Source organism: Oncorhynchus masou, chromosome 8 (genome assembly GCF_036934945.1).
Source record: "Oncorhynchus masou masou isolate Uvic2021 chromosome 8, UVic_Omas_1.1, whole genome shotgun sequence".
NCBI classification, from domain to species: Eukaryota; Metazoa; Chordata; class Actinopteri; order Salmoniformes; family Salmonidae; genus Oncorhynchus; species Oncorhynchus masou.
The window spans coordinates 26,577,447-26,649,535 of NC_088219.1; the positions used below are offsets into that span (position 1 = coordinate 26,577,447).

General features: G+C 42.5%; 1 protein-coding gene across 1 annotated transcript; it reads right to left on the bottom strand.

The window, feature by feature from the left end:
* Nucleotides 1-6,544: 6,544 nt before the first annotated feature.
* On the bottom strand, nt 6,545-56,750 carry LOC135544453 (zinc finger protein 618-like). The gene is made up of 13 exons (XM_064972067.1): nt 56,349-56,750; nt 47,567-47,825; nt 43,462-43,539; nt 42,961-43,005; nt 23,573-23,662; nt 23,092-23,175; nt 22,111-22,200; nt 21,857-21,952; nt 20,900-20,977; nt 20,148-20,192; nt 19,320-19,397; nt 17,894-18,058; nt 6,545-16,957 (listed from the first exon to the last, which is right to left on the bottom strand). The coding sequence occupies exons 2-13, from the start codon at nt 47,790-47,792 to the stop codon at nt 15,354-15,356; spliced, it is 2,679 nt and encodes an 892-aa protein (XP_064828139.1). The 5' UTR covers nt 47,793-47,825; nt 56,349-56,750; the 3' UTR covers nt 6,545-15,353.
* Nucleotides 56,751-72,089: the final 15,339 nt, after the last annotated feature.

Below are 72,089 nucleotides of genomic sequence, written 5' to 3' on the forward strand. Positions count from 1 at the left end.
GGGGCTAGGTGGAATGTTTCCTGGGGGGCGACGCCTGACAGCGGTGGGGTGGATGCGCCCTGGCACTTCTGTACATCCATGTCACTACGGATGAAGTCACCGCGTGTGACGAAGAACTACAGCACTGCTGCCACTGTCAGGGGCAGGAGTTCTCTATACTTCTATTCCTGTGTCCTCCTCTGTCTCCCTGCGCTCACTGAACAGACAGCTGGAGACAGGTGGGATGCCCACCGGTTGTCTGAGGTGGAGGTGCCAGCACCCTTGTCGTTGTCAGGCACATGGTATGAGATGCATATCCAGAAAGCAAGATTAACCTGTGGTTCTCTCTCTGCTTGAGTAACAATCAAGAAGTCCAATTTGGACTTGGGGCGTGGCCTGAATTGAGTCGAAAGTGGCTCTCCTCTCATTTTCATCGACTGGAGACGCAGGATCTAGGAAACTCTGTTTTAAAAACTGTCAATTGGACACCTGTTAGCGTTGGGAATGAGAGAACATGAGACTGCCAAGGTGGAGACAGTGTGAAGGGCTAGTAGTGGCTTGTATTGTAGGAGAAGCATGACACAATGCCCAGTGAGAGTCATCAGATCAGACCTGTGTGTAGGCTGCTTACTTCATTACATTTGGCATGTTACCTACAGTCATACCGGACACCCACGCAGGGTGGGGGGCACACAGGCCCATACACCGGTCATCAATGTATTTTTTCTGGTACAATTTATTTGTATTTTAAAACCATACCATCACACCTTCCCAGACACACCTGCTCACAACCCCATTTTCAGCGCCCGCATCACTCTCCACCACATGGCCTCAAACTGCACCATTTTGTTTCTCTCCTTCGCCCACACACTTTCAACATTTAGATAATAAAAGCTTTTGACCTTTCCATTGTGTTAACAATGGAGGATTGGTTGATTTCCAGTTAAATATACGTTTTTTTTTTCAAGATGATTGACAAGAAAAGTGTTGTCCAACCTATCTGGTATCTCACTGCACCCTCATATGCCATGTCTTAAAATATACAGACAACCTATCTGGTATCTCACTGCACCCTCATATGCCATGTCTTAAAATATACAGTCAACCCATCTGGTATCTCATATGCCATGTCTTAAAATATACAGTCAACCCATCTGGTATCAGTCAACCCATCTGGTATCTCACTGCACCCTCATATTCCATGTCTTAAAATATACAGTCAACCCATCTGGTATCTCACTGCACCCTCATATTCCATGTCTTAAAATATACAGACAACCCATCTGGTATCTCACTGCACCCTCATATGCCATGTCTTAAAATATACAGTCAACCCATCTGGTATCTCACTGCACCCTCATATGCCATGTCTTAAAATATACAGTCAACCCATCTGGTATCTCACTGCACCCTCATATGCCATGTCTTAAAATATACAGACAACCCATCTGTCTTAAAATATACAGTATCTCACTGCACCCTCATATGCCATGTCTTAAAATATACAGACAACCCATCTGGTATCTCACTGCACCCTCATATGCCATGTCTTAAAATATACAGACAACCTATCTGGTATCTCACTGCACCCTCATATGCCATGTCTTAAAATATACAGACAACCTATCTGGTATCTCACTGCACCCTCATATGCCATGTCTTAAAATATAAAATATACAGACAACCCATCTGGTATCTCACTGCACCCTCATATGCCATGTCTTAAAATATACAGACAACCTATCTGGTATCTCACTGCACCCTCATATGCCATGTCTTAAAATATACAGACAACCCATCTGGTATCTCACTGCACCCTCATATGCCATGTCTTAAAATATACAGACAGACAGAGTAAGAATACATTTATATTGTAATAGTTCTGACAGGCAACCTTCTAACTCCGCCCATAAAACGTTGACTTTCTAGCGTTCCCAGAAGGCATGAATTATTGAGTCCTTGTCAGTTTTACATTTAAGACATGAGTCTGACATTGTGCAGTCGAATGTGCATTTTTCTTTATAATTAAACCTATACATTAGCTTATACTGGATTAAGTGTACATTTTCGTAAACTGTAATTTCATTAGTCATGTTCCAACATTCCCTCCATCTTCTGCCAATATCAGTTATTTATCAGTTATTTTATTCCCCCCCCGAAGAGATAGTCAGTTGGATAGGCTTTCTGCAAGGTTTTGTATATCCTACCCATCTTATAAATATCCTTTTCTGAATCAAATAGGATTCCCCAAAGACTGCTCTGATGTCCAAAAGATTTCAAATCAAAATATCCTGATATGAAACTTTTAAGTTGCATGTATTTGAAAATATCTACATTGGTCAGTCCAACATTGCTTTAAATGTTTTTATTTAATACATCATTTCGACAGTTACCCTCCATAAAGTCATTCATAAACTTTTTGAATTTCCATATGTAGGAAGCTAAGTGCTTTTTAAAAATGTTTTTTTCTTGGGCTTCAGGAATGTGACTGAAAAAGTGCTTCAGGCCATGAATTATTGATATATTTCTTACTGATTGAAAGAAAAGGGGATATCGGTGAACAAATGCCGTGGTCAAGGCTTGGACGGCGCCAGTGCAATGCGTGGAGTTTACTCAGGTGTTCAAAAGAGTGTGTCAGACCGAGACCCTAATGCTTCTTAGGTCGTTCCTTATGAGATTTAGTTTAAATAAACTTCTGCAGAAGCTAGTTAAAGCTTGATTGCGGTAGCAAATGTCACGTGTCCCCATGCTTCTATTTAGTCCTTTTTCTTTATTCCCTTGTGTGTACTTTATTTTGAATACATTAACCTAGAACTGCTTTAGATATTTATTCTATCTTGTGCTGTGTTTTAGTTGATTTCTTATTTGAGTGACTTCATTTTCTTTGAATTGTTTAACCTCCTTTTGTGAGTTTGTCTCATTGTGGGAATGAGTGTGTTTATATGGGACCTGAGACACCACGCCACACACACCTGAGGAGCATGGGAGCTAATGAGCAGTCCCTGCACAAAAGGCAGCTCTCAGGTGTATGTAAACTTCCAACTTCAACTAGACACAGTTGAAGTCGGAAGTTTACATACACCTTAGCCAAATACATTTCAACTTTGTTTTTCACAATTCCTGACATTTAATCCTAGTAAAAATTATCTGTTTTAGGTCAGTTAGGATAACCACTTTATTTTATGAATGTGAAATGTCAGAATATTAGTAGAGAAAATTATTTAGTTCAGCTTTTATTTCTTTCATCATATTCCCAGTGGGTCAGAAGTTTACATAAACTCAATTAGTATTTTGAAGCATTGCCTTTAAATTGTTTAACTTGGGTCAAATGTTTCGGATAGCCTTCCATAAGCTTCCCACAATAAGCTGGGGAATTTTGTCCCATTCCTCCTGACAGTGCTGGTGTAACTGAGTCAGGTTTGTAGGCCTCCTTGCTCACGCACGCATTTTCAGTTCTGCCCACAAATGTTTTATAGGATTGAGGTCAGGGCTTTGTGATGGCCACTCCAATACCTTGACTTTGTTGTCCTTAAGCCATTACCTTGACGTTGTTGTCCTGCATGCCAGCAAAGCCACAACACTAAACAATACATTAATTGCACTATACCAGTGACCACATACTGTTAGGGCCTAACATAAATCTGTCCCAAAGGCAGTCCCAACATCTTACCACTGCTCCACCTGGCTATCAGCGGAGCCTTGTCTGGCAGCGAAACAATTAATTCAGCCACATTTATTGCCTTTAAAAAAAAGCATAGTTGATATGGCTGAGTTGCTTAAACAAATGTATAAACTATGGCATAAAGGGACGACAAGTGGATACGAGGCAATCCATCATTTCGATAAAGACAATGAGCGAGCTAGAACGGACGTAATGCTAGTCAGTATAACTATTTGTTTAGCACTTTTGAAATGTACAGCGACAGAATTCAGAACATGGGCCGTTCTTAGTGTTCTCCCTGTACACCAAGTCAGAACCGTAAGATAAATAAAAGGTGGCATATAAGCAGACTCTTACAATATTCGATGACTACATTTCTCTAAAACAGATTATGGGCTGCATGTACACCACCAAATCAGAACAGTAGGCAAAATTAAGAGGAATAAATAGACCAAATTATTAGGGTGAGTCACATGGGCTACTAACATCTTACTACACTACATATATTTAGTGTTACTTTCTTAGCTACAGTATACATATCTCCCTGGTATATTATATAATTTATGCAGCAGCATACAATACATTTTTGGACTCACCTTGTTGTGCTGTGCTCACTTGAACGGGAAGGTGGTGTGGCGGTCCTTCGTGGGCAAAAAGACTTGGAAAGGAGCCCCTTAATCCCAGATCACAAAGCCACTGATTCCTTCCAAACCACTCATTGTTGAATTTCCAACTTGTGTAATATTTAAGTCCAATGGCCGATGAGCACCAATACGTTTTATAATTTCTCTTCATATGACAAGGAATTGCCAGTAGATTGTCAACTTGATTTATAACGATGCTAAGATTTTGAAAAATATGATGCTGACATGATCAGTCCAATCAAAGCTACTGTACATATAATGTGATTTGATGTCATTTTATCTGTGGCCAATGACCTTGATCCTTCTTGGATGGGCACTTCTAATGCAACTCTATGGCGGCACCCAAGGGGCAAGAATGAGGTCTCCCCTTAGACTTGGTGGTGACGTAGTATCCCCATTAATGACAGACACTGAGCCAATCACGGCGCAATGCTCCGTATTTTCTGCTGGCTTGCCCCATCACAGAAAACACTGAGCTAGGCTGAAACACCTGCATTTTGGAGATACGTTAATCAACAACAACAACAAAGAAACCATGTTTGTATGCGGCTTTATTAACTCAATTATATATTATTTTTTACATTGTTTGCAAACTGATATGGACACGTATTAATGCCTAAATAACAGGCAAGTCCCCCCGCGGGTTGGCCACTTCACTGCATAATGAAACAATCCCTAGTAAGGCGGTGTTTAAAAGGGTGAACTGACTTATTTGGCATTAAGACTGGTTTTACGCATAACTTTCTGTCCAAACTGGGAGAGAGCGAAAGGACGGCTCAAGTCATGCAGGTTCAGGTAGGCTAAAACCACATTTCATTGGTCGCATACACATATTTAGCAGATGGCATTGTGGATGTAGCAAAATGCTTATACAGGACAGTTATATTTAAAAAATAGAATTAGGGCCCAAATTCCCTTGCAAGTGGTCGAGAGAAACTGCGTTATGCCAGTGATGGTACCTTGCAATAATCAGTCTCATCTCATTGATCAAAACTCATGGGTTTTCACTTTGGGGTGAGATGTGCTCTCTGGGAATTCACTACTTGCTGCACCTGGATGAAAGAACTATTCTCACATTTACCTTAAGGGCAACACGCTAACCGCTGCACGTGTGCCAGAAAACAAATCCAAAATAATTGTGATTGGATGGCCCCCTGGTCTTGGAAGCACTTGCCTGTTAAATAAATTTGCCTCCCGCTTCCAACCCTGAAGTACATCAGCCCCTAAAGCACAGCACAACATAGCAAAGCCAGAGGTTACCTGGAGTTGGGATATCAATGTTTTCCCAGTTCACCCCCTGAAGAATGTCTCCAGCTACATTGAGCTAAAGGCTGTACTGCCACCTGCTGGCCCAGAGTGTAAACAGGGGAACCCCTCACAATCCCAGAGTCCTCTAAAACTAACTTGTCTGCCAATGAAATTAAGCACTAGTCGGGTTAAAGCCATTATAAAGCTACAATTTATATAGAGGTGCTAAAGTCAATTTGAAAATGTGTGTGCACAACATTTCTATGCTACCCTTAGAAAGAGCTGAGATGCAACAACTTATCTTACTAGTGCATAACGGAAGTTATTGTCTAAGGGTGGTGTTTTTTCCTCTCTCCCCTCTGCTTTCTAAATGACCAAACATTTGAGCTGCCCTAACACTTGTGATGTAAGCAATAACAAACTTGGCATCCAACTCTGTGGTTAAATGGTATGGAAAAAACTCACCTTCAGCAGTGGGGTGGGGAAATGGAGGCCCGGATGGGCACATGTGCTGTGAATTAGCTTTCGCGGGCAGGCTAGTTGTGGGAGTAACCTTAGAAACCATCAAGGGTGTTTCTGCATGGCTGCAGTCTGCAGTGCCTCGGGGGCTCAGTGACCCGGGTACGAGTGGAGGAAGAAAAAGACAGCAGGCCGAAACCCACGCTCCCCCTCGCTCTCGCACCACACCAGTGGCCCCCAGGGATCCCTCACACGCACCTCCAACCAACCACCCTCTGTATGGCTTCTCTCCATCCTTCCATGTGAGTCTTCTCTCTCACTCTGCCTTTATGTAAGGCCTCTCACCCCTTTCCATGAACCCTCATTTTTCCCCTCAGCAGCTTTCTTTCTCTCCATGTTGAAGTCCTCTGTATTACCACTGAAAAGCAGCCACCTGTCTCAATATGTTCATATTTGAGGGTCTCTCTCTCTAACTTGGTCTACATGTTAAGAGTCCTTTCTGTCTCACAAACACACTCCTCTCAATACATCCACACCGCACATTAGAACGTGGTCAGAGGATAATGCTCATTTCAGCCAGTTTATTCACACAGCACATACTACAGTGGGTAACGTATTTCAGAGCATTCTACAGTGCAGTCACTTCTGACATTCTGAAGCAAAACACTTTGTATCCTGTCATCAGCAGTATATCAAAATAGTCACTACAAAAGTATAAATTAGGCCTACCGATAAGACAAATATGGTGGAATTAAAATAAGTTAAAATAAAAAAAAATTGTAGTCTAGGAGAGTATAAAAAGTACAAACAATATGACATGTTTCCATAAAATAAGACAAACAACATTGATGCTCAATTAGAATTGAGAATAGTGTACATTTCTGAAGGAGAAGGAAAGAGTATTTGTTAGCCATCTTGTACTTACAGTGAACATTAGCATCTTGTTATACCCACCGGATAAAAACAAGACCTGCGTTTCTGTGAAGCCATTAGTTAGCGGCAAAATATATATATTTTTGCAATCTGAATTCAGTTCTTTATAACAAACAGTATTTGAGTTGTGTGTATCGAAACCCTTGAAATGCTAGTTTATAAAAAGAGGTATGGTGTTATCAAACTGTACGCCTCATTTCTGCAACACTTGCTCCCTCTACTGACGTCAAACAGTTATTGTTTTCGCCACCCCTTGAAAGGAGGCTGAAGTTGCACCTAGACACTGATCTGAGGTCAACTGCCTACGAGCAACTTCTGACCCCCTGAAACTGTTCCGTTTTAGAATAAACACTCTGGCATACACGGTAGAATAGATCAGTCCTCTCATATTGATTGCATGCATATCTTTGTTATAAATTCTCATCCTACCAACAAAGTGTATGAGGCAAGTGTATAGTATTGGAGATCACCAAATCAACGACTGCATGTCCAGGAGAATTTACTGCTGGAAATTCTTATGTAAGATCTACAGGTTAAATCCCTAGACTATGGTTATCTAAAAAAAAATACCACTTAAAAATGAAATCAATTTCAGTGGCGTTATCTATATCCTACACTTACTATTTCATTATATTCATCATGTCGGACAAATCATAGCCTTAACTCTATGTCCTTGAGTTCTGGAGGTAAAAAAGAACTCAGATGCTATGGACAGAGGAAAGTTAAGTCAACCATCTATACTGAATAGACATGTTAACAACATGTGTGTACCTAGGTGTGTGTGACACTCACTTCCAATATAGTACTGGTCTAGCGAGCCAGTTGGATTCCAACTTATTTGTGCAAGTCTTCACAAAGGCAACAATAGATTTCACAAACAACTCCTAAATGAGAAAGTGGAGTGTGTCACTGAATGGAGGACAGACAAAACTCAAGTGCGGGGATGGATCAACCATGCCAAATTGTTTAACCCTACAAGAAAAATCAGTGCATGAATTAAAAGCATGAAACCATAATTGCCACACCAGCAAGTTTCTTTGGACTATTTGCTTCTGGATAAATTAATACATGGGTCTATATTCGATGTAAAAAGTACAAACGACAAAATGAAGACTAAGACAGACTAATATATCAGAAACTGACATATTATAAATAAAGACATGGAGTTTGGTATAGTGAGACTGTCTTTAAAAACAACAAGGGTTAAAAGAGAAGAGAACCTGTTTGTAGACCTCATTAAATCTCACAAACCATGTTTCCATCCAGTTTTTATGTGAGTAAAGTCATAGTGTATAAATCAAAAATCCTGACAACTGATGGAAATAGGAAGTTTCGGTACCATTTTATAAATGCTGACAGATTATTTGTTTGTTTGACATGGTGGGACCTTTCTGTGTCTGTAAAATGTATTATGCGAGAAATGGCAGTGGAAACGCCCTTATGCTCAAATATTTATAGAACAACCATCATATCGAAGTACATTTGGAGTCACATGATGATATGGTGTGTGGTCCTCCCACTATGACTCAGGAAACCACACAGTTTATTAAAACTACAGAATAAATGATTTATGAACTTCACAGGGTGGTGAAAGTGCCGATTCTGGTAACATGATGATCGATGCTTGACTGCCGTTTGACAAACATATTCTAATCCATAATAATCTCATCATGTAGACTAGCCTACCCACACGGTATTTGATAGTTGTTGGCTAGATCGCACGTGCCAAGACCAGAGTAGTCACATTTGCTATTTCATGCAACAGTTTGTGTGACAAAACTGTAGAGTAGCTAGCTAAAGTTGGCCCTTTCCTACATTAGCCATGATGGACATCGAGATTTGGATTTGTGGATTTAATTCTCGGTAATGGCCAATGATTATAATGGCAATTCTGATCCAACCATTAATTCAATCATTGTTGTGCCCTTGGCCCGAGAGGATGGAAGTTCAATATGTAGCTAGATGTAGAAGGCTAATGTTAACTAGCTAACGTTGTCCATGAATGGAAGTTAGGCTAGCGAGCAAGCATTTTAGCCAGGTAGCCAAGGACAACAAAAAAGTAGTGTGTACTGTATGACAGAGTGATAGACCGTTTCGTCAACAATAACGAGAGGAGGGTGGCATTGGTGTTTCTCAACAAATAGGGAGAGTCAACATATTTTTCTACTTGTATGAACGTGCACACACACACATAAATCAGAACCATGGACCACCAAATTCTATTTAGCTTACAGTGATTGGACTAAATTGTGAGTGATTGGGCATCCCGAGTGGCGCAGCAGTCTAAGGACCTGCATCCCTACAGACCCGGGTTCGATCCCAGTCTGTGTCACAACCGGCCGTGACCGGGTGTCCCATAGGGCGGTGCATAATTGGCCCAGCGTCGTCCGGGAAAGGCGGTGAGAGCTTTACTTTGCTCATCGTGTTCTAGCGACTCCTTATGGTGGGCAGGGCGCCTACAGGTTGACTTCGGTCATCAGTTGAACGGTGTTTCCTCCTACACATTGGTGCAGCTGGCTTCCGGGTTAAGCGGGTGGGTGTTAAGAAGCACGGTTTGGTGGGTCTGGCTTCCCCAGTGATTTTACCCACGCACTGCTACTGGAGTTTTATTCTGTACATAAAAACTTATGTGAAAAAGTATATTTTCTGTGCATAAAACATCACACACTGATTTTTTATCTGTAACAAATCTGTTTTGTGGACACACCACTTGTGGGAAAATGCTCATATTCTTTTAATGCTAATTTTTGTATAATTGCATGAAAATCTGTCACCAATTGGATGAAAACACAGCTACTGACGGTTAAGTAGAGTTAAAATCTATAAAGACGTATAATTTTCATTTGGAAAACAACAAATTGGTTGCCATCCCATTCCACTTTCTGGGAAGAGCAGTTTGATACTCCCATTCACGGAACAAAATTACACAAGATTTAAAGTGTTGGTCCCATGTTTCATGAGCTGAAATAAAAGATCACAGAAAATGTTACATACGCACCAAAAGCTTATTTCTTGCAAATGTTGTGCACAAATGTGTTACATCCCTTTTAGTGAGCATTTCTCCTTTGCCAAGATAATCTATCCACCTGACAGGTGTGGCATATCAAGAAGTTGATTAAACAGCATGATGATTACACAGGTGCACATTGTGCTGGGGAAAATAAAAGGTGACTAAAATGTGCAATTTGGTCAAACACAATGCCACAGATGTCTCAAGTTGAGGGAGCATGCAATTGGCTGACTGCAGAATGTCCCACCAGAGCTGTTGCAACGAAAATGTCATGTTAATTTCTCTATCATAAGCCACCTACGTCATTTTAGAGAATTTGTCAGTACGTCCAACTGGCCTCACAACCGCAAACCACGTGTATAGCGTTGTGTGGGCAAGCAATATGCTGATGTCAACATTATGAACAGAGTGCCCCATGTTTGCGGTGGGGTTATGTAGGGTCAGGCATAAGCTACGGACAACAAACTGCATTTTATCGAAAGCTATTTGAATGCACAGAAATAACGTGATGAGATCCTGAGGCCCATTTTCATGCCATTCATGAGCCGCCATCACCTTATGTTTCAGCATGGTAATGCACAGTCCCATGTCGCAAGGATCTGTACACAATTCCTGTACACTGAAAATGTCCCAGTTCTTCCATGGCCTGCATACTCACCATACATGTCACCCACTGAGTACAGTGTGTTCCAGTTCCCACCAATATCCAGCAACTTCACACAGCCATTGAAGAGGAGTGGGACAACATTCCACAGGCCACAATCAACAGCCTGATCAACTCTATGAGAAGGAGATGTGTCGCGCTCTGGTCACACCAGATACAGAATGGTTTTCTGATCCATGCCCCTACTTTATTTATTTTTTAAGGTATCAGTGATCAGATGTATATCTGTATTCCCAGTCATGTTAAATCCATAAATTAGGGCCTAATGAATTTATTTCAATTGATTGATTGCCTTATATGAACTGTAATTTAAAATTGTTGCATGTTGCGTTAATATTTTTGTTCAGTATAAAACAATCTTCACAATCCGAATGTTTCAGTTGAAGATCTTGTACACATTTCTGGCTAGTAACAAGATGTTTCAAATATGGGGCATTGAACAATCCCATTTGTGTAAATCTTTTGGTGTGGAAGTGGAGGATTTGTTACATATTTTCTGGCATTGGGCCATAGTTTCCAACTTTTGGGCAAAAGTACAAGTGTTTACTCCCTGTTTTATACTGTTGTGTTATATCTCCACAAAGAGTTAAATTGTGACTTAAGGGAGAGACTTGAGGGAGAGATGCAACACGATAAAGAATCTCTTGATTCTGCTGGGGAAGGTTTTCATTTTTTAAACTCAAAACCGATATGTTAGTATTAGATCCTTTCAAAATAACTGTCAAACAATATTATACACTGGGAGGATTTATTGCAAAAGAAAGTGGGTGGTCAAGATTTTACTGAGAAGTTGTACCAAATAACACATCAAGAGGGATGGGCCTGATTTCATAGACAAATGAAATGTGCTCCTGATAGCCAGTTATATGACAATGTGTCCACCACACCGAGGTAGTGGGGTGTTCTGGGGGAGGTGTGGCGGTTAGTCTGGGGGACCATGAATCTTTAGCTCCCACTTCCCTAATGTGGGATGGCTATTTGTAACGGCTGTCAATGGTATTACATGGCCCACGATTGAAAACATAAAATAAAAGACAAGGAAAGAAAGGAAAGAAACCAAAAAATTAAATAATTTAAACAAATGACATCCATTAATAATACATTATGATTTCTTTTGTTTTCTTCTTCAATGTCCACACTAGGCTGTTCTCTCTTGGAATTTGACGGCCCTTAACACTTCTATTAAACGTTCCTGCTGTCTTGATATCCTAGCAAGAAACCATATTAATATAGCAAAGTTCCAAGAAACACATCTGCTCAAAAAGGACACACATAGAAAAATTTGTAAAAAAAAAAAAAAAAAAAGACTGCTTTTCAGCCCCAAACAAAACTAAAAGGTGTAATTATAATATTGGGTAAAGGCGAAGACCAAGAAGGCAGAATCACTTTCCTTAAATGTATCCATAATGGAAAGAAAAATGCCTTAATGTGAAGCCTCCAAATTCATATGATCCTAGGTTTTTTGATTCTATGAACATAATTGTTAGAATTAACTGATTTCCATGTTGTTATCGGGACAGAAGAATGTATTATGCCTGTTTGAGTGGAAAGTGTACTCCTCTGCTGTAGGATTATTTTCTCACCAGGCATCAATGAGGTTGTAATCAGAGAGTATATGCTGGAGAGACCTGGTCTCATTGTACTTGTCTCGCATGTCTATAATTAAATAAGATATCAAAATTGGAAATGTTAACTGCGTTAGTGAGTTCTCAACAAACACTATTTTCAGACCAGGTAGCTATTACTCTTTCCAATGGCAAGACATAACTTAATTTACTGATAAAACAGAGAGCAGAATTTGCCATCCATCGAGTTAGACTCAACCATTACTTTCATGGTATTCGTCCCAGTCGTTTACTGGCCAACAAGCTATGGACTAATGATCAATTAGCTGACATAGCGACTATTGAATCTGAAACACGGGAATTACCATCAGAACCCAAATGAATCAAATATTTTCCCACTTCTATAAAGAACTGTATACCTCGGATTATAAATCCACACCAACCCAGACTAAGTCCTTTCTGAAATAATTAAGAACACCTCTTTTATCAGAGGAAGCCACCTCACTATGAGCCTAAATGTCTTTCAGTAAACTCAAAAGGACATTGGGGCTAGCATGATATTCCTCCTGAGGTCTAGTACAATTTTGGGAATCAATTAGGTCCACTATTGCTCGAAATGATTAACACAGCTGTTCACCAAGGTTCATTTGGGAGAGATGTGAATACAGCACTAATTTCACTTAAAATTTTTTTTAAAAGGTAAGGATGCCTGCCAGTGTTCTTCCCATCTTTGATAAACACAAATATTAAACGTTTTTTCCAAGATACTGTCGTCCCATCTCGAGACTTACCCAAATTGGCCCACATGGGTTTGTTTAAAAACATTTATCCTTGGATAACCTCCCTCGACTATTCCATATCTTAGATGCTCCTTGGGCTGTATTCTCTCTCCATGCAGGAAAAGCTTTTGATAGACCAGACATCTCTCTAAACTAAACAAAATCACGAGGGAAAGACGTAGGACTATCCCTACCAAACTTTAAATAGTATTTCCAGGCACTAGCATTTCAACCCATCCTAAATCCTTTTAGACATGATTATTTTTCCCCTTGGCTGAATAGAGAGAAATATTGTCTCCTATTGCCATGGAAGAGGTGGTCTTCACAGATATACCCCTTAAACAATGTCAAGTATGCTTTGGTCCCATTATAGCTCACACAATTTCTATTTTGCGCCAGTTGTTAAACTAGGAATCAAAATGGCATGCTCCAATATATCACAAGAATGCCTTGCGATCTGTAGGGCAGCCTTTTGCATCCTCCCCAATGGTCCAAATTTGGAATCCGTACCTTCACCGATATCATGGACAGAAATGGATTGAGAATATTCCAAGATTTGAGATATACACATTACCAGGCAACTCTTTCTTATTTTGTACATTTTTTGTACAACTTAGGTCAGCTATGCTGGCGTAAGAAGTCCCTTGGGAAACCCAACTACCGAACCATCCCATGATGGGACTTATAAATAAATGATCTGGGCTCTGGAAAGGACTGAGCTCTATAATATATAAACAACTTGGAAAGCTCATTCTGAGCTAGCCATTAAAAAAAAGTATTGTTTGACAAATTTAATTGTATCTGACTAACGAACAGAACATGGAAAAATATGACCTACACAAACCATTAATTTATACATTTTAAGTTTGTTCACAGACTGTATTTATCACCAAGGATGCATTTTATGATAAAATTGGCCCCAACTCCCAACTGTTCACTGTGTCCCCTAAATCAGGTAGACACATTATTCAAATTATGTGGGAGTGCCCTGCAGTTAAATGTGCATCAATGTAAATATTCAATGCTTTGCATCTGTTATGTTACTTAACAACGATAGCTCCTTGAACCTCTCAATAAGAGATGATTAACTGCTGGCAGGCAGCATTGCCGCAAAAAAAAGCTGTTGTGTCTTAGATGGCAATCACCTCACTCTCTCCCAATTCTCCAGTGGATACAGTTACTTTTAGAAGCTCTAACATCAGAATTATCCACAGCGAGAATGAATGGTGCTAATCAAGGAACAATTGAGGCCTGGACAAATATACTTGACTCTAAAGAATAATCTTAGCTAAAGCCTAATACATACAAATAAAATGTATAAAGCCCAACACATATACAAAATAATAAATTATAATAAATTGGATAGATTGTCTATGTGTGCCATTCAGAGGGTGAATGGGCAAGACAACATTTTGAAGTGCCTTTGAACGGGGTATGGTAGTAGGTGCCAGGCAAACCGGTTTGAGTGTGTCTAGAACTGCAACGCTGTTGTAATTCACGCTCAACATTTTCCTGTGTGTGTCTCAAGAATGGTCCACCATCCAGCCAACTTCACAACTGTGGAAAGCATTAGAGTCAACATGGGCCAGCATCCCTGTGGAATGCTTTCGACACCTCTGTCACCTGGAGGGGCAGTGCTGACTGACGAGCAAACCTAGTTTCTAGGGGGGGGTGGGGAAACATGGTTTCCAGGTGTGGGGAGTTGGATGGAAACATGTTGGCTGGGTGGGGTTGGAGGCCCACTTCATTTAAGTTCTCTTTTCCTCTTTATATTGAATTTATTATTACTAAAATATATATAGCAATCAGGCCGCCGTGTTCCTAATCACACCCACCCCAACCGTCAAGTCATTCAGTATAGTCACTCAGTAACAGAGTGCATTCCAATGGCACCATTGTCCAGATCGGATCTGATGCCAGGCCATACACAACCACCGAAGGCCAATCTTCCTCCTTTAGGAGGAAAGGGCTACTTCAAAGGGCTACTAAAGCCAGACAACTACAAGCCATTGAAGAAATTGTAAAAAGACGGCAGTTTGATAACATAGTAAAGGCATGAAATTGACTTTGACACATAAGGGTCAGAAGTGATTCAGCGAGATCTTTAAGGGCCAAAGAATAACAGCGGTTAACTAATAACAGTGGTTACTAGCTAGCACCAGACGCAACACCCCTTACTTACTAACCTTGTCATTTATCCTATCAATTTTAAAAGCAATTCAACCCCTGATAATACATTTTTTCTTTGTTGCATTTGGCACTAACCACAGTTTGATCAGCATCTTGAGAAGATCGCACTATGGGTTTCCGCTATCCCGCTGTAGAAAGTCTGTGTAGTCATTGGTGGGTCGGTCTAGGACAGTCGAGCTATGGTCGTGGTTCAGTCAGCCTTATTGGTCGGACCGTAACGTTCAGGCCATGTTGGAGCGCAGGAAGATGAGTTTGTTCATCTCCTCGGCGGTGACCTGTTGCCTCCTCTTCATGGCCAAGCTCTGTTCACAGACGCTCACACACTCGCTGCGGACACCCACAGCGGGCACGGCCAGCAGCCACAGTGCCAGGCGTGCCAGTCTGGGGTAGCGGTCGCCCACAGTGGTGCTCCAGTAGTGGAAGAGGTCTGGGTTGGTACCCTGGAGGAGCGGTTCAGCCAGATACTGGAACACCTCCTGTCTCACCTGGGTCTGGCATTCATCTGACGACGCCTCACCCGACGACACAGCTACTACCCCTCTGGCATTCACCCCGCAACTGGGGACGTCCACGCGGAGCCGTTTGAGTGTTGAGGGTCCATCCACATCCTCACCTCCGGACCCCCCACCTTCGCGGGCGTCTGTGGCCATCTCGCAGGCATGGGCGATGATCTCCTCTTGCTGGTAGGCTGGGACAGGACGCAGCTTCAGCTGGGGGTCCAGCACCATGGCTACCTGGTGGGCTTTCTCCACCTTGAAGTTCTCCTTAAGAGCTTCCAGAAAGTAATGGCAGAGCTTGCTGGAGGTCCCCACTTCCCCAGCCTTGGAGGTGAACAGTTTCTCCAAGCGCAGATAGACAGGTAGCACCTGTTGCAGGGTTGGCCTCCTCTGGCTGCTGAGTTCCAGGGCAGCCAGGCGCAGAGGGGCCAACAGGCAGGTCAGTGTCCCTAGAAGGTGCTTGTTGAGGCCCTGCAGTGTGGAAGCCGTGGCCTTGCTCCTCCCATACGCCTCGAAGATCTGCTCAAAGTGGGAGTGCACCTGAAGGAGGGCCTCAGCCATGCGGTCCCAGCAGGGAGGAGTGGGGCTGAGCCCAGGGGGAGTGGAGGCGTTAGACATGCCCTCATCCGTGGCGGCGCTGGTGGACAAGAGGCTGGTGGAGGTGGCGATGTCGTGGCAGGCAGCCAACAGCTCAGCCAGCTCGTGGAGCCCCCTTGCCTGCAAGCTGTGTTTCCCCAGCACCGCTTGAACCACAGCACTCAACGAGCACCCGGCACACCGCAGGCACACCCTCCTCCGCCCGCCTCCACCCAGCGGCAAGCCCCCCACCCCCACCCGCGGCTCAGTCACATACACCGTGCGGATGTCTGACATGACGAACTCCGACAGCACGTTCTGTGTCCACTGGTGCACCTGCTCTGGCGCCTCCCTCAGGTCTGCCTCCTTGACTCCTAAAACATAGCGCTTGAGCCTGGATCCCTCCACCTGGTAGGCTGTCAGCACTAGGCAGGCATCAGGTCCCACTGTCTGGGAGTGGCAGGTGACGGCAATGCCCAGGTAGGAGTTGGAGCCTAGGGCGCAAGTCACCTTCACCTTGACCTGGTTGTACATGCGGGGAAGCTGGCGTAGGGCCAGAGAGCTCATGTTGCCCAGGGCGTCGCGGGTGGAGTAGGCACCGTGGCGGGCACCCGTGTCCACCAGGGTCTGGGCTAGCTTCAGGAAGTCCTTGCTGTTGAGCATGTTGAGCATGCCCAGGTCTGTACACATCACCCTCAGGAGACGCTCGGCTACCTGTTGCCTTTCCTTCTCCGGTAACCCACCACTGTTCTCTGCGGAGAGAGAGGAATGGGAGAGATGCAGTGAGAGTGAGGAGGAGAGAGGGAGATGGGATAAAGAGAATAATAGAGGAAAACTATGGGAAAGGGAGGTAGAGATAGGAGAAAGAGTTTAAGCAAGAGAGATAAAGTATGTATTCATAGGCAGTGTGGCCAAAGTGTGTTTATTAGGGTGTCCAATCAAACACACATATTTTGACAAGGGGGTAAAATAATCACGTCTCTATCATAATCCATTCAAAGGTTATTGGAGATTTGGCCAAAATGAAGGTGACTAAATCAATGGAGACCAGAGAAAAAAAGTCGTCATTATCAGGATTATGGCATTGCGTTAGCTAGGCTGGATGCTGTGCGAGAATGCTAACTGACAGGCTAACTGACAGGCTAACCATAGGACACATCATCTTTCTTCTGGAATCCGGAGGACATAAAACAATATAGAGGTAAGATGGATATTGATTTTGAGACGGCATGCATTTTTATATTTTAATATACGCTTTTCATATTAAATTCCTGTTCTGTTCAGAAGATTTTTTACAAAAACAAGCCTCTCTCTGACATGTCAACAGAGCACTGAGCATACTGCAAGCTTTTTACTTGCAAAGCCTTTTACATTTAATTTAGATTGTGCCATGCTAATTTAGATTTTTGCAACCTGCAGAAAACAACTTTGCAGACTAGAACCACAACATGTAAAATCCTCCAAAGTTTCTGCAAAATAAATGGCACCGCTCTGTCAAAAGAGCTTGGTGCTTATCATCGGATTTTATTAGGTTACGGAATACGAATCATGTTCTGGTAAAATGTATTTTATAAACACAAGTGAAATTCCATCACCATAGCACATTTTCAAGAGTGGGTGGAAACCCTGTTTATTCATAGGCAGCATTGACTATAACAGCGATATTGAATGATTCGTAGCCTACTCACGGTTGATGGAGTGTTTTCTCTGTGCAGCCTGGGATTGAGCCTGTATCTGGACTTGAACTATTTGAGCTTGGGCCTGATGCTGGGGGGACCTCCATAACTGGTCCTGTGAGGCTGGGCCTGGTGATGTCTTTGGAGACTCCCCTTTGGTATGCTTTTCATTATCCGCTGAGGGGAAACAGACAGAAGGTCGGTTAACTGTTAAGCTAGGGTTACAGTATCTAACCGCTACAAGCTACAGAGGGATAGCTGAAGCCTAATAGCTAAAGTGTTAGTAATTGGTTAATTGTTATAGGGCCATATACACTGAACCAAAATATAAATGCAACATGGAAAGTGTTGGTCCCATTCAGGAGCTGAAATAAAAAATCCCAGAAATGTTTCATATGCATAAAAAACATGTGCACAAGTTTGTTTACATCCCTGTTAGTGAGCATTTCTCCTTTGCCAAGATAATTCATCCACCTGACAGGTGTGGCAAATCAAGAAGCTGATTAAACAGCATGATCATTACACAGGTGCACCTTGTGCTGAGGACAATATTGGCCACTTTAAAATTAGCAGTTTTGCCACAACACAATGCCACAAATATCTCAAATTTTGAGGGAGTGGGCAATTGGCATGCTGACTGCAGGAATGTCAAACAGAGCTGTTGACAGAAAAGTGAATGTTACTTTTTCTACCATAAGCTGCCTCCAATGTCGTTTTAGAGAATTTGGCAGTAAGTCCGACCGGCCTCACAACCGCAGACCACGTGTAACCAAGCCAGCCCAGGACCTCCACATCCGGATTCTTCAACTGCGGGATTGTCTGAGGGGGTGCTGAGGAGTATTTCGGTCTGTAATAAAGCCCTTTTTACGGTAAAAACCCTTTCGGATTGGCTGGGCCTGGCTTCCCAGTGGGTGGGCCTGTGCCGTCCAAGTCCCACCCATGGATTAAGGCCAAATGAATGTATTTCAGTTGACTGATGACCTTTAATGAACTGCAGCGTATACTTCCAGAGGGTTAGCGAAAAGCTGAGGGTTAGCTAGTGGCTAACAGTTAGATGGGGTTAGTAAACAACCAATAATTAACCAAAAGAATAGGTACACATAAAACTACAGGGGTGACAATGGTCATAACACAAATAAAATGCATAATAAATGTAATATGTAAAACATTTGATGCGTGATGTATATCTTAACCTAAGGGTGTGATATACAGCAGCTGTTTGTGTCAAACTATTCCAAAATGAAGGTGTAGTTTGAAAGAATATCAAAGTACTTTAAGAATCCAAAGTATCAAGCCATTAACAAGCTATAGAATTCAACTTCAACTTGGACTGAGACCAACTTGATCAAGCTGAAAGCTTTCCTCCCAGCCATTTGACGACTACACTCCATGAGTAGAGCCAGTCGGGTATATCTCCCTCTAGGTGCAGGTAACTCACCAGCGTGGGACTGCATGTGCTCCAGCAGGTTGTTGTAGAACTGGAACGGGATGCCACAGGCGCCACATGTGTAGGGTTCTAGAAACACAAGAACCAGAATGAGGCTTCCCGTAGCATAAGAAAGAGCACATCCATTGTAGACCTGTCCAGTCTATTCCCGGTGCGTCGCTAGATCTAGGTCACTGCCGGCAAGTTTAATTTTACCGCATATAAAAATACAGGGACATGTTCAACCTACTTAATTTAATATTTTATTATCTATGTATGCCATTTAAGGGTGATTGTGTCTTCCTACCTAGTGACATTGTCTCTGTCGCTTTGTCTTTGGGGTTCTAGCAGCATTTGGTCCTGATTGTTGTGAAGCACTTTGTGGCTAATTTATTTGGTAAAAGATGTAGAGAAAACTTCATTTGATTGCATAGGTTTTTCATGACATTTTCCCACCTGGCTTGTCAACTGTAACAGGTTATTGTTGAAGGGCACAGAATCATTCAGCCCAGCTGGGGTAAAGTATGGGTCAGCAAAGAAAGTCCCTCATCTCATGTCATGACACCACTTAAAACAGTCATACAACACCTCGTCTCTTCCATTCGCCATGGATTAACCTGCCTAAATTCAACCCTTCACATCAAGTACTACAGGGTCACAAACACTGCCTAAATGGAGGTGCAAGTGTGACAAGCCCAAATTAACAGGGTAAAATGACGAGTAGGAAAATATCACTGGCAGCAGCTGTTTCTCATTATGGTCAAAATAAACAAAATGGAGGGGGTGAAATTTATTTGTGTTTGCGGGCAGGCAGGCAGGTAGAGAGAGGAGTGGACTCACTCTGTGACGCAGGGAACGAACCGGTCACCAGGGGGCTTGGAGTACCTGAGTGAGAGGAAGTGAGTGACATCCGACTCAGACACACTGTATTGGTTTTCAGATAAAATTCCCTACCCTTTCAGAGTGTGCAATTTCTCTCCTCCCCTTGTGGATTTAAAAGCATTCGATTGATGTAGGCATTGGCTAGACTGGATGTTTCCACTACATTTCCTAGAACAATCCATTATTTTTGAATCCACAAGGGGGAGCAAACGAGTGTATACTTCAGGAAGCAGGGTAGAGAATCAGACTACAGCCTTGATTTGAATGTGGTTATATTTTTGGACTCTAAGCCAATGTTTCCCAACCCTGATCCTCAAGTACCCCCAACAGTACATAGTTTCGTTGTAGCCCTTGACAAACACTCTCAACACAAACTCATTCAACTCATTGAGGGTTTGATGATTAGTTGACAAGTTGAATCAGGTGTGCATGTCCAGAGTTCTAATAAAACTGTGTACTGTTGGGGGTACTCGAGGACATGGGTTGGGAAACACTGCACTAAGCCACCAACACTCACATTTCTGCCTGATTCACTCTCCATCTACCTCCATGTTCTACCCAGGTCTCAGTAAGAACACAACCTCCCTATGTATTGACATTCACAGCTAATGATTGTCAGAGTTGCCCAACTGAAAATATACTGCACTGTGCAGAGAGACATTCATAAAATGCATAAGTATACAGCTAACGAGAAGCGCCTCAGTGCTCACCGCTTGAGTTCTGGGAACTGTTGGTGTCCACCAAGCTGGACTGGGTTTTGCTCTCTATTTTCCGACTGAAGGGACTCTCTGTGGAATATATCAAATCAAAATTGTATTAGTCACATGCTTGGTAAACAACTGGTGTAGACTAACAGTGAAATGCTTACGGGCCCTTCCCAACAATGCAGAGAGAAAGAAAATAAAGAGAAATAATAGAAAAGTAACACACTAAATATGTTTTAACTGACAACACCCAAAGAAAACCCATTGCGCTCTCCAAAAAGCTTTCTGACTTGGTGAGTAAAAACAGTCCAGATACACAACAACAACAAAAACTTTATTTTTGAGTGTAGACCTCTGACATGGGTGAAAAACAGGTGGCTACATAACGTATCATACAATAATGGTGGATAATGATGCAATATCTGCTTTCTGAAGTCCATACCATTCTGATCCAGTGAAATGACCATCATGGGTGCTGCATATCGAGTGTCACCTCGGGATGATTCATTGCTTTTTCGTCACCGGATTCAAATTTTAAAAAAAAGGGAATATTCACCCATAGCATTTGAATTTGAGTCCTACTACTCCTATCCACCATCTCCTTTGACCCATTATTCTGTGCTAGAGAAGTGTGTAAAGCTTTAAATAGCTCTGCTTAGACAGACTAGTCAGTGGAGACAGAGGAACTGATCAGGTGAGAGATATGACAGACAAGACGAGCGAGGGAGTGCTTCGGATCACAGCAGAGAAAGTTGAGACAAAACTACCTGCGGGAGGAGGTTGTAGCCTTGCTTTACAGTGATATCACAATGTTACATAACGACAGTTAGGGTTTGAACCTGCCCACTTCATTATAAACTCTCCGGTCCATTTTAAGGTCTAAAAGTTTACATCTTCAAGTGGTTTGGGACACCTTTGGTTGTCACTCTATATACATTCACATCCTAGCTCAGTTGTCCATACCGGTTTCTAATTTAGTGGCACTGTACTTGCTGACGTCCATGTTTCCACCCACACTTCCACGCGACCGAGGCGACTTCATATTATCGAAGGACCAATCTGTGGGTAGAGAGTTGTGTCAGTACCATCAAAGAAATACGTGCCAACTTATCTACCTACTTTAACTGAACTGATGACCTAACACAGGTGACGAGAGTTTGGGAGGTTAGACTACAACAGACGACGAGTCCCTTCCGTAGACCTGTGCGATGACTTACTCGTTGGTTGGTGAAGAGCCACATGTTCCTGGTATGGGTTGAAGTACTTGTACTGCTTCCCACAGAACTCACACACGTAGCTCCCAGTTTCTGTGGGAGAAATTGACAAAAGTTACTCAAAATGTCACATTACTTGCATTGAAATAAAAATAACTTCCTGTAGTGACAGAAGAACAACATGTGTAGCATCTCTGGTGGTTCCCTGAAATGGTTTCCTTCATTTTCAGTGCTGGGGAAATTGAGCCTGAATTATTCCCCAAATCTAATCATATTGTATTACGCTCATAATGGGATATAATCTATCCTCAGAGCCAAATACATTGCATCCATGAGGTAAAGCACTACATGCTAAAACTAATTAATTTGCCTTAACACACTGCAAAAGGATGGATTTCAGATACATAATCAACCACTTTGCAGTATACACTGACTGTACAAAACACATGATAGACTGACTAGGTGAAAGATATGATCCCTTATTGATGTCACCTGTTAAATCCACTTCAAAATCAGTGTAGATGAAGGGGAGGAGACAGGCTAAAGAAGAATTTGTAGGCCTCGAGACAATTGAGACATGGAAGGTGTATGTGTGCCATTCAGAGGGTGAATGGGCAAGACAAAACATTTAGGTGCCTTTAAACGGGGTATGGTTATTATGTGCCAGTTTTTCTCACGCAATAGTTTTCCATGTGTATCAAGAATGGTCCACCACCCAAAGGACATCCAGCCAACTTGACATAACTGTGGGAAGCATTAGAGTCAACATCAACCAGCATCCCTGTGGAACACTTTCGACACCTTGTAGTCCATGCCCCCAACTAATTGAGGCTGTTCTGAGGGTAAAAGGGGGTGCAAATCAATATTAGGATGGTGTTCCTAATGTTTTGTACACTCAGTGTATATCTCGCACAGTATGGTGTACCCACTAGCAAAACCCAAATCTGCCAAGCAACAGCAGACCAGCATGCAGCGCAGCCTTACTTGGTCCCATTTTCTGGAATGGCTCCACTGGCGGCTCCTCCTTGAGGTCTTCCGCAGGTCCTAGAACCACCTGCTCATATGGGTCTGGGGGTAGAGGGGAAGACCGAAAGCGATATGGAGGAAGGGGTCAAGGGTACTTTCTTTAGGGCAGCAGTAGCCGTGGAAGTGAAGGTTCAATAAAATTGCTTAAGAGCTACAATCACATTATTATTACAAATATCAGCCCTGTGACTGGCTAGTTTCCTGTTTTAAGCATTTGAGATCTTCCTTTTACTAGGGACTTTACATGCTCAACTTCCAAGGAATTCATTAACAAAACCACAAACTTTTATGGAACTGCAAGTCAAGTCAACATCGCCACGGAGACAGAACAAGTTCCCATTTGAATTCAAAAACAGACACCGAATAGAAAGGCCTAGTCGGAACAAAAGAATGGAAAGTAAAAGGAGGAGAAGAGATGGTAGGTAGGCAAGTCCATTACCGTCAACAGCATGCAGGTCACGATGCTCCTGGAAGCAGCTGTAGTACTTGTATTTCTTCCCACAGATGTCACAGGAGTAGCGGAAGCTATCTGCGGCACACACAACGATGTCACAACCAACTAGTCACTGCCTAGCTCACAGCAGTCATTTCTTTCAGTTCTCAATAAGGTATAAAAACAGTGAATGTTTTTTTTTCGTGTTGTTGGTCCGTCGACTTTGCTTTTGTGCAGTGTGGATTATTCCATGTCGTACAGGAGATGTGACGTATTCTCTTACTGGGAGAGATGTGATCTATTCTCATACTGGGAGAATTATCAAGGTGGTGTTGTGAAGAGAATGGTGCAGGTCGAAAACATATGGTTTGTAGCTACAGAGCCTTCAGAAAGTATTCACACCCTTGACTCTTTCCACATTTTGTTGTCTTACAGCCTGACTTTAAAATAGATTAAAATGTGATTTTATCATCACCAGAAAATTGGAACGGAAATGGCGCCACACCAAACTGGAAGTCTTCCGACAAGCTTGGAAAGACAGTATCGAAGAGCCCTTACTGCTGCTCGATCATCCTATTTTTACAACTTAATTGAGGAAAATTAGAACAATACGAAAGTCCTTTTTGATACTGTTGCAAAGCTAACTAAAAAGTAGCATTCCCCAAGAGAGGATGGCTTTCACTTCAGCAGTAATAAATTCATGAACTTCTTTGAGGAAAAGATCATGATTATTAGAAAGCAAATTATGGACTCCTCTTTAAATCTGCGTATTCCTTCAAAGCTCAGTTGTCCTGAGTCTGCACAACTCTGCCAGGACCTAGGATGAAGAGAGACGCTCAAGTGTTTAAGTACTATATCTCTTGACACAATGGTGAAAATTATCATGGCCTCTAAACCTTCAAGCTGCATACTGGACCCTATTCCAACTAAACTACTGAAAGAGCTGCTTCCTGTGCTTGGCCATCCTATGTTGAACATAATAAACAGCTCTCTATCCACCGGATGTGAACCAAACTCACTAAAAGTGGCAGGAATAAAGCCTCTCTTGAAAAAGCCAAATCTTGACCCAGAAAATATAAAAAACTAAATTGGCCTTTATCGAATCTTCCATTCCTCTCAAATATTTTAGAAAAGGCTGTTGCGCAGCAACTCACTGCCTTCCTGAAGACAAACAATGTATACAAAATGCTTAAGTCTGGTTTTAGACCCCATCATAGCACTGAGACTTCACTTGTGAAGGTGGTAAATTACCTTTTAATGGCATCAGACCGAGGCTCTGCATCTGTCCTCGTGCTCCTAGACCTTAGTGCTGCTTTTGATACCATCGATCACCACATTCTTTTGGAGAGATTGGAAACCCAAATTGGTTTACATGGACAAGTTCTGGCCTGGTTTAGATCTTATCTGTCGGAAAGATATCAGTGTGTCTCTGTGAATGGTTTCTCCTCTGACAAATCAACTGTAAATTTCGGTGTTCCTCAAGGTTCCGTTTTAGGACCACTATTGTTTTCACTATATATTTTACCTCTTGGGGATATCATTCAAAAACATAATGTTAACTTTCACTGCTATGCGGATGACACACAGCTGTACATTTCAATGAAACATGGTGAAGCCCCAAAATTGCACTCGCTATAAGCATGTGTTTCAGACAAGGAAGTGGATGGCTGCAAATGTTCTACTTTTAAACCTCGGACCAAAAAAAAAGAGATGCTTGTTCTAGGTCCCAAGAAACAAAGAGATCTTCTGTTGAATCTGACAATTAATCTTAATGGTTGTACAGTCGTCTCAAATAAAACTGAAGGACCTTGGTGTTACTCTGGACCCTGATCTCTCTTTTGAAGAACATATCAAGACTGTTTCAAGGACAGCTTTTTTCCATCTCCGTAACATTGCAAAAATCAAAAACTTTGTCTAAAAACGATGCAGAAAAATGTATCCATGCTTTTGTCACTTCTAGGTTAGACTACTGCAATGCTCTACTTTCCGGCTACCCGGATAAAGCACTAAATAAACTTCAGTTAGTGCTAAATGCGGCTGCTAGAATCCTGACTAGAACCAAAACATTTGATCATATTACTACAGTGCTTGACTCCCTACACTGGCTTCATGTCAAGGCAAGGGCTGATTTGAAGGTTTTACTGCCAACCTACAAAGCATTACATGGGCTTGCTCCTACCTATCTCTCTGATTTGGTCCTGCCGTACATACCTACACGTACGCAACGGTCACAAGACGCAGGCCTCCTAATTGTCCCTAGATTTTCTAAGCAAACAGCTGGAGGCAGGGCTTTCTCCTATAGAGCTCCATTTTTAAGGAATGGTCTGCCTACCCATGTGAGAGACTCAAACTCGGTCTCAACCTTTAAGTCTTTACTGAAGACTCATCTCTTCAGTGGGTCATATGATTGAGTGTAGTCTGGCCCAGGAGTGTGAAGGTGAACGGAAAGGCTCTGGAGCAACAAACCACCTTTGCTGTCTCTGCCTGGCCGGTTCCCCTCTTTCCACTGGGATTCTGTGCCTCTAACCCTATTACAGGGGCTGAGTCACTGGCTTACCAGGGCTCTTTCAAACCATCCCTAGGAGGGGTGCGTCACTTGAGTGGGTTGAGTCACTGATGTGATCTTCTTGTCTGGGTTGGCGCCCCCCCTTGGGTTGTGCCATGGCGGAGATCTTTGTGGGCTATACTCAGCCTTGTAAGTTGGTGGTTGAAGATATCGCTCTCGTGGTGTGGGGGCTGTGCTTTGACAAAGTGGGTGGGGTTATATCCTTCCTGTTTGGCCCTGTCCGGGGGTGTCATCGGATGGGGCCACAGTGTCTCCTGAGCCCTCCTGTCTCAGCCTCCAGTATTTATGCTGCAGTAGTTTATGTGTCGGGGGGCTAGGGTCAGTTTGTTATATCTGGAGTACTTCTCCTGTCTTATCCGGTGTCCTGTGTGAATTTAAGTATGCACTCTCTAATTCTCTCTTTTGGAGGACCTGAGCCCTAGGACCATGCCTCAGGACTACCTGACATGATGACTCCTTGCTGTCCCCAGTCCACCTGGCTGTGCTGCTGCTCCAGTTTCAACTGTTCTGCCTGTGATTATTATTATTTTACCATGCTGGTCATTTATGAACATCTTGGCCATGTTCTGTTATAATCTTCACCCGGCACAGCCAGAAGAGGACTGGCCACCCCACATAGCCTGGTTCCTCTCTAGGTTTTGGCCTTTCTAGGGAGTTTTTCCTAGCCACCGTGCTTCTACACCTGCATTGCTTGCAGTTTGGGGTTTTAGGCTGGGTTTCTGTACAGCACTTTGAGATATCAGCTGATCAGCTGAAATAAATTTGATTTATGCAGGCCATGGAAGAACTGGGACATTTACAGCTTCCAGGAATTGTGTACAGATCCTTGTGTGCATTATCATGTTGAAACATGAGGTAATGGATGAATGGCACAGCAATGGGCCTCAGGACCTTGTCAAGGTATCTCTGTGCATTCAAATTGTCATCAATAAAATGCAATTGTGTTCATTGTCCATAGCTCATGCCTACCACCACCACCATGGGAAACTCTGTTCACAACATTCACATCAAACTGCTCGCCCACACCACACACACTGTCTGACAGCTCCCTAGTAAAGTTGAAACAGGGTTTCATTTGTGAAGAGCACACTTCTCCAATAAGCCAGTGGCCACCGAAGGTGAGCATTTGCCCACCGAAGTCGGTTAAGACCCTGGTGAGGACAAGCATGTAGATGAGCTTCCCAGAGACGGTTTCTGACAGTTTGTGCAGAAATACATTGGTTGTGCAAACTAGGCTTGTCCCCAACTTGCTTTGTTCTTTCAACTAATCAATTGATAGACATTTTAATTGTGTATTTTTCCCCCATATAGTCACACCATGTGTTTTAATCAAATCAACTATATGTAGGCTACTGAGCTTGTCTGATGCGTCAAGCACATGTTGATTCAATAATTAGACACACAAATGACATGGAGGGTGCCAGAGACCAAGATAGCCTAACCAGAAAAAAAATGTTCCCGACCCTCTTCCTCCCGCTGCTGCAGCTGGCCTTCGCAGATTCTGCTGTTACGCTACTAAAAGGCTCCACTCGGGGTCAGCAACCTTTTTCTTTTCTTCCTCTTCCATGATATCATGGCGGCCCTTCTCCTCTTCCATGATATCATGGCGGCCCTTCTCCTCTTCCATGATATCATGGCGGCCCTTCTCCTCTTCCATGATATCATGGCGGCCCTTCTCCTCTTCCATGATATCATGGCGGCCCTTCTCCTCTTCCATGATATCATGGCGGTCCTTCTCCTCTTCCATGATATCATGGCGGTCCTTCTCCTCTTCCATGATATCATGGCGGTCCTTCTCCTCTTCCATGATATCATGGCGGTCCTTCTCCTCTTCCATGATATCATGGCGGTCCTTCTCCTCTTCCATGATATCATGGCGGCCCTTCTCCTCTTCCATGATATCATGGCGGCCCTTCTCCTCTTCCATGATATCATGGCGGTCCTTCTCCTCTTCCATGATATCATGGCGGCCCTTCTCCTCTTCCATGATATCATGGCGGCCCTTCTCCTCTTCCATGATATCATGGCGGCCCTTCTCCTCTTCCATGATATCATGGCGGCCCTTCTCCTCTTCCATGATATCATGGCGGCCCTTCTCCTCTTCCATGATATCATGGCGGCCCTTCTCCTCTTCCATGATATCATGGCGGCCCTTCTCCTCTTCCATGATATCCGTTAAACAATTGTTTAAGTGCATGCCGCCATTTCTGTACAACCATGAAAATAAATAGCAAATACATTCCTACTACTTCTACCACACCCTCCCCAACCCCCCATACCCCATTACACTTTATCTAGATCATGCTAAAACACTCCCTTAGGATTGTTCAGCATGTCAACAACCATTTCAACAGTAACATCTGTTAGCCACAATATCTCTTTTGCCATCTCCACAATAACCTTCAACCTGGCATTTCTGCTTTCCACAACCCAAGTCAACAACATTTACTTGTCACATGTGCCAAATACAACAAGTGTAGACCTTTCAATAAGTTAAGAAAAGAAGTGTTAAGTAACAAATAAATGTAATTAACAAACAGCAGCAGTAAAATAACAAGCCAATGTGCGGGGGCACTGGTTAGTTGAGGTAATATGTACATGTAAGTAGAGTTAAAGTGACAATGCAAAGACTATAAACAGAGAGCAGCAGCAGCGTAAAAGAGGGGTCTGGGCAGCCCTTTGATTAGCTGTTCAGGAGTCTTATGACTTGGCGCTCCAGTAACACTTGCCATGCGGTAGCAGAGAGAACAGTCTATGACTAGGGTGGCTGGAGTCTGACAATTTTTAGGGCCTGCCTCTGAAGCCATCTGATATAAAGGTCCTGGATGGCAGGAAGCTTGGCCCCAGTGATGTACTGGACCGTACACACTACCCTCTGTAGTGCCTTGCGGCGGGAAGCCGAGCAGTTGCCATACCAGGCAGTGATGCAACCAGTCAGGATGCTCTCGATGGTGTAGCTGTAGAACCTTTTGAGGATCTGAGCACCCATGCCAAATCTTTTCAGTCTCCGGAGGGGGAATTGGTTTCGTCGTGCCCGCTTCATGACAGTCATGGTGTGCTTGGACCATGTTAGTCTGTTGGTGATGTGGACACCAAGGAACTTAAAGCTCTCAACCTGTTCCACTGCAGCCCCCTCGATGAGAATGGTGGCATGCTCGGTCCTCTTTTTCCTGTAGTCCACAATCATCTCCTTTGCCTTGACCATGTTGAGGGAGGTTGTTGTCCTGGCACCACACAGCCAGGTCTCTGACCTCCTCCCTATAGACTGTGTCGTTGTTGTTTGTGATCAGGGCTACAACTGTTGTGTCATCAGCAAATTTAATGATGGTGTTGGAGTCATGCCTGGCCATGCAGTCATGAGTAAACAGGGAGTACAAGAGGGGGCAGAGCATGCACCCCCGAGGGGCCCCTTTGTTGAGGATCAGCATGGCGGATGTGTTGTTACCCACCCTTACCACCTGGGGGCGGCCTGTCAGGAATTCCAGGATGCAGTTGCAGAGGGACGTGTTTAGTCCCAGGGTCCTTAGCTTATTGATGAGCTTTGAGGGCACAATGGTGTTGAACATTAATGAATAGCATTTTCACATAGGTGTTCCTTCTGTCTAGGTGGGAAAGGGCAGTGTGGAGTACAATAGAGATTGCATCATCTGTGGATCTGTTGGGGCGATATGCAAATTGGAGTGGGTCTAGGGTTTCTGGGATAATGGTGTTGATGTGAGCCACGGCCAGCCTTTCAAAGCACTTCATGGCTACAGACGTGAGTGCTATGGATCGGTAGTCATTTAGGCAGATTACCTTAGTGTTCTTGGGCCCAGGGACTATGGTGGTCTGCTTGAAGCATGTTGGTATTACAGACACGGACAGGGAGAGGTTGACAATGTCAGTGAAGACACTTGCCAGTTGGACAGCGCATGGTCGCAGTACATGGCCTGGTAATCCGTCTGGCCCTGCAGCCTTGTGAATGTTGACCTGTCTAAAGGTCTTACATCGGCTGTGGAGAGCGTGATTACACAGTTTTCCGTTACAGCTGGTGCTTTCATGCATGTTTCAGTGTTATTTGCCTCGAAGCGAGCATAGAAGTAGTTTAGCTCGTCCGGTAGGCTCGTGTCACTGGACAACTCTCGGCTGTGCTTCCCTTTGTAGTCTAATGGTTTTCAGGCACTGCCACATCCGACGAGCGTCAGAGCCAGTGTAGTAAGCCTCAATCTTAGTCCTGTATTGACGCTTTGCCTGTTTGATGGTTTGTCGGAGGGCATAGGGAGATTTCTTATCATCTTCCGGGTTAGATTCCCGCTCCTTGAAAGTGGCAGCTCTAGCTTTTAGCTCAGTGCGGATGCTGCCTGTAATCCATGGTTTCTGGTTGGGGTATGTACGTACGGTCACTGTGGGGACAACGTCATTGATGCACTTATTGATGAAGCCAATGACAGATGTGGTGTAATCCTCAACGCCATTGGAGGAATCCCTGAACATATTCCAGTCTGTGCTAGCAAAACAGTCCTGTAGCAAGCATCTACTTCATCTGACCACTTTTATTGATCTAGTCACTGGTGCTTCCTGATTTAATTTTTGCTTGTAAGCACAATAGAATTATGGTCAGATTTGCCAAATGGAGGGCAAGGGAGAGCTTTGTATGCATCTCTGTTTGTAGAGTATAGGTGGTCCAGAGTTCTATTCCCTCTGGTTGCACATTTAACTTGTTGATAGAAAGTCAGTAAAAGTGATTTAAGTTTCCCTGCATTAAAGTTCCCGGCTAGTAGGAGCGCCGCCTCTGGGTGAGCGTTTTTTCTGTTTGCTTATGGCGGAATACAGCTCATTCAATGCTATGTTAGTGCCAACCTCTGACTGAGGTGGTATGTAAACAGCTACGAAGAATACAGATGAGAACTCTCTTGGGAGGTAGCGTGGTCTGCAGCTTATCATTCAAAACTCTACCTCAGGCGAGCAATGGCTCGAGGCTTCCTTAGATATCATGCACCAGCTGTTATTTACAAAAATACATAGACCGCCACCTCACCTTACCAGACGCTGCTGTTCTATACTGCCGGTACATCGCAATGATATTGTCGTCGTTCAGCCACGACTCCATGAAGCATAAGACGTTACAGTTTTTAATGTCCCGTTGGTAGTTTAAACTTCCCAATAACGCGCCCATTTTTCTGTCCAAAGATTGCATGTTTGCGAGTAGAAGTGAGGGAAGTGGAGGTTTATTCGATTGCCGCGTATTACTCATAAGACACGGCAGCGGCAACATTATAGACAAAAATAGTAAAAATATATAAATATTTTTTTTTAACAAACATCTCAGATAAAACAAAAAAAATAATCGTTGCGGGCACATAAAATGTCTGCCTTCTGCTCCGGCACCTCTGCAAAACAGTCCTGTAGCTTAGCATCTGCTTCATCTGACCACATTCTTATTGACTGAGTCACTGGGGCTTTCTGCTGTAGTTTTTGATTGTAAGCACAAAATAAGGAGGATAAAATTATGGTCAGATTTGCCAAATGGATGGCGAGGGAGAACCTTGTATGCATCTCTGGGTGTGGAGTAAAGGTGGTCCAGAGTTATTTTCCCTCTGGTTGCACATTTAACATGCTGATAGAAATTAGGTACAACTGATTTGAGTTTCCCTGCATTAAAGACCCCGGCCACTAGCAGCGCCACCTCTGGATGAGCGTTTTCATGTTTGACCGTATATAGCTCATTGAGTGCCAGCGGTGGTATATAGACAACTACCGATGGTAAAGGTAGATTACCCTCTTGGCAACGGATCTTTATAAGGCACCCGGAACGTTGTCCACGATACCTTTTCCTCCTGCGAATGACGGGGATGAGGGCCCTATCTGGATTAAAGTCATACTGACAACCTTACCAACTAAAAGTTTTGAAGTCTACTTTATTCATTTTCAAAGTGTCCTTTGACACTGCACATTCATGAGCGCAAGATTTCTGAGCAGGCCTTCAAACCAAGCCAGGACCAGCAGAAACACAAGCCCCAACATTAGGTCCACTTACTACATGAGCAGCCATGGAAGCTCCATTATTCCACACTGTAGTTCCCCCAATCGGTTTTACAGCCTCTGCATACAAAACATCAAGACTACTTCTATACAGTGCATTCAGAAAGTATTCAGTCCCTTTCCCTTTTTCCACATTTTGTTACATTACAGCCTTTCTCAATCTACACATACTATCAAAGCAAAAACAGGTTAAGATATCTTTGCAAGTGTATAAAAATAAAAAACTGAAATACCTTATTTACCTAAGCATTCAGACCCTTTGCTATGAGACTCGAAATTGAGCTCGGGCGCATCCTGTTTCCATCTTGAGATGATTCACCAACGTGATTGGAGACCACCTGTGGTAAATTCAATCGATTTCACCTGAATTGGTAAGACACACACACACACACACACACACACACACACACACACACACACACACACACACACACACACACACACACACACACACACACTCACTCAAAAGTTTGGGGTCACTAAGAAATGTCCTTGTTTTTAAACTTGAAGCACATTTTGTTGTTCATTAAAATATCATCAACTTGATCAACAGTGAAGACCCGAATCCAGGATGCTGGCCTTCTAGGCAGAGTTGCAAAGAAAAAGAAAAATCTCAGACTGGCCAATAAAAAGAAACGATTAAGATAGACAAAAGAACACAGACACTGGACAAAGGAACTCTGCCTAGAAGGCCAGCATCCCGGAGTCGCTTATGGCTGTATACTGTTGACGTTGAGACTGGTGTTTGGAGTGTACTATTTACTGTAGCTGCCAGTTGAGGACTTGTGAGGCGTCGGTTTCTCAAACTAGACACTAATGTACTTGTCCCCTTGCCTCACACTCTTTCTATTCTGATTAGAGATAGTTTGCGCTGTTCTGTGAAGGGAGTAGTACACAGCGTTGTGAGATCTTCAGTTTCTTGGCAATTTCTCACATGGAATAGCCTTCATTTGGTCAGAACAAGAATAGACTGACAAGCTTTGTTTCTGGTCATTTTGAGCCTGTAATCAAACCCACAAATGCTGATGCTCCAGATACTCAACTAGTCTAAAGAAGACCAGTTTCATTGCTTCTTTAAATCAGAACAACAGTTTCCAACTGTGCTAACATAATTGCAAAAAGGTTTTCTAATGATCAATTAGCCTTTTAAAATGATACATTTGGATTAGCTAACACAACGTGCCATTGGATCTCAGGAGTGATGGTTGCTGATAATGGGCCTCTGTATGCCCATGTAGATATCCCATTTAGCAGTTTCCAGCTACAATAGTAATTTACAACAACATTAACAATGTCTACACTGTATTTCGGATCAATGACATTTTTTTCCCTTTTTTAAATACAAAAATGACACAAAAAAAATGAGATTTAAGAAGTTCAGTTAAGAATAATTCTATTTACAATGAAGATCTACACAGGCCAAACCCGGACGACACTGGGCCAATTGTGTGCCACCCTATGGGACTCCCAACAACGGCAGGTTGCGATACAGCTTGGATTTGAAACAGGGTGTCTGTAGTGACGCCTCAACCCCTCTGGAGCAAATATGGTCCCACAGTTAACAGTGCATATCAGAGCAAAAACCAAGCAATGAGTTCGAAGGAATTGTTTGTAGAGCTCCGAAACAGCATTGTGTCGAGGCACAGACCCGTGGAAGGGTATCAAAAATCTTTCTGCAGCATTGAAGGTCCAAGAACACAGTGACCTCCATAATTCTTAAAAACGGAAGAAGTTTGGAACCACCAAGACTCATCGTAGAGCTGGCGGCCCGGTCAAACTGAGCAATCGGGGGAGAAGGGTCTGAATACTTATGTAAATGTTTTTATTTTTTATACATTTGCGAACATTTCTAAAAACCTGTTGGTTTTTAATACATTTTAGAATAAGGCTGTAACATAACAAAATGTGAGAAAAAAAATGAAGGGATCTGAATACTTTCCTAATGCACTGTTTCACTGAGCCTCTCTCTTCACCTGGCACCCACCAAATGCTGCACTATGCCCCCCTCCCCCACATTTACAACACAACCTTCACATTGCTCCCCTCCACACCCTTTCTTTCCTTTACATTGAGCAGCTACATGTCCCATTCTTTGGCATTTAAAAACACCTCAATGGGGATGGGGCAAAATCTCTGACATTGAAACTAAGGAATCCTATCTGTACTTTCCCAGGCATAACCTTCTCAAACCTCAGCAGCACTGATAGGTCAAAGTGAAAGTCTTATTTCCTACTGATCAACCTTTTGGCCTCAATCACTCTTCCTCCCTTTACATTTCCTTTAATATCGTGTACGGACGTAGATATTGGGACCCCGGTGATGACTCCTCTCAATCTAGCATAACCACCATGACTTTTCATCTTCTTCCCATTAAGCTTTTCTGTTGATAGAACTTTCTCTTGCCGAGCCTGGCTACCACAAAATATTAACAAAATCTACCATTTACAATTACCTAATTTCACTTCACCTACAGCATTAGTTAGTTGGATAGGGTGCGAGGCCCTGTGGTCTCAAACACTATCACCACTTTCCCATTCCAACACATCATTACTCTTGCTTCCTACCTTAGCCCTCTTTATTAGATGGTCCACTGCTTTCTGTATTATGATCTCTTCTTATGTCCTTGACCCTCATCATTCCGCTTCATACCATCAGAACTGACACCCAATTTGTTCGCATTCCAGCACAGCTGTTGCTTCACCATCTTTTTCTCAATTTTGTCAGCACTACTCACCGCCATTTCCGACTCCTCCTAGACTCGTCTCTCTGGCCCTCTGCAACATTTTCCATTCGGAGTCCCAATTTATCTTACCATTTCTAAAAATCTGAGTGCCAGTTATGATTTTTATATTCACATTTTCGTGAAACAGTTTAATTTATAATAAAGTCTTTATATCTCAAAATCATTATCATGTGCGTGTAAAAAAAATAATCAAAAAGTAACTTCTATTGCAATTGCCAGCTATGTAGAAATAGCCCACATAAAGCCAACAAATAAACATTTCAGCCTGCAGGTAGAAAATATCCCGTTAAAAATAAATATACCATAAATCACATTGGCTATGAATGGTCTGTCTGCAAGGAACTTGAAACATTGTATCAACTGAAGCTTGAGCTAGCAAACTTGCAACATTGTATAAAATAAGTGTCCTGGACAGACATACTGTAGCTGTACGCTATTTGCGCAAGGGATAAGTAGTAACCAGGTAGGCTTAATTTATGACGTTTCCACTGGATCAGAGCATGACATTTAGTGGTTATAGCTGGAAATATTTTTCAAATAGGCTACGTTGAGGAACTAGTCAGGATAAGGGGAAAGATGTAAAAACAGACAGAAGTTTAACATTATTATCAGAAATTACCATAACCAAACAAACACTGTAGACTAGAAACAGGAATTAACAGTAAATGTACTACTGGTGATACTGGTGTAACATCCCCACAGTGGATTAGTCCACTGAGAGACAGGCGTGAATCAGACTGGCGTCTCGTGCCATAATTTTTTTGACTGCTCGACTAAAAACAAATCTTTAGTCGAGTTTCTCCCATTCTACTCTGCAGATCCTCTCAAGTTCTGTCAGGTAGGATGGGGAGCGTCGCTGCACAGCTAAACTCAGCAAAAAAAGAAACGTCTTCTCACTGTCAACTGTGTTTATTTTCAGCAAACTTAACACGTGTAAATATTTGTATGATCATAACAAGATTCAACAGACATAAACTGAACAAGTTCCACAAACATGTGACTAACAGAAATTGAATAATGTGTCCCTGAATAAAGGGGGAGGAGGGGTGTCAAAATCAAAAGTAACAGTCAGCATCTAGTGTGGCCACCAGCTGCATTAGGTACTGCAGTGCATCTCCTCCACATGGACTGCACCAGATTTGCCAGTTCTTGCTGTGAGATGTTACCCCACTCTTCCACCAAGGCACCTGCAAATTCCCGGACATTTCTGGGGGGAATGTCCCTAGCCCTCAACCTCCGATCCAGCATTGTCACACTGGAGAGTCATGTCAGAATGAGCCTGCAGGAAGGGTACCACATGAGGGAGGAGGATGTCTTCCCTGTAACGCACAGCGTTGAGAATGCCTGCAATGACAACAAGCTCAGTCCGATGATGCTGTGACACACCGCCCCAGACCATGACGGACCCTCCACCTCCGAATTGATCCCGCTCCAGAGTACAGGCCTCGGTGTAACGCTCATTCCTTCAACGATAAACGCAAATCCAAACATCACCCCTGGTGAGACAAAACCACGACTCATCAGTGAAGAGCACTTTTTGCCAGTCCTGTCTAGTCCAGCGACGGTGGGTTTGTGCCCAGAGACGATGTTGCCGCTGATGTAAGGCAGGTCCTCACCAGACAACAGGCCTACAAGCCCGCAGTCCAGTCCAGCCTCTCTCAGCCCATTGCGGACAGTCTGAGCACTGATGGAGGGATTGTGCGTTCCTGGTGTAACTCGGGCAGTTGTTGCCATCCTGTACCTGTCCAGCAGGTGTGATGTTCAGATGTACCGATCTTGTGCAGGTGTTGTTACACGTGGTCTGCCACTGCGCGGATGATCAGCTGTCTGTCCTGTCTCCCTGTAGCGCTGTCTTAGGTGTCTCACAGTAAGGATATTGCAATTACTTGCCCTCGCCACATTTGCAGTCCACATGCCTCCTTGCAGCATGCCTAAGGCACGTTCACGCAGATGAGCAGGGAGCCTGGGTGTTTTTCAGAGTCAGTAGAAAGAGGCCTCTTTAGTAGAGGTCGACCGATTGTGATTTTTTTTAACGCCGATACCGATTATTGGAGGACCAAAAAAGCCGATAGCGATTAAAAATCGGGCGATTTTTATTTATTTATTTGTAATAGACAATTACAACAATACTGAATGAACACTTATTTTAACCTAATATAGTACATCAAAATCAATTTAGCCTCAAGTAAATAATGAAACATGTTCAATTTGGTTTAAATAATGCAAAAGAGAAGAAAGTAAAAGTGCAATATGTGCTATGTAAGAAAGCTAACGTTTCAGTTCCTTGCTCAGAACATGAGAACATATGAAAGCTGGTGGTTCCTTTAAACACGAGTCTTCAATATTCCCAGGTAAGAAGTTTTAGGTTGTAGTTATTATAGGAAATATAGGACTATTTCCCTCTATACTATTTGTATTTCATTAACCTTTGACTATTGGATGTTCCTTATAGGCACTTTAGTATTGCCAGTGTAACAGTATAGCTTCCGTCCCTCTCGTTGCTCCTCCCTGGGCTCGAACCAGCAACACAATGACAACAGACACCATCGAAGCAGCAGTTACCCATGCAGAGCAATGGGAACAACTACTAGAAGGCTCAGAGCGAGTGACGTTTGAAACGCTATTAGCATGCACTAACTAGCGAGCCATTTCACTTCGGTTACACCAGTCTCATCTCGGGAGTTGATAGGCTTGACGTTATAAACAGCCCAATGTTTGACACACAACGAAGAGCTGCTGGCAAAATGCACAAAAGTGCTGTTTGAATGAATGTTTACACGCTTGCTTCTGCCTACCACCGCTCAGTCAGATACTTAGATACTTGTATGCTCAGTCAGATTATATGCAACGCACGACACGCTAGATAATATCTAGTAATATCATCAATCATGTGTAGTTAACTAGTGATTATGATTGATAGTTTTTTTATAAGATACGTTTAATGCTAGCTAGCAACTTACCTTGGCTTACTGCATTCGCGTAACAGGCAGTCTCCTTGTGGAGTGCAACGAGAGAGAGGCAGGTCGTTATTGCGTTGGACTAGTTGGTTGCAAGATTGGGTCCCCCGGGCTGACAAGGTGAAAATCTGTCATTCTGCCCATGAACGAGGCAGTTGACCCACCGTTCCTAGGCCGTCATTGAAAATAAGAATGTGTTCTTAACCGACTTGCCTAGTTAAATAAAAGGCATTTAAAAATAAATAAATAAAATATTGATTTCCGATTGTTATGAAAACTTGAAATCGGCCATTAATATTGGTTGACCTCTACTCTTTAGTGTCCTAAGTTTTCATAACTGACCTTAATTGCCTACCGTCTGTAAGCTGTTAGTGTCTTAACGACCGTTCCACAGGTGCATGTTCATTAATTGTTTATGGTTCATTGAACAAGCATGGGAAACAGTGTCTGAACCCTTTCCAATGAAGATCTGTGAAGTTATTTATTTTTACGAATTATCTTTGAAAGACAGGTTCCTGAAAAAGGGACACATCTTTTTTTTGCAGAGTTTATTTTCAGGTCACTCCAGAGATGTTTGATCAGGTTCAAGTCTGGGATCTGGCAGGGCCACTCAAGAACATTCAGAGACTTGTCCCGAAGCCACTAGTGCATTGTCTTGGCTGTGTGCTTAGGGTCGTTGTCCTGCTGGAAGGTGAACCTTCACCCCAGTCTGAGGTCCTGAGTGCTCTGGAGTAGGTTTTCATCAAGGATCTCTGTACTTTGCTCTGTTCATCTTTCCCTCTATCCTGACAAGTCTCCCAGTCCGACCTTAAAATCACCCCCACAGCATGATGCTGCCAATCCTGTCTCTGAATTGTTCCTTCGACCTCATGGCTTGGTTTTTGCTCTGACATACATTATATAGACATGTTTGTGCCTTTCCAAATCATGTCCAATCAATAGAATTTACCACAGGTGGACTCCAAATTTGTAGAAACATCAAAAGGTTGATCAATGGAAACAGGATGCACCTGAGCTCAATTTCGAGTCTTATAGCAAAGGTTTTGAATACTTATGTAAATAAGGCATTTGTTTTTTAATACACCTGCAGCAATATCTAAATACCTGTTTTCACTTTGTCATTATGGGTTATGTGTGTAGATTGATGAGGACATATACAGTGAGGGGAAAAAGTACTTGATCCTCTGCTGATTTTGTACGTTTGCCCACTGACAAAGAAATGATCAGTCTATAATTTTAATGGATAGGTTTATTTGAACAGTGGGAGACAAAATAACAAAAATCCAGAAAAACACATGTCAAGAATGTTATAAATTAATTTGCATTTTAATGAGGGAAATAAGTATTTGACCCCTCTGCAAAACATGACTTAGTACTTGGTGGCAAAACCCTTGTTGGCAATCAGAGGTCAGACGTTTCTTGTACTTGGCCACCAGGTTTGCACACATCTCAGGAGGGATTTTGTCCCACTCCTCTTTGCAGATCTTCTCCAAGTCATGAGGTTTCGAGGCTGACGTTTGGCAACTCGAACCTTCAGCTCCCTCCACATTTTCTATGGGATTAAGGTCTGGAGACTGGCTAGGCCACTCCAGGACCTTAATGTGCTTCTTCTTGAGCTGCTCCTTTGTTGCCTTGGCCGTGTGTTTTGGGTCATTGTCATGCTGGAATACCCATCCACGACCCATTTTCAATGCTGGCTGAGGGAAGGAGGTTCTCACCCAAGATTTGACGGTACATGGCCCTGTCCATCGTCCTTTTGATGTGGTGAAGTTGTCATATCCCCTTAGCAGAAAAACACCCCCAAAGCATAATGTTTCCACCTCCATGTTTGACAGTGGGGGATGGTGTTCTTGGGGTCATAGACAGCATTCCTCCTCCTCCAAACACAGTGAGTTGATGCCAAAGAACTCCATTTTGGTCTCATCTGACCACAACACTTTCACCCAGTTGTCCTCTGAATCATTCAGATGTTCATTGGCAAACTTCAGACGGGTATGTATATGTGTTTTCTTGAGCAGGGGGACCTTGCGGGCGTTACAGGATTTCAGTCCTTCACGGCATAGTGTGTTTCCAATTGTTTTCTTGGTGACTATGGTCCCAGCTGCCTTGAAATCATTGACTAGATAGTCCCGTGTAGTTCTGGGCTGATTCCTCACTCTTCTCATGATCATTGCAACTCCACGAGGTGAGATCTTGCATGGAGCCCCAGGCCGAGCGAGATTGACAGTTCTTTTGTGTTTCTTCCATTTGCGAATAATCGCACCAACTGTTGTCACCTTCTCACCAAGCTGCTTGGCGATGGTCTTGTACACAGCCTTGTGTAGGTCTACAATCTTGTCCTTGGAGAGCTCTTTGGTCTTGGCCATGGTGGAGAGTTTGGAATCTGACTGATTGATTGCTTCTGTGGACAGGTGTATTTTATACAGGTAACAAACTGAGATTAGGAGCACATTCTTAAAGGGTGCTCCTAATCTCAGCTCGTTACCTGTATAAAAAGACACCTGGGAGCCAGAAATCTTTCTGATTGAGAGGGGGTCAAATATTTTTCCCCCCCTCACTGTGTATACAGTGGGGCAAAAAAGTATTTAGTCAGCCACCAATTGTGCAAGTTCTCCCACTTAAAAAGATGAGGCCTGTAATTTAATCATAGGTACACTTCAACTATGATAAAATTACAAGCCTCTCATCTTTTTAAGTGGGAGAACTTGCACAATTGGTGGCTGACTAAATACTTTTTTGCCACACTGTATACAGTTTGCAAATTATGGTGGAAAATAAGTATTTGGTCACCTACAAACAAGCAAGATTTCTGGCTCTCACAGACCTGTAACTTGTTCTTTAAGAGGCTCCTCTGTCCTCCACTCGTTACCTGTATTAATGGCACCTGTTTGAACTTGTTATCAGTATAAAAGACACCTGTCCACAACCTCAAACAGTCACACTCCAAACTCCATTATGGCCAAAACCAAAGAGCTGTCAAAGGACACCAGAAACAAAATTGTAGACCTGCACCAGGCTGGGAAGACTGAACCTGGAATAGGTAAGCAGCTTGGTTTGAAGAAATCAACTGTGGGAGCAATTATTAGGAAATGGAAGACATACAAGACCACTGATAATCTCACTCGATCTGGGGCTCCACGCAAGATCTCACCCCGTGGGGTCAAAGAACGGTGAGCAAAAATCCCAGAACCACACGGGTGGACCCAGTGAATGACCTGCAGAGAACTGGGACCAAAGTAACAAAGCCTACCATCAGTAACACACTACACCGCCAGGGACTCAAATCCTGCAGTGCCAGACGTGTCCTCCTGCTTAAGCCAGTACATGTCCAGGCCCGTCTGAAGTTTGCTAGAGAGCATTTGGATGATCCAGAAGAAGACTGGGAGAATGTCATATGGTCAGATGAAACCAAAATATAACTTTTTGGTAAAAACTCAACTCGTCGTGTTTGGAGGACAAAGAATGCTGAGTTGCATCCAAATAACACCATACCTACTGTGAAGCATGGGGGTAGAAACATCATGCTTTGGGGCTGTTTTTCTGCAAAGGGACCAGGACGACTGATCCGTGTAAAGGAAAGAATGAATGGGGCCATGTATCGTGAGATTTTGAGTGAAAACCTCCTTCCATCAGCAAGGGCATTGAAGATTAATCGTGGCTGGGTCTTTCAGCATGACAATGATCCCAAACACACCGCCCGGGCAACGAAGGAGTGGCTTCGTAAGAAGCATTTCAAGGTCCTGGAGTGGCCTAGCCAGTCTCCAGATCTCAACCCCATAGAAAATCTTTGGAGGGAGTTGAATGTCAGTGTTGCCCAGCAACAGCCCCAAAACATCACTGCTCTAGAGGAGATCTGCATGGAGGAATGGGCCAAAATACCAGCAACAATGTGTGAAAACCTTGAAGACTTACGGAAAACGTTTGACCTCTGCCAACAAAGGGTATATTACAAAGTATTGAGATAAACTTTTGTTATTGACCAAATACTTATTTTCTACCATAATTTCCAAATAAATTCATTAAAAATCCTACAATATGATTTTCTGGATTTTTTTTTCTCATCGTCTGTCATAGTTGAAGTGTACCTATGATGAAAATTACAGGCCTCTCATCTTTTTAAGTGGGAGAACTTGAACAATTGGTGGCTGACTAAATACTTTTTTGCCCCACTGTATATAGAGATATATTTTAACCATTTTAGAATTAGGCTGTAACATAACAAAATGTGGAAACAGTCAAGGGATCTGAATACTTTCTGAATGCAATGTATTAGTGTTTGTTTGTTCACATTTTTCTTCCAAGTTTGTGTAGATTCACGGGGGGCCGGGGGGTCTAAACTGACATATGGTATTGTTTTAAGATGTTCAAACTATGAATTATTGAGCTATTTGATTATGAATTTTAGGACCCCTTTAGGCATGACACGCACACATATATTTTTTTAATTTGGCCTTTACTACTATAGCCCAAAGAAAAACATTACTACCTTCACACTTCCATAAAACATTTTTAAATCGGTAGCGGTTACATTCAGATGAGTCCCGTGACACTTTAGGAAGACAAAAAGAAGCAAAAAGGAGAACACCATCGTGTTCATGAAAATGTCCCCTTTCCACCGTGTGATCACAGTTTGTAGCCCAAGCGGTTCGGACGCTACAAACAGAAGTTGGCAAATCAACTGTTTCGACTTCAGACGAGTCGCCTGACACTTGTGGGGGTTGTAGAGCAAAACAGAGACCACCGTAGTGTTCGCGAAAGTCTCATATGTCGGTCAAACTGTTCAGAACCTACAGACGTTTTCGTGAGAAGACTGATTTGCTGGATGTCTTTCCAACGCAAAACAACAGATATCTCTAGTTTAAAATGACAGATTTTTACGTGGATTTTTGTATTGTTACTTACAAACACAGTGTTGTCAATCGCCTCTAGGGCGTTATATCCACTTTAACCCCACTTTGTAACAACAAAATGTGGAAAAATTCAACGGGTGTGAACACTTTCTGAAGGCACTGTAGATGTGCGCATGTACACACCGGTGAGTCGGTGTGTATTCTCATGCGTGAGCGTGTGCATGTGAATGCGTGTGCATACACATCCGTTTACTCACTGTTGGGAGCTGGTGGTGCACCCTCCCCTGGCATGCTGTCGGACTCTGCGGGGGGAAAGACAGAGACACATTCATAAGAGATCTGCTGTTGGCGTGGCGCCAACGCTTATAACAACAGCTTGACTCACTCGGATCTCAGACAACACTTGGCATCGCTCACATTAAAAATTATGGTTGTCAGGAAGGAGAGAGGGGGGGGGGGGTACTTCTAAAGTATTAGCGGATGAATGCAGCTGACAAGTTAATGATAAGAAATGAGCCCCAAACATAACATTACGCCACAAATCCAATTTTAGGTCCCCAAAATTGGATTCATGTGAGTTTTGGATCGGGCTTGCATTATCATGCCATATGTATATATTTAGCAGGGGGGGGTTATCAAAAATTAGGTGCTATTAAATCATGTCTGTAGTGACTTGAGTTGATTATTTTAATCTTATCAAACATTTCCAATGTCATCACACAAAGAAGCCTTAGTGTTTCAGGGCAGGCCTTCCTTACCTCTGTGGGCACGGACGTGCGTCTGAAAGCAGTTGTAGTACTTATATTTCTTCCCACATATCCCACAAACATAGGAGCCTGTGTGACAGAGGAAAAGCAATACAGAGATGGTTGAAAATGCTACAATAGTTGAGTGCATTGATACCATTGGTCTGATGGCAGAGCCAGGATACAGGCTAGTGGTGTAATGGTGTGGAGAATATTTTCCTGACACACATTAGGTCTATTGAAACCAATTGAGCAGCATATCAATGCCCGAAGAATACAAGCTGTTCTGGAGGCAAGGGGGGTCCAACCCAGTACTAGATTTCTGTACCTAATAAACGTAGATCTCTGTGTGTAACAACATCGTACCTAAACACTTTCAGTGATTTTCCAGACACAGATTAAGCCTAGTCCTAAAATTATTTTCAATGGAGATTCGCCATTGAGTTTCCTTTTTAGTCCAGGACTAGACTTAATTTGTGTCCGGGAAACCTCCCCTCGGGGATCTAAGTAAATATTTTACTTAGTCGAGACTGAAATACATTTCCCATCTTGTTTCACAGACAATAAATTATCTGTTAAAAACCGATATTAGATGAGAATTGACAAACCACATTTTCTTCTAAAATAGGCACAGAAATAACTTATTTCTCAGTAAAGAGATGGTGCCTTCAGAAAGTATTCATACCCCTCAACTTTACAGCCCGAATTCAAAATTGCTTAAATATGTTTTTCTCCTCACCCATCTACACACAATAACCCATAATGACAAATTGAAATGTTTAGACATTTGTGTGTCTATATAAGGTCCCACAGTTGACAGTGCATGTCAGAGCAGACCCTATACCATGAATTTCAAGGAACTGTCTGTAGAGCTCCAAGAAAGAATTGTGATGAGGTATGTATCTGGGGAAGGGTCTAAAACCATTTATAGAGTGTTGAAAGTTCTCAAGAGCACAGTGGTCTCCATCATTGGGAAAATATTGAACTACCCAGCCTAGAGCTGGCCGTCCAACCAAACCGAGCAACCGGATAAGAAGGTCCTTGGTCAGGGAGGTGACCAAGAACCCAATGATCACTCTGTCAGAAATATAGAGTTCCTTGGCTGAGATGGGAGAACCCTGCCAGAAGGACAAGTCTCTACAGCACTTCACCAATCTGGGCTTTATGGGAGAGTGGCCACTCCAGAGAAAAAGGCACATGACGGCACTCATGGAGTTTGCAAAAAGGCACGAGAAAGACATAAGGCAAAAGATTCTGTGGTCTGATGAGACAAAAATATAACCATTTGGCCTGAATGCAAAACACTATGGTTGGAGAAACCAGGCACAGCCCATCCCCCGTTTAACAGCAGTGGTGGAAAAAGTACCCAATTGTCATACTCAAGTAAAGGTAAAGATACCTTAATAGGCAATTACTCAAGTAAAAGTCACCAAGTAAAATACTAGAGTAAAAGTCTACTATACCTAAGTATCAAAAATACATGTAATTGCTCAAATACACTATCAGTCAAAAGATTGGACACACCTACTGTACTCATTCAAGTTTTTAAAAACTATTTTCTACATTGTAGAATAATAGTGAAGACATCAACACATGGAATCATGTAGTAACCAAAAAAAGTTAAAATATATTTTGATTTATTTGACATTCTTCAAAGTAGCCACCCTTTGCCTTGATGACAGCTCTGCACACTCTTGGCATTCTCTCAACCAGCTTCATGAAGTAGTCACCTGGAATGCATTTCAATTAACAGGTGTGCCTTATTAAATGTTAATGTGTGGAATTTATTTTCTTCTTAATGCATTTGAGCCAATCAGTTGTGTTGTGACAAGGTAGGGGTGGTATACAGAATACAGCCCTATGTGGTAAAAAGACCAAGTCCATATTATGGCAAAAACAGCTCAAATAAGTAAAGATAAATTACAGTAATCAATACTTTAAGACATGAAGGTCAGTCAATACAGAAAATGTCATGAACTTTGAAAGTTTCTTGAAGTGCAGTCGATAAACAATCAAGCGCTATAATGAAACTGACTCTCATAAAGACCGCCACAGGAAAGGAAGACCCTTCTGCAGAGGATAAGTTAGAGTTAACAGCATCTCAGATTGCAGCCCAAATAAATGCTTCAGAGTTCATGTAACAGACATCTCAACATCAAGTGTTCAGAGGAGACTGCATGAATCAGTTATTCATGGTCTAATTGCTGCAAAGAAACCACTACTAAAGGATACGAATAAGAAGAAAAGACTTGCTTGGGCCAAGAAACATGAACAATGGACATTAGACCAGTGGAAATCTATCCATTGCTCTGACGAGTCCAAATTTGAGATTTTTGGTTCCAACCGCCCTGTCTTTGTGAAAAGTGGAGTAGGTGAATGGATGATATCTGCATGTGTGGTTCCCACCATTAAGCATGGAGGTGGTGGTGTGATCGTGCTTAGCTGGCAACATTGTCAGTGATTTATTTAGAATTCAAGGCACACTTAACCAGCATGGATACCACAGTGATACACCATCCCATCTGGTTTGAGCTTAGTGGGGCTATCATTTGTTTTTTTAACCAGACAATCAACCAAAAGACAACTCCAGCTATTTGACCAAGAAGGAGAGTGATGGAATGCTGCACAATCACCGACCTCTACCCAATTGAGATGGTTTGGGATGAGTTGGACCACAGAGTGAAGGAAGTGCTGAGCATATGTGGGAACTCCTTCATGAGTGTTGGAAAAGCATTCCTCATGAAGCTGAATGCCAAGAGTGTGCAAAGCTGTCATCAAGGCAAAGGGTGGCTACTTTGAAGAATCAAAACTATATTTTGATTTGAACACTTTTTTGGTTACTAAATGATTCCATGTGTTATTTCATAGTTTTGATGTCTTCACTATTATTCTACAATGTAGAAAATAGTAAAAAAATAATTAAAACCCTTGAATGAGTAGGTGTCCAAACTTTTGACTAGTACTGTATACTTAAGTATTAAAATGTATAAATAAAGTTCAAATTCCTTATATTAAAACAAACAAGACAGCACCATGTGTTTTATTTACGGATAGCCAGGGACACACTCAGACATCATTTACAAACAAAGCATGTGTGTTTAGTGAGTCAGCCAGATCACAGGCAGTAGAGACGACCAGGGATGTCCTCTTGATAAATGTGTGAATTTAACCATTTTCATGTCACAAAGTGTTTGGCTGTCAGGAAAAATGTAAGGAGTAAAAAGTACATTATTTTCTTTAGGAATGTAGTAAAGTAAATGTTGTCAAAATTAGATGGTGGTGGCATCATCATGCTATGTGGATGCTTTTCAGTGGCAGGGACTGGGAGACTGGTAAGGATACAGGGAACAATGTATTGAGCCAAATACAGACAAAACCTTTGAGAACCTGCTTCAGAGTGCAAACACCCTTAGAATGGGGCGAAGATTTACGTTCCAACAAGCATACAGCCAAAGCAACGCTGGAATGGCTTCAGAACAAGAATGTGGAAGTCCTCGAGTGGCCCAGACGAAGACCAGACTTTAATTCCGTGGAAAGACTTGAAGATTGCTGTTCACCGCCGTTCTCCATCTAATTTAAGAGTTTGAGAAAATCTGTGAGGAAGAATAATCCCCAAATCCAGATGTGCAAAGCAGTAATCGTCACCAAAGGTGCTTCTACAAAGTATTGACTCAGGGGTGTGAATACTTTGAAATACAGAAATGACCTTTTTCAATACATTTGCAAAAAAACAGACATTTTAAACATGTTTTCGCTGTCATTATGGAGTATTGTGTGAAGATGTAAAAAAAAAAAAAAAAAAAAAAGTAGCCATTTTGAATTCAGGCTGTAACAACAAAATGTGGAATAAGTCAAAGGGTATGAATACTCTGACACTGTACATTCCATCTGAGATAGTTCATGTAGAAGAGTGCAGATGTAGAGGGAGAAGGTAAAATGACAGGAACATGTGTTGAAAGGCGGTCCTCTTTCCTACAGTCTGGGTTTGTTCATTTTGGGTCAGCCCTTTTACATCATGGTTTAAAATGTGAAAACTCATTTTGCATCACAGAGGGTGATGCAAAATGATCCTGCACATTGTGTGTGGAGTGGAAGGTGATGTGTTAAGGGGTCATACCCTGGGTCTGGTCATTGCGAGACTTTCCTCCTCCACCGAGGACCACGCAGATCTCGGCAGGCACATCTTTCCCATTACTGGCCCCCGGCGTGCCAGGCTCCTTCTTTATTGTGACCGGGACAGCGATGGTGGCGGTCGTCGGGGTAGCGGTGGGGCCATCTGGGACTCCATCCCCCGTGTCAACCTGCTCCTGCGCAGGATTGGTAGGCACCTCCTGAGCACTCATGACTCCTACTACTCAGGGCCAGCGTTCCTAGGGCTGTGTGTGTGTGTGTGTGTGTGTGTGTGTGTGTGTGTGTGTGAGAATATGTGTGTGAGTGTGAGAATATGTGTGTGTGAGAGAAACAGACAGCCAGGAGAGAGGAGAAACAAACAATACAGATTTACTAAATCGACCTCGCCAAAAACAGCTTCTTTTCTTTGAAACAGGTGCAGTTCAAATACAACATCAAGGGACAACATCAAGGCAACCGAGCACTGAAAAACCTATTTTTAGACAGCTCTAAGGCAAGGCACTTGACACTCAGTAACACCCACAAACTGGGATTGCCATATGCCTGACCAATGTACTTCTGAGAGAGCTGTAGTCTGGTGTACCAATAACAGAAAGGGACATTTTATGGTTCTCAAAATTGTCTCCATATGGACATTATTGTTATTGAGATGAAAAGGTCTATTCTAACCAAGAGGGATACCAAATCTGGTATCTATAAAAAAAAATATATATATATATATATATATATATATTTTTTTTTTAAAGGTGACTCGTGACAATGTAGTTTGCCAAAAATAGCAGGGTAATAGATGGGAGAGATATGCATGATCATTATGTATAATTAGCCCTACAGCACAGTGCTTCATTGTGTATGGGTGACCTATGATGACAATACATCCATAGTGCCTAGGTGCTCTAATTTCAGAAACATCCAAATGACCCAGCCTTCTACTGTAAGTACCATAGTACTATGAGGGGACTCCAGTCAAGAGGGGACGCATAAAATGCAACCAAACAAAACAGAGTTCTAACCGGGAGGACAGATTTTTTTTGTGGAAAGATGAGAATTTCACTAATAATATTTAACACACCTTTTCTTGGAAGCGATAACTGACCGACATTGGCGCTAATTATTAAAACAGATCATAGTTACATGTGCAGCTGCAGTTTGTCACCCTAAATATGAATAATTGTGCAGAACTTTCTATTTAGATGACCAAGCTGTGGAGGGAGTATTGCTGGATGGCAATTGGTTACTCAAGTGATCCTTCAAAACAGAGCTGGCCATATTGAAAAGGGCATTGGTTCAACACAACAATGTCATTAAAAAAAAAACTTTGTTAAACAAATATTAGGCCTAATTGAAATGTGTTTCATGCTCCATTGTTTCATGCCGCACTTCCCTAATTTTGAAATCTAGTCTACATTGCTTGGTCATGGTGCTCCTGATCTGGTAGAGAAATGGACAGTGGGAGAACCTCCATGTTTTTCATATCTGCATGGGTTCAACAGTTTAATGGGCTGAGGCTATACTAATCTCATACAGCATTAGAATAAATGTAAAATGACTAACCGCCCCTGACATCTAGCCTACTCAATAAAATGATGCCTGCAAAGAAAAGTAGCTAACCGACAATGGAAATTCTAATCTCCCTCAAAAGAGGCCAATTCAATTCAACACGCCTGGGCAGATTGGAGGCCGTAAAAGCTAATTTGGGAAGCAAAGGGAACGGCTGAGTGTTCATTTCAGCAGCAGCCGTGTCACGGCTGTGCGCCATGTTGTGTTGGAAATTATGACGAGAGCTTTATTTCAAACAAAAACACAGTCCTATCTGGAACAAGTGGAAGCAGGAAGCTACATGGAGGGGAATATCAGCCGAGAAGAAAAATACAAAATGTGAAATCCCTCTCAGAGCTGGACATGATTGGATTTCATACCATAAATGGCAGAATGTGACACATTTTTTCACAAAATTAGAACACGTAGGCATTAAATCTGTGCTGCTTGGTCGGCAGCGATGCAATTGTGAATGAGTTATTGATAAATAGACTGGGCTAGTTGAGACTAGTTTGCGTCTGCGCTGGAATCATCATCATGCAATTAATCTGGTCAAATTTGTGAAAACTCAAGGTGAAAAAAAAAACAACCATGGATGAAATAGGATCAACTGAAGATATATCTTGCAGCCTCTGAGAAACAAGCTACATTATTAAAAAAATATGCCATTTCATGGACATTCTCTCATAAGGTCACACAGCCACGTTTTTATGAGTAAAGTCATACAGTATCACCACGACAGCTGTGACGGAAACAGGTTTCTGGACATTTTTATAAATGCCGATAGTTCGATATGGTGGGATCTTTCTGGGTTGTTAAATTAATTATGCAACAAATGGCACAAATATTGATATAATAACCATCATCTCAAAGTAAACTTGAAGTCACACGATTATATGGTGTGTGGTCCTCCCACTAAGGCTGCCGATGAAATAAGTTATGATGAACTTCACAGGGTGGTGAAAGTGCACAGTGATGAGCTTGATGCTCCTTTCCAATAAAAATTGAGGGCCTTATTCTGGTGACATGATGATCGATGCTTGACCACCATTTGACAAATTAAAATATTCTCGCTCTTATCCATAATAATCTCATCATGTATACTAGCCTACCGGCACTGTATGTGCGAGCTGCTGGCTAAAGCGCAAGTGCCAAAACCAGAGTAGGCCCATTTGTCACAAAAACTATTGCGTTAAATAGCAAAACTATCAGTAAAGTTGAGAATGTGATATAAAACACATTGAACTTTAAGATTTTCATTCGGGCAAAAAAAGTACATTGTGTGCAGTAAAGCGTTACATACTGATTTTTCTTCAAGCTGATTTTAGAAGCTTCGCATGAAAATCTGTCACCTATTGGATGGAAAACTAGCTACGGATACAGATATTTTCACCTGTATTGTTGTCTCTACCTTCTTGCCCTTTGTGCTGTTGTCTGTGCCCAATAATGCATGTACCATGTTTTGTTTTGCTCTCATGTTGTGTTGCTACCATGCTGTGTTGTCATCTTAGGTCTCTCTTTATGTCGTGATGCATGTTTTGTCCTATATTTTTAATCCCTCAGGAAGCCTTTTGGTAGGCCATCATTGTAAATAAGAATTTGTTCTTATCTGACTTGCCTAGTCAAACTAAGGGTTAAATAACTAAAAAGTTGTAGGCCTCGTGTAGGGGCTAATTTAGTTGTTCCATTCCCTCACTGTTGAAATAATTACACCACATCCACATAACTACAACGGCATGATAGTCCAAACATCTGACTTTTTTTTTTTTTTTTTTTTTAAATGAGGATTTAGACATCTTGCTATTCACATTATGGAATTTGACCATTCTCAGAGTCCATTGAGATCAGGTAGAAAAACACAGAACGTGTCCAAATAATGCTCTGAATCTGAAATGGGCCTACTTCCAAGATGTCAAAAACACCATGTCACAACACTTCAAAAACAGCCTGGAAATAGCATGTATGGACATTGACTAAAGAACAACTGAATTCTGGGAAGGCATCATTGATCTCCACTCCCCTCTTATGGTTTAAATGGATGAAAATCAATCAATGAGCAAATGGTTGTATATTGAGCACATTTCTCATGCATTAATGCAGCCCATTACAACGGGTTTTACTAAAATGTAGACAAAAGGTAAATTCAACATTAGAAGAGAAAAGGGGAAGCGACCGAATATATACGTCTGAAGAATTTACCTATTTAAATTATTGAACAAATGCTTTATGCTTCTAAATAGGCTGAATTCTTTCAGAGTCTTGATGAATCGTTTTGGCACCCATATTACACTTCCATTTTGTATAGCCTAACCTTGGTATATTTCCTTGCAAACAAAATGGCTTGCTGTATTCCTTCTATCAAATTGAAAATCTGAAACTTGCCATCTGTCATTTTTATTGATCCCAGAAGCTTTACCTCTTGCAACTTCGGGTAATTGAAGCACGACAACTAAAACATTTTTCCCATCAATGTTTTTTTTAACCTTGTTTCACACAACTGGTTCAACCAACAAAGGAAAACAGACAATGATTTTCCTATTTCATAAATTATTCAAAATGCCTGTTTCATGGTTAAAATGTTCCGATTTCATGGCTGACATGACACATTTTCCAAAGGATCTGGTCGAATATACTATACCAGATCCGTTTGTCATACCAACCATGAAATAGGAAAATACTCCACCAGATCCTTCTGAAAACGTGTCTTATCAAATCAGATCAAAGCAGCATCAATTCAATATGAGGGCTTTTTTTAGGCAATAGGCAGTGTGTGATTGTGAGACTGCATGTTATGACACTGGTTTAGCATGACATTTCCCCATTTAAATAGACGCCTGCTTTCCTCAAGATTGAGGGCAGCTGTTAAATGTCATTGCATGGATATTAAACATAATATTTGTGCTAGACTACATTACTAAGCTAATCAGTCTCATTGCTAATGATGTCGGAAAGGTCAACATTGGAGGAAAAATAAATGAAACATTGCATCAAGATGGGTCAAGATACTTGAAATAAAAGATACTTGAAATAGAAGGCTAAATGTGGACAGGCATGCTGGGCTAATAACAGAACAAAGGATGCACTACTAAACCAATTCTGATACAAAATAAGAAAAACAAGAGTATAGAAATTGGTTGAATATATATGAATAAAAAAAACATTTAAAATCAGTGGAGGCTGCTGAGGGGAGGACAGCTCATAATAACGTCTGGAATGGAGAGAATGGAATAGCATGAAACAGAAACCATGGACCCCAGGAAGAGTAGCTGCTGCCTTGGCAGGAACTAACGGGGATCCATAATAAATACAAATACATTCATTCCGCTCCAGCCATTACCACAAGCCCATCCTCCCCAATTAAGGTGCCACCAACCTCCTGTGATTGAAATCAATACATTGGTTCCCTATATTCCTGCTATGCAGAGAGGAGTATCAGTGGTGAGTAGAATATTGTCAGCCACAGGGATGACCAAAACCTATTTCAGTCTGAATGCTTTCCCTCGCTCCTTAATCAAAAGCACATTTTCCTAGCCCCCTCGGTGTAATAAATTTCTCTCAAGATGGCTTCCAACCAACGATAAAAAAAATAAAAAAAAGCAATAATGCAGAGAAATGGGAAAATCGTTTTTTTCCCCCCCTCCAACATTTCCTTCTATTAGCCGGAATGGTCTGGAAACAGAACTGCGTCAACTCGTAAAATTCCATCCACATGCGCTCCAAACCCCCATAAAAACTTTTCAATTTATATGTTAATGTTGTGAATTAAAATTTAATAACTAGAGATTTTGAAAAGCGGACTTGAATTATACAAAAATAAATCCTGAAAGAGCAGCCCTAAAATTAGAAATTCAGGGCGGCATCCGGTCTGCCGCTAAGCCCTTGTACGCTGGCAGATTACATTTTTTATGAAAATCTAAATTGCAGTGCAGGCTGAGGCAGGTCTGGTAAACCTGCTCCATTGTGATTTATAGATTCATTAGCGCAAGAGGAGACTTTCCCGCTGTTCCACAGAAATTAAATTATCTTTATAAAATAGTATTTTTAGAAAGGCAACCTGAGCCCTGAAACCTGACACAAAAAGCACACACTTCCTATGTGCATAAAACCACTGTACAGACTGGCCTTAATTCATCTTTGCTGCAGCAATTGAGTGTCCTTATGAATTATTCATGAGACCAATAAGGTTCATTTTAAGTAGAGGGGGAAATATGCACATAATACACAAACTCCCAAAATGCCAAAAGCTCTTTCATGTAGCAGTCCAAACCTTGAAATACTATCCTTCTGGCCCTAACTCGAGTGATGTCATTTTCAGAGACTTATCAGGACAAATATGCTCATAAAAGGTAGGTAACTGCTGATGCGTTTGGCAGATTTGGACAGATGCCAATGTTTACCTGGCCAACAACGAGGAAAGAAAAAAAGTTACTAGCAACTGTAATTGCTGAGCTGTCGTAGCTCTCAGTAAGAACATCCAAATGCTCAGAAGGAAGGATTACACCTACCTACATTGCAACAAGGCCTCCTAAAAAACACAGCTATGCCTACATAAAGTTTGGACTGCACTCTAGACAAAAGTAAATGACACTAAGTTCTAGCTAGTGAAAGATGGTCAAGCCTTCATTAATTGTTATGAACTGACAACAGGGTTTGCTCTCTCTCGCTCTCCATCTCTCTACAGACCTATTGAGTTGTTTAAATTGGGGAAGCAGATATTTTGGGGTTCACAAGCAGACCATTACACCCTACAGTAGCTCTTGGTGCAAACAGCTGTCTTGCACAGTCCTGTGTCTCCCTTCTACCAAGGTCCCACAAGCCACAGTGTCTGTCACCTGGGTGGGTAAATAGTTTAGGTCTATTAGTTAAAACATTTGAGAATACGTTCCACCAACTAATATGTATTAACATATACTATATATGAAGCACAGAACACCATCAAAATGTACAATTCAAGTTGCATGTTGTTGGTCTATAAAAAGGTGCCTTTCACTTTAATGCAACCTCACACCAAAACAAATCCTAAATGATTTTCATTACCTGGCTGCTCTGACGTTTAATAATAATATTCCTGCCATTCATTCTCTTCAATTAAAAACCTGGAAATTCCTGATGTAATTCATAGCCAGCATTTTTTATTAGACTGAATGTGGAGGGAAAAGGTCAGGGTTCAGGTTCAGCGTGCAAAGCAAAACATTTCCACCAACACTTCAAATTCACAGTCCAGTTCTGAAGGTCAGTGCCAAAATGACCAAACTAAAATGGCTCCCTCAGATCTACTTACATAGACAAACCATCCTATACGGGAAATTGTTTAGTGTCCACAAGATTAATGTAAACAGCAGAGAAATTGGTTGTAATTGTATTTCCTGTTCCTAAAATGTGCCGACTATCGTCCTCTGCATTGGCCCTCCTTTCTATACGGCTCCCTTTGATTTGGGCAGTGTTTGTTTTATTTCCAAAGTTTAGACAAGTCCGGTGTATTCCTTGTTTACCATATTTCATCATTCGAGCAGACCATGAAATGAATTTGCTTTATATACTTTCTCAAAACACATAAAACAAATTCAAGATGGGCAACCTTGACCTTTCAAACAGCACAATTCTATTGTATATTGCAAAGGAATTCTTATATAAGAATGTCAGCATGGGTGACATCCAGAAGCTCTTACATTAGTGTTGTTGCCACATCTCTTTACCCTCTCTTCCAATCTACATCTAGGAGCTTAGATATGTCATTATTTCTTTAATGCTATGGAAAGGCACACCCAGCCTAAAGATTAGGCTGATTGTTACTATATCGGTAGCCTACTAAAAACACTTTCTCACAATTACCATCAACATCAGAGAGGATGTTAGTAGTATCAAGGCCACAATCTACCCTTTCAAAAGCCAGACCCTGCCTGCAACTTTGTTAAAGCTTGATAGGGCTGGGTAAATATGAACACTCAAATGCATCTAAACTGTGGAAACAAAGATTAACAGTCTACTTTTAGATTGACATTAGTTCTAAACAGATTGTGAAGCTACAGCCTACATTGTTTGTAGGCTATAGCCTACATCAACAATGGATTAATACAGTCAAGATCTTGGGTTGATGGAGTAAGACAGTTGCACTGTAAATTAAGGCAGTTATATTTTCTTATTTGAATTATGATGATGCGAATTGGTAAGCTATTTAAATTAAGGACATAGTCACTATTGAAATTTACAAAAACTATATAGTAGTTCAAACTTTTTGTTTGAACGTCATGGGAGTTGACACACCCTGATTCAAACTGTGACCTAGGCTACTCCTAGTTTGTCATATTCAACATCAAAGAGCGCATAATGATAGAACGAATCTGGTTCAAGATTGAGGCCATATGCAACGTATCAAACTGTTTCTCTTTTTACATGCACTCAAACAGCAGCTCGTGCAATCTACCAATTATCCTCTACAAAAAAAAAGAGAAGATCGTTCATACTGCAAACGTTCATACCGTCAAAGGTCGTAATCATTGGATATCAATGCATCTTACTTTTCAAAAATTGCTTCGAAATTAACGAAAATGAATGTCACAAAATGTTTTTAAAGACGAAGGTTACAATAAAATGTTTAAAACGACAAATTAATTGGAATTTCTTAATTTCACAAAATAACTACCGACAGGTGTCGCCAATTTCAGAATGAAATGAATTAAAATCCTACCCCGTTTTCGAAAACAGAAGTAGAAATTATATTCGAAATTGGAAACAGTCTTCATGTCGACCGATTGAACCAAATAGCCTACGCTTTATCACAACAAACACTATCACGACTCAATTGATGTGATTATGGAATGTGAGAGAAAATTGAAGCAAATTTCACAAAACATGGCTGGCTGCAAGGTTGTTTTCAGACTGTTCCTCCTCGTCCTTCACTGCTTTAACTTCCAACACGCTTCCAAAGCTACAATTCATCAGTTTACAATCGACCACTGGGATAATTAGCCAGTGCAGACAGCTGAGTTTTACTCGAAAACTTTATTCGAAATCGCTGTCTAAAATCAACAGATAATTTGTGACTGAAACTAAAGCCAGCACACCATTGCTTTTGATAATGCTCACCAAACATGCATTAGCTTGAAAACAGACACCCTCACTCATTATGAAGAGCGAGTCGAGTGAACTATCAGCAACTGCGGCCTGTACACATTTTTTTAATTCAGGATTTCTAAATCAGAAAAAACGAAAAAGAATGGTTTGACTACCTCCCAAAATGATGCAGCTCATGCGAGTAGGCTTGCTCGAGCTCCAAAATCCTCCTCATCCACAAGAGGTGACTGTACAAATAACGCTTTGAAATCAAATGAGTTACCGGTATTCATTCTCAAATGATCAAAATTAAAACAGATTTATTTCCGAGCTTGCAACCTTGACATCTTCCGGAATGAGCCCGATTGTTTTGACGAAGGTGTAGGCTACAGTCCGTCCGGGCTCGGTTTATTAGTTTTATTTTTTCATTTTTTCCGTATTCAGGGTAGGCTATGCGTTGCGGTTTCTCCAGTGGAAATTTTCGTCCGCCATCATACAAGGACAGATTCCGAAATTGCAACGCCTGCTAGTTATATCAAAATTATTCTGGGCAGAGTGAAAAAAAGGTCGAACGACAGTTAAATTGCGCAGGGAAATAAAGAAACTATAAATCATCCAGAATAAAATTCCCGGATATAATAATATGGAAGTTGTATAGTAGTTGAAACAAAGTAACAACTTCATGATGACACACATTATTAGAAATGATGTTAAGCATTTATAAACGTTATGTAATTTGTACCCTTTATCCATGTATTTCCAAATAATATGTAAATCAATCCAACAACACCGATGATATGTTGTATATTTTTCCCCACTTACAAATGTATACATATATTGTATACTGAACAAAAATATAAATGCAACAGTTTCAAAGATTTTACTGAGTTACAGTTCATAGAAGGAAATCAGTCAATTCAAATAAATGAATTAGGCCCTAATCTATGGATTTCTTATGACTGGGCAGGGGTGCAACCATGGGTGGGCCTAGGAAGGCACAGGCCCACCCACTTGTGAGCCAGGTCCACCCAATGTGGAGCCAGGCCCAGACAATCTGAATGAGTTTTTCCCCATAAAAGGGCTTTATAACAGACAGAAATATTCACTAGCAGGGATGTAAACAAATTTGTGCACAACATTTGAGCGGAATAAGTGTTTTGTGCATATGGAAAATATATTATTTCAGCTCATGAAAAATGGGACCAACACTTTACATGTTGAATTTAGATTTTTGTTCAGTGTAATATATTTTATTTCAATAAATGTTTTTGCTATGTCTGAATTATAGATACACTGAGTGTACAAAACATTAAGAACAGCCTCAATTCGTTAGGGCATGGACTCTACAAGGTGTCGAAGGCGTTCCACAGGGATGCTAATCCATGTTGACTCCAATGCTTCCCACAGTTGTATCAAGTTGGCTGAATGTCCTTTGGGTGGTGGACCATTCTTGATACACAAAGGAAACCATTAAGGGTGAAAAATCCAGCAGTGTTGCAGTTCTTGACACAAACCGGTGCGCCTGGCACCTACTACCATACCCCGTTCAAAGGCACTTAAATATTTTGTCTTGTCCAATAACATTCTAAATGGCACCCATACACAATCCAGGTCTAAATTGTCTCAAGGCTTAAAAATCATTCTTTAACCTGTCTCCTCCCCTTCATCTACACTGGTTGAAGTGGATTTAACAAGTGACACCAACAAGGGATCATAGATTTCACCTGGATTCACCTGGTCAGTCTATGTCATGGAAAGGTGCAGGTGTCCATAATGTGTTGTACACTCAGTGTATATAGGCCAATATGCATATATGTGTTGGGCCTGGCTCCATGAGGGGGCAAAAGGCAGCTTATCCCCATTCAGTGTTAGTTTTATGTCCCTATACAAATATGATTGTTTGAATGATTGAGTGACAGGTTGGTGCAAAATCTGTATCTCCGCTTCACTGTGTCAGCACAATGGACAGAGAGCACCGCAGTGTGTGTAGGGGGGCTAGGAAAAACCAATGGGGTGGTTAGGTATGACTCCTTTGGGTTTCCATAAAAAGCGGTAAAAAATGTTTCTCATTTGTGGTAGGCTAAGTAAATAATGTGAAACACCTCAACCTTTGAAATTTGATTTTGATTTATAAAGCCAGGGTCAAGTTTACCATTGCTTCACTCATCCCCCTCCTCACTCTCCACCACTACAGAGTTTAGTTAGCTTTTTAGCTAGCTGTAAAAAGTGTTAATGATGTTAGCCTTAGCCTATTTAGCTAGCTCAAACCAGCTAATCTGCCACAATGGAAATTATACATTTGCTTTGCCAAAGTACCCAAATAAAGCCAAAGGATAAGGAGAGTGATGAGCAGCAGCAGCATCAAACCACCGGGGCCCAGTTGTGGAAAAGGTACCAAATTGTCATACTTGAGTAAAAGTAAAGATACCTTTAATAGAAAATAAATCAAGTAAGAAAGTCACATTAAAGAAGAAAGCAAGAAAGTCACGTTAAAATCCTACTTGAGTAAAAGTAAAAAAAATATTTGTTTTTACATATAAAGTTAAAGTCTCAGAAGTTTACATACACCTAAGCCAAATACATTTTTAATTCGTTTTTCACAATTCCTGACATTTAATCCTAGTAAAAAATTCCTGTCTTAGGAACACCACTTTATTTTAAAAATGTGAAATGTCAGAATAATAGTAGAGAGAATTATTTATTTCAGCTTTTATTTCTTTCATCACATTCCCAGTGGGTCAGAAGTGTAACGGTTTTCATGCGGTGAAGGAGAGTCGGACCAAAATGCAGCGTGTAGATTGCGATCCATGTTTCATGAAAAAACATAAAACACGAATCAATACAAATACTACAAAAACAACGTAACGAAAACCGAAACAGCCTATACTAGTGTAAACTAACATAGAGACAGGAACAAGGACACTAAGGACAATCACCCACGAAACACACAAAGAATATGGCTACCTAAATATGGTTCCCAATCAGAGACAACGATAATCACCTGACTCTGATTGAGAACCGCCTCAGGCAGCCAATGACTATGCTAACACCCCACACAACCCCAAGACGAAACACACCACAAATAAACCCATGTCACACCCTGGCCTGACCCAATAAATGAAGATAAACATAATAAATATAGACCAGGGCGTAACAAGAAGTTTACATACACTCAATTTGAATTCAGTAGCATTGCATTTAAATTGTTTAACTTGGGTCAAATGTTTCGGGTAGCCTTCCACAAGCTTCCCACAATAAGTTGGGTGAATTTTGTCCCATTCCTCCTGACAGAACTGGTGTAACTAAGTCAGGTTTGTAGGCCTCCTTGCTCACACACACTTTTTCAGTTCTGCTCACAAATCTTCTATAGGATTGAGGTCAGGACTTTGTGGTGGCCACTCCATTACCCTGACTTTGTTGTCCTTAAGCCATTTTGCCACAACTGTGGAAGTATACTTGGGGTCATTGTCCATTTGGAAGACCCATTTGTAACCAAGCTTTAACTTCCTGACTAATGTCTTGAGATGTTGCTTCAATATATTCACATAATTTTCCTGCCTCACGATGACATATATTTTTTGAAGTGCACCAGTCCCTCCTGCAGCAAAGCACCGCCACCACATGATGCTGCCACCCCCATGCTTCACGGTTGGACTGGTGTTCATCGGCTTGCAAGCCTCCCTGTAACGGGTTTCCTCCAACTCCTCCTCTGACGAAGAGGTGGAACAAGGATCGGACCAAAATGCAGCGTGGTTTGTTAGATACATCTTTAATGATGAAGAAAAAACGAACAATACAAAACAACAAACATCGAAAACCGAAACAGCCCTGACTGGTGCAACAAACACAGAGACAGGAACAATCACCCACAAACACACAGTGAAACCCAGGCTACCTAAATATGGTTCCCAATCAGAGACAACGATAATCACCTGACTCTGATTGAGAACCGCCTCAGGCAGCCATAGACTAATCTATACACCCCACAGGCTGCTCCATGTAGACCTCCAAGACTGACAGCTCTGGCTGAAACACACTACAAATAAACCCATGTCACACCCTGGCCTGACCCAATAAATGAAGATAACATAATAAATATAGACCAGGGCGTGACAGAACCCCACCCTAAGGTGCGGACTCCCGGATGCACATCAAAACAATAGGGAGTGTCCGGGTGGGTGTCTGTCCATGGTGGCGGCTCCGGCTCGGGACGTGGAACCCACTCTATGAATGTCTTAGTCCCCCCTCCTCGCGTCCTAGGATTGTCCACCCTCGCCGCCGACCATGGCCTAGTAGTCCTCATCCAGAACCCCACTGGACTGAGGGGCAGCTCGGGACAGAGGGGCAGCTCGGGACAGAGGGGCAGCTCGGGACAGAGGGGCAGCTCGGGACAGAGGACGCCCAGCACTGAGAGGAAGCCCAGCACTGAGAGGAAGCCCAGCCAGGTAGTTGAATCCGGCAGATCCTGGCAGCGCTGGAGGAGATCCTGGCTGCTGGCAGTTCTGGCAGATCCTGGCTGACTGGCGGATCTGGAAGAGTCTGGTTGACTAGCAGATCTGGAAGTGTCTGGTTGACTGGCAGATCTGGAAGAGTCTGGTTGACTGGCAGATCTGGAAGAGTCTGGCTGACTGGCAGATCTGGAAGAGTCTGGCTGACTGGCAGATCTGGAAGAGTCTGGCTGACTGGCAGATCTGGAAGAGTCTGGCTGACTGGCAGATCTGAAAGAGTCTGGCTGACTGGCAGATCTGGAAGAGTCTGGCTGACTGGCAGATCTGAAAGAGTCTGGCTGACTGGCAGATCTGGAAGAGTCTGGCTGACTGGCAGATCTGGAAGAGTCTGGCTGACTGGAAGAGTCTGGCTGACTGGCAGATCTGGAAGAGTCTGGCTGACTGGCAGATCTTGAAGAGTCTGGCTGACTGGCAGATCTGGAAGAGTCTGGCCGACTGGCGGATCTGGAAGAGTCTGGCCGACTGGCGGATCTGGAAGAGTCTGGCCGACTGGCGGATCCTGGCAGACTGACGGCTCTGGCTGCTCCACGCTGACTGGCAGCTCTGACTGCTTCATGCTGACTGGCGGCTCTGGCTGCTCCATGCTGACTAGCGGCTCTGGCTGCTCCATGAAGATTGACAGCTCTGGCGGCTTCTTGCAGACTGACAGCTCTGGCAGCTCCTTGCAGACTGGCAGCTCCTTGCAGACTGACAGCTCCTTGCAGGCTGGCAGCACCTTGCAGACTGGCAGCTCCATGCAGACTGACAGCTCTGGCTGCTCCAAGCAGACTGACAGCTCTGGCTGCTCCATGCAGACTGACATCTCTGGCTGCTCTATGCAGACTGACATCTCTGGCTGCTCCATGCAGACTGACAGCTCTGGCTGCTCTATACAGACTGACAGCTCTGGCTGCTCCATGCAGACTGGCAGCTCTGGCTCCGCTTGCTGGGCAGGAGACTCCGGCAACGCTTTTCAGGCGGAAGGCTCTGGACGCTAAACAGGCGGGAGACTCCGGCCATGCGCAGGATGAAAGGCTCCGGCAGCGCTGAACAGGCGGGAGGCCCCGGCAGCGCAGGAGAGGCGAGATGCACTGTAGGCCTGTGCGTGGTGCTGGCACTGGTGGTACTGGGCCAAGGACGCGCACAGGAAGCCTGGTGCGGGGAGCTGCCACCGGAGGGCTGGTGTGTGGAGGTGGCACAGGTTGGGCTAGACCTTGAAGGCGTACTGGAGATCTTGAGAGCAGTGTTGGCACAGGACGTGCAAGGCTAGGGATGTGCACAGGAGGCCTGGTGCGTGAGGCTGGCACCAACTTCACCAGCCGACTAACACGCACCTCAGGACGAGTATGGAGCGCTGACCCAGGTGCCATCAAATCCCTGACATGTTCCGTCGGGAAGATAAACCATGCAAAATAGCCCCAACACAGCAACTCCCTCATTTCTCTCTCCTCTAATTTCCCCATTAACTCCTTCACAGTCTCTGCTTCCTCACCTCCAACACCGGTTCTGGTCTCCTCCTTGGCTCCTCACGATAAACAGGGAGAGTGGGCTCAGGTCTGACTCCTGACTCTGCCACACTCTCCCTGAGCCTGCTCACAAGAAATTTTTGGGGTTGACTCTGTGGGCTTCCATCCCTGCTTTGCCGTCCTTAAGCCTCTTCATACCAGCGCCAGTCTCTCTCTCTCCTTTGGAAGACGCCTCCAGTTCTTCCTTGGGACTAATTCTCCAGGCTGTGCCCAGGGTCCTTTTCCGTCCAATATCTCCTCCCAAGTCCAGAAGTCCTGTGATCGCTGTTGCTGCCTTTGTTGCTTCTCCTGTGGCTCCTGCCTGTTGACACGTTGCTTGGTCCGTTTGTGGTGGGTGATTCTGTAACGGGTTTCCTCCAACTCCTCCTCTGACGAAGAGGTGGAACAAGGATCGGACCAAAATGCAGCGTGGTTCGTTAGATACATCTTTAATGATGAAGAAAACACGAACAATACAAAACAACAAACGTCGAAAACCGAAACAGCCCTGACTGGTGCAACAAACACAGAGACAGGAACAATCACCCACAAACACACAGTGAAACCCAGGCTACCTAAATATGGTTCCCAATCAGAGACAACGATAATCACCTGACTCTGATTGAGAACCGCCTCAGGCAGCCATAGACTAATCTATACACCCCACACAACCCCAAGACAAAACACACTACAAATAAACCCATGTCACACCCTGGCCTGACCCAATAAATGAAGATAACATAATAAATATAGACCAGGGCGTGACACTCCCCCTTTTTCCTCCAAACATAACGATGGTCATTATGGCCAAACAGTTCTATTTTTGTTTCATCAGACCAGAGGACATTTCTCCAAAAAGTACGATCTTTGTCCCCATGTGCAGTTGCAAACCGTAGTCTGGCTTTTTTATGGCGGATTTGGAGCAGTGGCTTCTTCCTTGCTGAGCGGCCGTTCAGGTTATGATGATATAGGACTCGTTTTACTGTGGATATAGATACTTTTGTACCTGTTTTCTCCAGCATCTTCACAAGGTCCTTTGCTGTTGTTCTGGGATGGATTGCTCTTCTTACACCGAAGTATGTTCATCTGTATGTTCATTTATACTTATACTTGCTTTTGTACAGATGAACATGGTACCTTCAGGCGTTTGGAAATTGCTCCCAATGATGAACCAGACTTGTGGGAAGCTTGTGGAAAGCTACCCGAAACGTTTGATCCAAATTAAGCAATTTAAAGGGAATGCTACCAAATACTAATTGAGTGTATGCAAACTGCTGACCCACTGGGAATGTGATGAAAGAAATAAAAGCTGGAATAAATCATTCTCTTTACTATTATTCTGACATTTCACATTCTTAAAATAAATTGGTGATCCTAACTGATCTAAGACATGGACTTTTTACTAGGGTTAAATGTCAGAAATTGTGAAAAACTTTAAGTTTAAATGTTTTTGGCTAAGGTGTATGTAAACTTCCTACTTCAACTGTAAGTATCAAAAGTAAATGTAATTTCTAAAATATACTTAGGTATTAAAAGTAAAAGTATAAATCATTTCAAATTCCTTATATTAAGCAATCATATGGCACAATTTTTTTGTTTTTAAATTTACGGATAGTCCGGGGCACACACCAATACTCAAACATAATTTACAAACAAAGCATTTGTGTTTATTGAGTCCGCCAGATCAGATGCAGTATGAATGACCAGGGATTTACTCTTTAAGTGTGTGAATTAGACCGTTTTCCTGTCCTGCTAAGCAATCAAAATGTAAAATGTACTTTTGGGTGTCAGGGGAAATTATTTTCTTTATGAATGTACTGGAGTAAAATTAAAAGTTGTAAAAAATATTAATAGTGAAGTAAAGTACAGATACCCCAAAAACTACTGAAGTAGTACTTTAAAGTATTTTTATTTTAGTACTTTACACCACTGCTGAGGCCACCACCAAGTCCAGTGCCAACAGGATAATGGCTCCACAGCCCCCTCCACCTCCAACTTTTCTTGATGATCTTGGAACAGAGGAGCCAGCCCAGGTCAGCCTAGAATCTTACCCCAGCTGGTTTATAGGAAGAGAATGGCTCAAACACTCGGTTACTGCAGAAGCAGCATTTTATTTCTCATGTCGAAATGTCTGTGTTATGTCCAATGCTAATGTAGACAAGGCTTGCACCCAAGATGGGTATTCTAACTGGAAACATGCTATTGATAGTACCAAACAATTCACTAGGTACGCATCAAGCAAAGAGCATTTGAAATGTATTGCACTGTGGAAATAAAAACAAGTTCAAAGTGCTATGGGAACATTGGTGTGTCAGCCATTTTGGACATTATTGAGTTCCTCGTTTCAAATCAGAAACCAGAGGGGGACATTGGGCGCGATAGAGTCAGTGGACTTTTTCTGTCTATGATGAAATATACTCTCCGAAAAGACAATGAACTTGCTAATGTGTTTAGCACCATACCCAACACTGCCACATACACGCCACACGATATTCAGAATGAAATCATAGGGGTCATGAGTGGGATATCCACAGCTACATGCAATAACTAATTTTCCACTTTGACAAACGTGTTCAATCAGCACAGAAGAAGCATGCTACAGTACACCTGAGGAAAGCTCAACTAATCCAACTGGCATTTGAGGGGATCTTACAAGAATATTTTGGGGAGAATGGAACTATCGATTAATCAAGTAGTTTCATATACAGTGGGGAGAACAAGTATTTGATACACTGCTGATTTTGCAGGTTTTCCTACTTACAAAGCATGTAGAGGTCTGTATTTTTTTAATCATAGGTACACTTCAACTGTGAGAGATGGAATCTAAAACAAAAATCCAGAAAATCACATTGTATGATTTTTAAGTAATCAATTTGCATTTTATTGCATGACATAAGTATTTGATCACCTACCAACCAGAATTCCGGCTCTCACAGACCTGTTAGATTTTCTTTAAGAAGCCCCCCTGTTCTCCACTCATTACCTGTAATAACTGCACCTGTTTGAACTCGATACTTTTATAAAAGACACCGGTCCACACACTCAATCAAACAGACTTCAACCTCTCCACAATGGCCTAGACCACTCATCAAAGCTAAAAGTGGTAGGCTTATGAAACTGGATGACAATTGCTGACTTCTTGGGTGGCCAACACTTTAGAAGATTTCAAATTAGAACAGTATGATGATTTTCAGTCCAAATTATCATACTAAATCCTGGGCTAAGTGTACAATATTAGTAGGCTATTGGCTGTTTATTGTCCTGTTATTATTACACATGTTTTGTACCACAACATTGTTCAATATTTGATTCGGCGACCAAAGATGATTACACTTCTGTGATAGTTTTTTCTTCATATCAACCTCTGTCTATCAGACACAAGCTGTGTAACTAGCAGTGGAGGCTCCTCGGAGGAAGGGGAGGACCATCCTACTCAGTGAATTCCAGAAAAATGTAAATCGTGAAACGATACTAAATATATTCACTTCACCAAATAACTGATTAAAACCCACTTTTTTGCAATGGTCTATGTAGCCTCAACACCACTCTTTAGACAAGCTAAATGCCTTCTATGCTCGCTTCGAGTCAAGCAACACTGAACCCTGCGTGAGAGCACCAGCTGTTACGGACAACTGTGTGATCAGCACTCCGTAACCGATGTGAGTAAGACCTTTAAACAGGTAAACATTCACAAGACCGCAGGGCCAGACAGATTACCAGGATGCATACTCAGAGCATGCGCTGACCAGATGGCAAGTGTCTTCATTGGCATTTTCAACCTCTCCCTGACCCAGTCTGTAATACCTACATGTTTCAAGAAGACAACCATAGTCCCTGTCCCCAAGAACACAAAGGTAGCCTCTCTAAATGACTGTGGTCCTGTAACACACACATCTGTAGACAGGAAATGCTTTAAAAGGCTGGTCACCCTGGACTCACTCTAATTCGCATACTGCCTCAACGGATATATACTGCACTCCCCCATCTGGACAAGAGGAACCCTTACAGTGCCCCTTGGCATTTTTCCTATTTTGTTGCGTTACAACCTGTAATGTAAGTGGATTTTTATTTGGATTTCATCGAATGGACATACATAAAATAGTTGTAAATTTGTGAGTGAAATGAAAAAAAATGACTTGATTCAAAAAATTCTAAGAAATGGAAAAGTGGTGCTTGCAGTATTCACCCCCTTTGCTATGAATCACCTAAATCTGGTGCAACCAATTACCTTCAGTAGTCACATAATTAGTTAAATACAATCCACTTGTGTGCCACATAAGTGTCACATGATCTGTATATATACACCTGTTCTGAAACACCACTAAGCAAGGGGCACCACCAAGCCAGAGGCACAATGAAGATCAAGGAACTCTCCAAACAGGTCAGGGACAAAGTAGTGGAGAAGTACAGATCAGGGTTGGGTTATTAAAAAATATCTGAAACTTTGAACACCCCACAGAGCACCATTAAATCCATTATTAAAAAATGGAAAGAATATGGCAGCACAACAAACCTGCTAAGAGAGGGCTGCCCACCAAAACGTATAGAACAGGCAAGGAGGGCATTAATCAGAGAGGCAACAAAGATAACCCTCAAGTAGCTGCAAACTTCCACAGTGGAGATTGGAGGATCTGTCCATCGGACCACTTTAAGCCATACACTCCACAGAGCTGGGCTTTACAGAAGAGTGGCCAGAAAAAAAGACATTGCTTAAAGAAAATAACAACCTAAGCATACTGCTAAAGCAACACTCGAGTGGTTGAAGGGAAAACAATTAAATGTCTTTGAATGGCCTAGTCAAAGCCCAGACCTCAATCCAATTGAGAATCGGTGGTATGACTTAAAGATTGCTGTACACCATCGAAACCCATCCAACTTGAAGGAGCTGGAGCAGTTTTGCCTTGAAGAATGGGCAAAAAAATCCAGTGGCTTGATGTGCCAAGCTTATAGAGACATACCCCAAGAGACTTGCAGCTGTAATTGCTGCAAAAGGTGGCTCTACAAAGTATTGACTTTTTGGGGTGAATAGTTATGCACTCTCAAGTTCTGTTTTTTTTCTTGTTTGTTCACAATAAAAACATGGTAGGCATGTTGTGTAAATCAAATGATACAAACCCCTCAAAAATCCATTTTAATTCCAGGTTGTAAGAAAACAAAATAGGAAAAATGCCAAGAGGGGTGAATACCTTCGCAACTACAGCTCAGGGTTCAACACCATATGGCCCACCAAGCTCATCACTAAGCTTAGGACCCCGGGACAAAGCACCTCCCTCTGCAACTGGACCCTGAACTTCCTGACGGGCCGCCTCCAGGTGTTGAGGGTAGGCAACAATACATCCACCACACTCACACTCAACACTGGCCCATCAGAGGTGTGTGCTCAGGCCCCTCCTGTACTCCCAGTTCACCAACGACTGCGTGGCCGCGCACAACTCCAACACCATCATTATGTTTGCTAACTGTGGTAGTCCTGATCACCGACGATGATGAGAAAGCCTATAGGGAGGAGGTCAGAGACCTGGTAGTGTGGTGCCAGGACAACAACCTCTCCCTCAACGTCAGTAAGACAAAAGAGCTGATTAAGGACTACAGGAAATGGAGGGTCAAGCATGCCCCCATTCACATCGACAGGGCTATAGTGGAGCAGGTCGAAAGTCCACATCACTAAAGATCTATCATGGTCCACATACAGTCATGAAGAGGGCACAACAATTCCCCCTTAGGAGGCTGAAAAGATTTGTCATGGGCCCTAAAATAAAGAGTTACACAAATGCACCATCAATCAAATGTATTTTCAAGCCTTTCTTACATCAACTGATGTCACAAAGTGCTGTACAGAAACCCAGCCTAAAACCCCAAGCAGCAAACACTGCAGGTGTAGAAGCACGTTGGCTCGGAAAAACTGGCTAGGAAGAAACCTAGAGAGGAACCAGGCTATGAGGGGTGGCCAGTCCTCTTCTGGCTGTAGATTATAACAGAACATGGCCAAGATGTTCAAATGTTCATAGATGACCAGCAAGGTCAAATAATAATATATCACAGTGGTTGTAGAGGGTGCAACAGGTCAGCACCTCAAGAGTAAATGTCAGTTGGCTTTTCATAGCTGATCATTCAGAGTATCTCTACCGCTCCTGCTGTCTCTAGAGAGTTGAAAACAGCAGGTCTGGGACAAGTAGCACGTCCAGTGAACAGCTCACAGTTCCATAGCCACAGGCAGAACAGTTGAAACTGGAGCAGCAGCATGACCAGGTGGACTGGGAACAGCAAGGAGTCATCAGAGTAGGTAGTCCTGAGGCATGGTCCTAGGGCTCAGGTCCTCCGAGAGAAAGAAAGAGAGAGATTACACAGATCCCTAAAGAATTTGAAAACAAACCCAATTTTGATGAAATTCCACAGTGTGCCATCACAGCAGCAATATTTGTGACCTGTTGCCACAAGAAAAGGGCAACCAGTGAAGAACATTGTAAATACAACCCATATGTATGCTTATTTATTTTCCCTTGTGTACTTTAACCATTTGTACATTGTTACAACACTGTAAATATACATAATATGACATTTGTAAATGTCTTTATTGTTTTGAAACTTCTGTATATGTAATGTTTACTGTTTATTTTTTATTGTTTATTTCACTTTTGTATATTATCTACCTCACTTGCTTTGGCAATATTAACACGTTTCCCATGTCAATAAAGCACCTTGAATTGAAAAAGAGAGAGAATTATAGAGAGCATACTTAAATTCACACAGGACACCGGATAAGACAGGGGAGGTACTCCAGGTATAACAGACTGACCCTAGCCCCCCGACACAAACTTTTGCAGCATAAATACTGGAGGCTGAGACAGGAGTGGTCGGGAGACACTGTGGCCCTTTCCGACGATACCCCCAGACAGAGTGAAACATGCAGGATATAACCCCACCCACTTCGCCAAAGCACAGCCCCCACACCACTAGAGGGATATCTTCAACCACCAACTTACCATCCTGCCACCCAGAACTTCTATTTTTATTTCACCTTTATTTTACCAGGTAGGCAAGTTGAGAACAAGTTCTCATTTACAATTGTGACCTGGCCAAGATAAAGCAAAGCAGTTCGACACATACAACAACAGAGTTACACATGGAATAAAAACAACCATACAGTCAATAATTCAAATATACAGTCAATAATACAGTAGAAAAATAAGTCTATATACGATGTGAGCAAATGAGGTGAGATAAGGGCCATGGTCATGGTGGCGAAGTAAATACAATATAGCATTTAAAACACTGGAATGGTAGATTTGCAGTGGAAGAATGTGCAAAGTAGAAATAAAATAATGGGGTGCAAAGGAGAAAAATAAATAAATACAGTAGGGGAAGAGGTAGTTGTTTGGGCTAAATTATATATGGGCTATGTACAGGTGCAGTAATCTATGAGCTGCTCTGACAGCTGGTGCTTAAAGCTAGTGAGGGAGATAAGTGTTTCCAGTTTCAGAGATTTTTGTAGTTTGTTCCATTCATTGGCAGCAGAGACCTGGAAGGAGAGGCGGCCAAAGGAAGAATTGGTTTTGGGGGTGACCAGCGAGATATACTTGCTGGAGCGCGTGCTACAGGTGTGGACTTTACCTAGCAGGGTATTGTAGATGACCTGGAGCCAGTGGGTTTGGCGACAAGTATGAAGCGAGGGCCAGCCAACGAGAGCGTACAGGTCGCAGTGGTAGTATATGGGGCTTTGGTGACAAAACGGATGGCACTATGATAGACTGCATCGAGTTTATTGAGTAGGATATTGGAGGCTATTTTGTAAATGACATCGCCGAAGTCGAGGATTGGTAGGACGGTCAGTTTTACAAGGGTATGTTTGGCAGCATGAGTGAAGGATACTTTGTTGTGAAATAGGAAGCCAATTCTAGATTTAACTTTGGATTGGAGATGTTTGATGTGAGTCTGGAAGGAGAGTTTACAATCTAACTAGACACCAAGGTATTAGTAGTTGTCCACATATTCTAAGTCAGAACCGTCCAGAGTAGTGATGCTGGTCGGGCGGGCAGGTGCAGGCAGAGATCGGTTGAAGAGCATGCATTTAGTTTTACTTGTATTTAAGAGCGGTTGGAGGCCACAGAAGGAGAGTTGTCTTGCTGTTAACACAGTGTCCAACGAAGGGCCAGAAGTATACAGAATGGTGTCATCTGCGTAGAGGTGGATCAGAGACTCACCAGCAGCAAGAGCGACATCATTGATGTATACAGAGAAGAGAGTCGGCCCACAAATTGAACCCTGTGGCACCCCCATAGAGACTGCCAGAGGCCCGGACAACAGGCCCTCAATCATTTGAGAAACCAAGGCTATCGAGTCTGCCGATGAGGATGTGGTGATTGACAGAGTCGAAAGCCTTGGCCAGGTCAATGAATATGGCTGCACAGTATTGTTTCTTATCGATGGCGGTTAAGATGCACTCATGACAGGATCTGAAACCAGATTGCATAGAGGAGAAGGTACGGTGGGATTTGAAATGGTCGGAAATCTGTTTGTTGACTTGGCTTTCGAAGACCATAGAAAGGCAGGGTAGGATAGATATACAGTAGGTCTGTAGCAGTTTGGGTCAAGAGTGCCCCCCCTTTGAAGAGGGGGATGGCCGCAGCTGCTTTCCAATCTTTGGGAATCTCAGACGACACGAAAGGGAGGTTGAACATGCTAGTAATAGGGGTTGCAACAATTTTGGCAGATAATTTTAGAAAGAAAGGGTCCAGATTGTCGAGCCCGGCTGATATGTAGGAGTCCAGTTTTTGCAGCTCTTTCAGAACATCAGCTGACTGGATTTGGGAGAAGGATAAATGGGGAAGGCTTGGGCGAGTTGCTGTGGGGGGTACAGTGCAGTTGACTGGGGTAGGGGTAGCTAGGTGGAAAGCATGGCCAGCTGTAGAAAAATGCTTATTGAAATTCGCAATTATAGTGGATTTATCGGTGGTGACAGAATTTCCTATCCTCAGTGCAGTGGGTAGCTGGTAGGAGGTGTTCTTATACTCCATGGACTTTACAGTGTCCCAGAACCTTTTTGATTTTGTGTTGCAGGAAGCAAATTTCTGCTTGAAAAAGCTAGCCTTGGCTTTGTGTATATAGCCTTGGCCTGTGTATATTGGTTTCTAACTACCCTGAAAAGTTGCATATGACGGGGGCTGTTCGATGCTAATGCAGAACGCCATAGGATGTTTTCGTGTTGGTTAAGGGCAGTCAGGTCTGGAGAGATCCAAGAGCTATATCTGTTCCTGGTTCTAAATTTCTTGAATGGGGCATGCTACTTTTGAGATGGTGAGGAAGGCCTTTTTTAAATAACCAGGCATCCTCTACTGACGGGATGAGGTCAATATCCTTCCAGGATACCCGAGCCAGGTCGATTAGAAAGGCCTGTTCGCTGAAGTGTTTCAGTGAGCGTTTGACAGTGATGAGTGGGGGTCGCTTGACCGCTGACCCATTACAGATGCAGGCAATGAGGCAGTGATCGATCAGATCTTGGTTGAAAATTTAGAGAGCAAGTTGATTAGGATGATACCTATGAGGGTGCCCCTGTTTACGGCTTTGGGGTGGTACCTGGTAGGTTCATTGATAATTTGTGTGAGATTGAGGGCATCAAGCTTAGATTGTAGGATGGCTGTAAACTGGCTAGCTTTTATTGTGGATTTCAGATTTTAGGTGAATAATACTTTTTATTTTATTTATTTTTTAATTGGTGAGGCGGGTTGCAGGAGAATGTTTTGAAGTTGAGATTTTTAGAAGAAAAAAATATAAAAAGATATATATACACGGGACACGACAAGATGAGGACAAAGGACGTCTGACTGCTATGTCATCTTGGGTCATATACAGTACCAGGGGGTGTCAGAGGAAGGCCCTACACATGTTTTGAATCCAGCCACCCAAGTCATAGACTGTTTGTTCTCTC

Bases quoted from the DNA above. Each gene is read 5' to 3' on its own strand.
- LOC135544453 (XM_064972067.1), bottom strand. From the start codon at position 47,792: ATGAGTGCTCAGGAGGTGCCTACCAATCCTGCGCAGGAGCAGGTTGAC. The intron at 23,663-42,960 runs GTGAGTAAACGG...TGTGTGCCGCAG, and splicing joins TGCACCACCAGCTCCCAACA to ATAGCTTCCGCTACTCCTGT. The intron at 22,201-23,091 runs GTAAGGCTGCGC...TTTCTCCCACAG, and splicing joins ATTCCAGAAAATGGGACCAA to AAACTGGGAGCTACGTGTGT.